Source organism: Ursus arctos, chromosome X (assembly GCF_023065955.2).
Source record: "Ursus arctos isolate Adak ecotype North America chromosome X, UrsArc2.0, whole genome shotgun sequence".
NCBI classification, from domain to species: domain Eukaryota; kingdom Metazoa; phylum Chordata; class Mammalia; order Carnivora; family Ursidae; genus Ursus; species Ursus arctos.
Genome location: NC_079873.1, coordinates 1,715,678 through 1,787,766, shown reverse-complemented (window position 1 = coordinate 1,787,766; position 72,089 = coordinate 1,715,678). Strand labels below are relative to the sequence as shown.

Here is a 72,089-nt window from a genome sequence, read left to right as displayed (position 1 = left end):
GAGGGTGAGCGAGGACACTAAGTACACACAGTATGGCATGAGCCGAAGACCTCTCTCCTCTGTCTCCTTGCAGCTAATCCTACAGCCCAGATGTTTTTCCTTAATCAACTAGATGCGCAAGGACCTAGACATGTCTCAACAATGGCCAGGAGGATGCAGAAAATTTCATATGTCCCAATAAGGAACCATTTTAAAATTTTAATTTTGGAAATCTGTCAACAGATTATCTATCTATCTATCTATCTATCTATCTATCTATCTATCATCTATCATCTGTCAATCTATCAATCAACTGAGGTATTGATCTACCGCTCAGTTCATCCATCCATTCATCCATCCATCATCTATCTCATGTATCTATCAATGCTTTTCCTTGGCCCTCAGAAACAAGTATTATTACACACATTCCCACGTGAGGAAACTATTTCCAACAGTCAAACAGCCATTAGTGCAAAGCTATAATGTAACCCCGGATACAACAATTCTGAACCAATGGCTTCATGTATTCTATTTTTTATTATTATGTTATGGTAGTCACCATATAGTACATCCTTAGTTTTTGATGTAGTGTTCCATGATTCATTAGTTGCATATAACACCCAGTGCACCATGCAATACATGCCCTCCTTACTACCCATCACCAGTCTATCCCATTCCCCCAACTCCCTCCCCTCTGAAGCCCTCAGTTTGCTTCTCAGAGTCCATAGTCTCTCATGCTTCATTCCCCCTTCTGTTTACCTCCCCTTTCTTCTTCCCTTTCTTCTCCTACCGATCTTCCTACTTCTTATGTTCCATAAATGAGTGAAACCATATGATAATTGTCTTTCTCTGCTTGACTTATTTCGCTTAGTATAATCTCCTCCAGTCCCGTCCATGTTGCTGCAAATGTTGAGAAATCGTTCTTTTTGATGGCTGGGTAATATTCCATTGTATATATGGACCACATTTTCTTAATCCATTCATCTGTTGAAGGGCAACTCGGCTCCTTCCATGATTTAGCTATTGTGGACAATGCTGCTATGAACATCGGGGTGCATATGGCCCTTCTCTTCACTACGTCTGTATCTTTGAGGTAAATACCCAGTAGTGCGATGGCTGGATGATAGGGTAGTTCTATTTTTAACTTTTTGAGGAACCTCCACACTGTTTTTCAAAGTGGCTGTACCAACTTGCATTCCCACCAACAGTGTTAAGAGGGTTCCCATTTCTCGACATCCTTGCCAACATTTGTTGTTTCCTGCCTTGTCAATTTTTGCCATTCTAACTGGTGTAAGATGGTATCTCAGTGTGGTTTTGATTTGTATTTCCCTGATGGCTAACAATGTTGAACATTTTTTCATGTGTCTCTTAGCCTTTCGTATATCTTCCCTGGAAAAGTGTCTGTTCATATCTTCTGCCCATTTTTTGACTTGATTATTTGTTTTTTGGGTGTTGAGTTTGAGAAGTTCTTTATAGATTTTGGATACCAGTCCTTTATCTGTAGTGTCATTTGCAAATATCTTCTCCCATTCTGTGGGCTGCCTCTTTGTTTTGTTGACTGTTTCCTTTCCTGTGCAGAAGATTTTTATCTTGATGAAGTCCCACAAGTTCCTTTTTATCTTTTGTTTCTGGTTTCATGTATTCTAATCGAGGTTCAGGCTAAATTACAGATGAGCTCCTTAATGGAGCTGCAAATAAAAAGCCAGGTCCAGAGTTCAGTCCTAAAATGCAAGAATTCAGGCTACGTAAATGGGCTTAGCATTCCACGCTAGGACTTTATTATTCCTACACCGCGTTTAATCAATCCCAGCAGAACGCTGGCTTTTGTGCGTCCTGCCTCCATTGCTCTCAGTGACATGGGTTATCATTTACCTACCATAAAATTCACTTAAGTGTACGAGTTAATGGTTTTTAGAAAGTTAACCGAGCACCGCGGTGTCGTCGTTAACCAATTTTATGACATTTCCATCGCGCCAATAAATCTCCGTGAGTTCATTTACGGTGAACCCCTTTTCATTAGCTCCGGTCCCAGGCCATCTGCTGTCCCTATGGATTTGCCTTTGTTGAGCAGTTCCTATACATGGAATCTACAATGTGTGGCCTCTGGCTTCTCTCACTTACTGGTTATGGTTTTGAGATCACCCATCCAGTAGCATGTATCACTACTGTATTCCTTTTCTTCTCTCTTTTTTGAATAAGATGTTCTTACTTTTTCAATTTAAATTCAATTAGCCAGCATATAGCACATCACTAGTTTCACATGTAGCGTTCAGTAATTTATCCGTTGCGTATAACACCCAGTGCTCATCTCATCATGTGCCCTCCTTAATGCCCATCACCCAGTTACCCATCCCCCCACCCACCTCCTCTTCCATAACCCTCAGTTTGTTTCCCAGAGTTAAGAGTCTCTCATGGTTTCTCCTCTGTTGACTTCCCATTCAGTTTTCCCTGCCTTCCCTTGTGATCTTCTGTGCTGTTTCCCGTATTACCCATATGAGTGATTATTGTCTTTCTCTGATTGACTTATTTCGCTCAGCATAATACCCTCCAGTTCCATCCATGTCAATGTAAATGGTATTTATCCTTTCTGATGGCTGAGTAATAGTCCATTGGATTGAAAGAATAAATATTGTTAAAACGTCTATGCTAGTCAAAGCAATCTACACATTCAATGCAACCCCGATCAAAATACCACCAGCATTTTTCACAGAGCTGGAACAAACAACCCTAAAATTTGTATGGAACCATAAAAGACCCTGAATAGCCAGAGGAATGTTGAAAAAGAAAACCAAAGCTGGGAGAATCACAATGCTTGACTTCAAGCTATACTACAAAGCTGTGATCACAAAGACAGCATGGTACTGGCACAAAAACAGACACACAGATCAATGGAACAGAATAGAAACCCCAGAAATGGACCCTCAGCTCTACGGTCAACTAATCTTTGACAAAGCAGGAAAGAATATCCAGTGGAGAAAAGACAGTCTCTTCAGTAGATGGTGTTGGGAAAATTGGACAGCTGCATGCAGAAGAATGAAACTGTACCATTCTCTGGCACCATCCACAAAAATAGACTCAAAATGGACGAAAGACCTCAATGTGACACAGGAATCCATCACAAACTTAGAAGAGAACACAGGCAGCGACCTCTTTGACCTTGGCCACAGCAACTTCTTGTTCGACACGTCTCCAAAGGAAGGAGTCAAAAGCATAAATAAGATGTTTTTAGAGGTTTAGGTTCACAACAAAATTGAGAGGCACGGCAGATTTCCTGTGCGCCCCTCCCTGTGCCCACACGTGCACAGCCTCCCCCCATTATCAGCATCCCCATCAGAGGGTGCATTTGGTTCACGTGAGGAACCCACATCAACGCATATCACCACCCAGACGCACAACTTAATGTGCACTAGACTTTATTCTTGGGGTGTATTCCATGAGTTTGGGCAAATGTCCAATGACATGTGTGCACCACTGTGGTGTCCTACAGACTAGCTTCACTGCCCTAAAGCCCCCCATGTCCCACGTGTTCTTCCCTCCCTCCCCCAATCCCAGGCCACCCCCGATCTTTTTACCACCTCTGTAGTTTCACCTTTTCCAGAATGTCCTAGAGATGAAATCGTAGGGTATAAAATGTTTTTACGTTAGCTTCCTCCCCTTACTGACACACATTTAAGTTTCTTCCATGTCTTTTCATGGTTCGATCCCTCAGTCATTCTTGACACTGAATAATATTCCGTCGTCTGGGTGGACCTGGTTTATTTATGCATTCACCTGCTGAAGGACACACGGCTGCTTCACATGGCTCCTGGTCCTTGCTGCGTGCACCTGCCCTGTACCTTCACACCACACCGTGCATGCCTGCTCACCAAACAAGCCCCTCGTGCTTGCTGCAAAGGGTCCGTGGCCCTCACATCTGCAGTAAACTCAGGACATGCCTCAAACGACGATTTCATTCTCGGTCACACTCTCTCGCCACATCAGGAACCACTTTTACCCCTGTGGCCTTTTTACCAGGGACCATCTTTCCACCCGCCCGCCCCACTGGCTCTGGCTTGGAACCGAGGGAACCAGCTTGCAGCCAAAGTATCACAACAGACCCAGTGCCTTGGAGACCCCGCGGGGAGTTCCTGCTTTCTTCCTAATTCCTCCTTACGGGTGTCTGGCGGACAGAATCCCACAGAGCCTGCCCCCACATCAAAGCCCCTTGCAACCCCTGTGTAAATCCCGTCCGCCCCCCACCACCCCTCCTCCTTCTCCTCACCATTTGTGATCCCCTCGGCATCGCCTTTTCTTTCTCACCAAGTACACAAAGCAACTGTCATCACCCCGCCCGCCACACGGGACCATTTGCTCAGCCCTCAGAGCTGTGGGCTTGCTGGCTCTTGGGGGGCCAGGCCCACATGTGGGATTTGAAGGCCCTGGGCAGGAAACTCCATTCTAAACACAACTGAACGCAGTGAATTCCATTGCAACCGTATCAACGCTTTGGGGCTGGTGATCTCACCGTTGCCCAACTTCAAAAGTTAAGACATCCCCAGCAGATCGCACGGGCTGTAGGAGGGGAAGCTTTGCATCCACGGGGGAGACGATGGTGATTTACCTCTCCAGGGGGAGCCCACCCTAGATGGTGATTTACCTCTCCAGGGGGAGCCCACCCTAGATGGTGATTTACCTCTCCAGGGGGAGCCCACCCTACCCGGCAGCCTCGCCTTTGCATCTCCCCAAGGGCAAGGGTGTGGCTTGTTCTGTTGGTGAAAGTAGGGTCAGATCAAGCAAGCGCTCCTTCTGCATGGCCTCCAGGAATGGGCACGAGCTTTCCCTGCCCGCATGAATCCTCTTCACCACCAGCCCTCTGGCTGCACAGTGCAGCCTGCCACACGCACCAGCAGATCCGAGCTGGCAGTGTGGGCAAGGTCGCTCTGCAGCCCGCCATGAGACCGTGTACACGCAATCGTCCATGTGTGCAAAGGGCACTCGTGAAAGAAAGCACCAGGCAATCCGCGTAGAAGCTTCCTTTTTCAAAAATAATGGTTGGGTCTTTCTACCAACGGACTTTTTTCTATCAAATGCTATAATAATTATAATAATAATTATTAATAAATAATAATATAATATATAATAAATAAATAATTAATAATAAATAATAACGATTCTAAGATGAATTTTCTAAATATACTAGTCTCATGTCTGTCACGACTTTTCTTTCTCTGTTCCATTCTCTGGTTGGCAAGAATAGATGGACATAAAAACCTTAACAATATCTCTCGCTAAGAACAGCCCCCATAAACTAAGTCAAACATGAAACAGAATTATATGCATGGCTATGTGCTCAAATGTCAACTTCCCTCCAGGTTGTGTGCCCAAATATTCGGTCTCATTAGCAACATGGAATGATTCTTTGTTTTCTCTCATAGGTGGGATCTCCAGGGTTCTTGGAAAACCCTACCCACCACCTGTGGGACTTCCCCAGGGGACTTCCTCCAGTCCCATTGTGCCCAACTCGGGTCCCTACTACATGGCGGCCACCATATTGTGCTCTCCTATCTAGACTCTTAGCACCAAAACCTGTGTTACAAGTACTCATGGACAGAAGGACTTTATGAACACGTCCAATGATCCCACCGCCAAAGAGCCTTGCTTGGTCCCCCAGATTTCTTCCACCATCCCACCTGTGCTTCCTGACTATTCCCCGAGTGCCCACCTCTATTCTGCAGCCACATAGTCCTTCCTGCACAAATGAGAAAAATGGTTTCCACTAAGCTCAGTCCTGGCCTGTGTCTGTCTACTCTACGTAACATGACACAATTAGAGCCAATACAATTATCTTTCTTCCAAAGGAAAAAAAAGAGGTGTGCCCAAGTGGCTCAGTTGGTTGAGTGACAGACTCTTGGTTTTAATTCAGGTCATGATCTCAGGGTTCTGGGATCAAGCCCTGGGTCAGGCTCCACACTCAGTAGGGACTCTGCTTGAGGGTTTTTCTCCCTCTCCCTCTTCCCCTACTTCTGCTCACTGTTGTTCTCTCTCTCTAAAATTAAATAAATAAATCTTGAAAAACAAACAAAGGGTAAGCAAGAGAGAGAGAGAGAGAGGGATGACTCTAATGTCTTCAACAAAGTTCAGTCCTATCCAAACATGCATAGCAGTAGTTCTCACCTCAATCCAGCTAACAAGACTGGGCTCTGAGTGTCTGGGATGGGATTGTCAGCATCCTCATGGAGGGATTCCGGGAGACCTTCAGACAGGTCCCTCTGATCCCTTGCTAAGTCCTGCCTGTCAACTAGCCAAGACGATCAAATACCCAATATGAGAGGCAAGTATACCTGTAAACATTAGACAATGATTTAGAAACCCCCAGGACCATTAGTAAGACCATTATTGCCATTGCTGTGGTCATTGCTCAAGGGCCAAGGACCTCAAGAAAGGGGTCAATGGGACATGTACTGCTTGACCTAAGGAAGGAAGGGAAACATTTCTAGAACATAGAAGACCCTCTTGGCAGTGCAGACACAGCTAGCATCTCACGTGGGCAGGGAGATGTCAAAAGGATGTCTTTTGGGGGCAGCAAGCTTGCAGGAGTTGGGACTACAGGACCCCCGGAAGAAGTTTGACCTACTCCCTACTCAGCTTTTCCCAAGAGCCCACTCTGCCAGGAAATCTTGAGCCTCCTAGACAGCAAAGCATTCTGGGACCAGAGACTGATGTAGAAAATCCTACATTTCAACTCCTGTTCTAATAAAACTGGGAATAAGTTGATTACCACCCACTATCTTGGTCACCGAGTGCTCCCCCCGGACAGAGACAATCAGAGACAATCGATCAGGGCTCACCATCTTGGTCACAGATTGCTTTCCCGACCATGACCCATCAGTCATAGATTTTTCTTTCTGGACAGATGATCTCAACCACCACCAATCAGTCTCAGTCTGTCCTCCTTGGACACAAGTGACATGGTCACCACCAATCAGTCATAGACGGTCCTCGCTGGACACAGGTGGTTATGACCACCACCAATCAGTTATAGACTGTCCTCCCTGGACACAGATGACATGGTCATCACCAATCAGTCATAGACGGTCCTCCCTGAACACACATGACATGGTCACCACCAATCAGTCATAGACGGTCCTCCCTAAAGAGATAAACACGACCACCATGGTTGTCATCATTTAGAATCAAACTGAGCATTCGTGTGTTAATTTGCTCTTTTGGAGATTTGCAAGAGAGAAAATGTAAACTGCAATAAATCAGAACAGGAGGAGATAGAGATCTTCACCTCAAGGAGACAGAGTGACTCACAGAGCATAGGCAAAGCTGAAGGCAGGTGTGAACATATCCAGAAAGAGAGAATGTGTCATCCAAAGAGTGTAGCAAAATGGAATGAAGAAGAAATCTATCAAGGCCAGGTTGACAGTTCATACAAAACCCTGCCCAGCTGAGGTCAAGTCTATGCCTCCAAGGGTGTGCACCACTTTTTTTTTTTTTTTTTTTTAATAGAGTTGAGCTCTACTCCTGTCGCATCTTGTTTCAGGAAACATTCTCGTGTCAATGTGTCGACACTGTGAACACTCATAACCAACCCATCACATCCCTTCTCCAGGTGGTCCTGGGTCAGGTACAGCACTGTGCAAAAGCCTTACCTCGAACTCCTGTGCTTGTTGGTTAAGCCAAAGATGGGACCGTTGTTGGATTTACCTGCTAGGGTCACTGGCAAGGGGCAGATTTCATGCCGTGACTCAGTTAAGGGACTGAGGATGCTGAGACAACTCAACTACCAAAATAGACCTCTTAAAAGTGTCCCTTCTGGGTGTCCTTGTACTGATGTTCTGGGTGTCCTTGTACTGATGTTCTGGGTGAAATGGCAATGTTGTTATGGACAAATGCCAATTTCAACTTCACGAAAAATGATTCCATCAGACGAGGGCAGATCAGTTAAAAAGAAGAAGAAGAATGAATACTTGGCAGGCATAGGAAATATTCCTCTTTATATTTTTCCTATCTTCCCTCAATAATGACTTTGGAATGGAGCAATTAGCGGCTATTGAAGATAACACATACTGTCATATTTCAAGGCAAGCATGAGGTCAGGCTACAGGGTAATTGGGACCAAGATAAAGTCACAGGAGTAAAAAAAATAATAAATCATAAAATATGGAACATATGAGAATATTTCTCGTTCCTTTTATTCATTAACATAGATCAGGTCAAGCCAGCGGCTGAGCCATCATTGTGACTTATTTATTCATGGCCAGAGGTCTCGATTCGGGGAATGAGAACGTGTTAAGTGACAGATGTTTAAAAATTCCTAGCAGCCCTTCACACGTGAGTCATGACTCATCATTAACAAGTTAACGTCTTGCATTCGAGTCAGTGGTTTGAAAGGGTCACTTGAGTTCTCAGGCTGGATTTCGTGATTCTATTAGCAGATACGTTTCACTGGATATACCATTACTCAAGGTTACCTCTTTTTGGCTCCTTTCAAATTTACACCCGTTTATACCTGGGTTTTCTTATTTCATGAAATTTAGATCTCCTTTATAACCTTCCGCTATTTGTGATTCAAGAATTGCATTTAGTCTCAGAGGGGCGCCTGGGTGGCACAGCGGTTAAGCGTCTGCCTTCGGCTCAGGGCGTGATCCCGGCGTTCTGGGATCGAGCCCCACATCAGGCTCCTCTGCTATGAGCCTGCTTCTTCCTCTCCCACTCCCCCTGCTTGTGTTCCCTCTGTCGCTGGCTGTCTCTATCTCTGTCAAATAAATAAATAAAATCTTAAAAAAAAAAAAAAAGAATTGCATTTAGTAGGCATTCTTCTGTGTAAAAACACACTCTAGCTCTTACCCCTTCCTTAAAAGGTAGTGACAACTGAGTCAGCCAACATTTCTCAAAAGTGAATCATCCTTTCTGGTGTCGGAGTAAAAAGTCACCTTGAATAACCCGTGGAAGTCCCACATCTCATTCCCAAACTTTTATTGGAAGCAAGGAATACAACAGAGGAAAATCTGTCTGCATTATCAAAAATAAATGAATAAAAAGGTTTGGGAAAATTATCTTGCTCTTTCTTATGTAGGACTCAGAGAATTTCAGAAGGGACATTCAAGACGATCCAGTTCGATCTTGTTCTGAAGCTAAAAAAGCTGAAATCGCAAGAGATGGGCTGATGGGTGCCGTGTCACATGACAAAGGAGGCATACATGGTTTCTGTTTATTGCTCCGTGTCCTAGCAGCCAGCTCCGCAGGTGCACTCCCACGCACATCTTCCTGGGAAGATACAGGTGAGATAGGATCACAGGTGCACTCCCACATGATTGATCTTGGGAAGACATAGAAGGGATAGGGCTTCATCCGCGAAACCCTATTCTTTACTGATGTACACATCTTCCTCCACCTACCACTGGGGAGATGCTCCGATAAACCCGTCGTGACTTGAAAATATCCTAGGTCAAAATGCTTTTAAAACTCGGAACCTGCCTGACACGTGCTCCCAACACTCATGGAAGCTACAGTTGAACAAACTCATCTTGCACAAAGACTATCTAATAATAACATGTGGATAATCTCAGGCAATGCACTGAATCCTGTACTGAGAGGAACACGCAGAGTGGTTGTGCGGGTGCAGAATGGTCATCAGTGTAGTGGGTGTAGACCCTTACGACTGTGTGGCTGCTGGGAACCGTGGCCTTCTGTCCAGCATCACGAGAGAAGATGGTACCACATGTCCCTAGCCCCAGAAAACGTCCAAATACAAAATTCCAAGTGCAGTTTCTACCAAATGCCGATTGCTTTTGCACCATCATAAACTCGAACCCTCATAAGTGGAACCATCGTAAATCAGGGACCGTCTGAATAACTCTCAAAGCCCCCTCCCCATTAATTGATTGGTTTTCTGGATCTGCTCATTGGCATCTTCCTTGTCCAGTCGACTTGGAGCAGAAGGATGCACTCACCATAAGGGTCTAAAAATTAGATGTGTTCAGTGAAGCCATTCAAAGAAGGAAGGAAGGGAGGACAAAGGAAGGAGGAAGGGGGGAAGGAAGGAAGGAAGGAAGGAAGGAAGGAAGGAAGGAAGGAAGGAAGGAAGGAAAATGTAAGAGGTGGGAGAAATGTTACTATTAAAGTGGGTATGGTTGCTCATTCAGGATTCATAAGTTCTCTGCACCAAAAATAAAAGCGATAAGTAGAAAAGCAGCCTGGAAAATTATCTGCAAGGCGTGACCGACAAGGATAAACAGTTTTCATCGAGAAGCACATTTTTATTACGTCTTCATTTATTTTGACATTTGCTTGTGTTTGAGAGTCAAACAGGGATGGGCACTAAAAGTTTTTAAATAAAGCCTCAGATTTGGAAAGCCATGAGAATAAGCAAGTCCACTCTGATTTGGAAACACCTACATTTCTTGGTTCCAGGGATGGAACTTTCCAGAACTCCTGTATGGAACAGGGGCATTTACCTTCCACAAAACGGTCGCTAAACTCAATAAAGCAGAGGAAATATCTCGTGAAGAGGTTCCACACCAACTTTTTCGATGTGTTTTCCATCATAATCCCACCGGGGTCACGCACGGTTCCACCTCTATGTACGTGTGCGTACGCTTGAATCCAGAACAGCCGTGCGAATAAATGTGCGTCCTGGTCACCTTTGCACAAAAACAGGGCTTTATGGTACATACTAGTTTTTCTTCTTTTGGTTTAGCTTTTCACTTAAATAACCACCTTGCTAAATAAATACCTTTTAATTTAATTTACTTTTTAAAAAGATTTTAACTATTTATTTAAGAGAAAGAGAGTGAGCACAGAGGGAAAGTAAGAGGGAGAAGCAGGATCCCCGTTGAGCAGGGAGCCCGATGCAGGACTCAATCTCAGGACCTTGAGATCATGACCTGAGCCGAAGGCAGATGCTTAACCCACTGAGCCATCCAGGTGTCCCTACCTTTTTAAAAATTGTAGGGAAAAGGAAGGGAAGGGAAGGGAAGGGAAGGGAAGGGAAGGGAAGGGAAGGGAAGGGAAGGGAAGGGAAAGGGAAAGGGGAAGGGGAAGGGGAAGGGGAAGGGGAAGGGGAAGGGGAAGGGGAAGGGGAAGGGAAAGGAAGGAAGGGGAAGGGAAGGGAGGGGAAGGGAAGGGAAGGGAAGGGAAAGGAAGGGGAAGGGGAAGGGGAAGGGGAAGGGGAAGGGGAAGGGGAAGGGGAAGGAAGGAAGGGGAAGGGAAGGGAGGGGAAGGGAAGGGAAGGGAAAGGAAGGGGAAGGGGAAGGGAAAGGAAGGAAGGGGAAGGGAAGGGAGGGGAAGGGAAGGGAAGGGAAGGGAAAGGAAGGGGAAGGGGAAGGGAAAAGAAAGGGGAAGGGGAAGGGGAAGGGGAAGGGGAAGGGGAAGGGAAAGGAAGGAAGGGGAAGGGAAGGGAGGGGAAGGGAAGGGAAAGGAAGGGGAAGGGGAAGGGAAAAGAAAGGGGAAGGGGAAAGGAAAGGGAAGAGAAGGAAGGGGAAGGGAAGGGAAGGGAGGGGAGGGGAAGGGAAGGGAAGGGAAGGGAAGGGAAGGGAAGGGAAGGGAAGGGAAGGGAAAGGAAGGGGAAGGGGAAGGGGAAGGGAAAAGAAAGGGGAAGGGGAAGGGGAAAGGAAGGGAAGGGAAGGGAAGGGATAAAAAGTATAGTAAAATCGACATAGCAAAATTGACTGTCTTAACCATTTTTAAGTGCCCCGGACAGTGGTGGGAAGTAGATTGACGTTGCTGTGCCGTCCTTCTCCAGGACTATGCTGTCTTGCAAAACCAAAACTCTATGCCCATTAAACACGAACTTTCAATTTCCCCCTCCCTCCACTTCCTGGCAACCTTCATTTTTTTTTCAACAAGGCTGTGAGTGTCTTGCCCTTGCAGACACTCTCTCTCTCATCTCATGCGTGATGAAAATTCATCCCTCAACTGAACGTATCGCACAGCAACCATACGTCAGGCTCGAGGGTCTGGAGTTCACAGGTGGTAGAAAACATACCTGGAGTTTGCACACATGCAGTTTCGAATCTTGGAGAGGTGAATAGAAAATAAAAGAAAAAGAAGCCCTCGATGCAATGGGGGACGACTTTAGGGGACCAGAATTTGTCACTGCAAACTGTGCCATTTGGCGTAACCATGGCTTTGAGCTGGAGGCCGCTGAAAAGAGACAGATGTAGCAAGACTCCTCCCAGGAGGGAGCATCCCTCAGCCCATGCTCAGCAGAAATTCTTGCAAATTGAGCAGGGCCAAGAATCCCTCTCCTGGGGAAAGTTTCATGGCCACAAAGAGGGTTGAGAGCCGGTGCCCCAGATGGAGCTGCCCAAGCACGCACCTTACTCCACAGGTTTCCCCTACGTGTTTCCCTCCCTACACCTGGCCAGCCTTGGAAGCTGGAAACTCGGCCTCCGTCTTGTGCACCTGTGCAAACTTCACACCCAAGTGCCCACCACAGCTTTGGGATGCTGGTCGCCGAGCTCTGCCTGTGGGTATGGGGGACATGCTGCTCCCGCCTGTTTTCTTCCCGGTCATCTGTCGTTTTGGAGAGCCCCAGCTGGAGAACTTCGGAGGGTCCAGGAATAAGCATATCTTTCCCTCCCTCCCCCACCCTGCTGCAGGACCCTGAGCTGGATCCTGGAGCAGAGAGAGGACGCCGGCGGAAAAACTGGTGAAATCCAACTGTAGTCAGTCATGTAGTTCCCACTCATGTCTCGAAACCCGTGCTGGGTGTGTCGCTTTGACAGGCGCGCCACGCCCAACGAAGCTAACGTGGGTGCAAATGAATCTTTGCAATTTCCTGCACATCTAAAAACGGTTTCGAAATAAATTCTATGGCAAAAAGGGAAAACACCCAGGAATAATTAAATTTGCAAAAGTCTGGTAGCTATCTGTCTTAGGATGCCTGCAATAATGGGAAGGAATTAGGGGCTCCATCGGGTTTCCTCATAAACAAGACTCCCTGGGGCGTGGGAGGGGGTGCTTGCTGCTCAGCCCTGGAAGGTGGCAGGTCAGCAGGAGCATGCACAGAGGACAGGTAGAAGGGCAGACGCCACCCCAAACCCGCTGTCCCACAAGCTTTACGGGGAGTAGGGGGCAACAACCTGTGTGTGATCCCAGCCCTCCAGGGCATTCTGATACCGATGCAGGCTTTGCACAGAGTCTGGGCAGCTGGTAAACCATCTCTGCATGGACTAAAAGCCCACAAGGTTAAGGACCAAAAATAAACCCGTCCAGCCGGGATAGAGCCAGCAGGAGCCCCCAAGGGAAGAAATCAGGTCTGAGAGACGTAGTGGGGCTTTACAGGCAAGGCAAGCAGATTGCATATATTTGTACCAGCTGTTGCAAACTCGTTGGAAGAAGGAACCCAAACTGGTGAATATTATAAACCCTGCATTTGCTGCTGCTTTTGGACTAAGAGGTCACAGTGTTCAAGAGCCAGAGACATGATAAAGAGGGTGCACGGTCAGGGAGAGATCCAACGGTCAGTGGGGCTAAGGGAGTCAACGCAATGAGTTTCAGTGCTACCGTTGACATGATGAACTGAAGGACCATGTGGGGGAAAAATAAGGAATAGGGAATAATTGCAGACAAGCTTTTCGGAAGTCAACGTGCCAATTCCAATGTCCCCGGCATTGAAACATTGACTGGGGTTGGAATGAAATCTTTCCCTCTATCCTCTTAGGTGTGGTTCCCAGGGGCTGTGAATTAAACTCTTAAAGGACAGTCTGACATACAATTTTATGAATATTTTTACAGGCACAAACATTTCCAGAAAAGAAGTAAAAAACTCAAGGTAGCTACATTCAGGATATATATACCATTTTAAGGAAAGGGGGTTGGAACTTCGAGAGGTGCTTAACTGTGGGGAAAGTGACTAGGATTTATAGAGGAAACTAGTGGAAGATGGGAGGGTTATAAGGGGGGTATTTTGTAAGTTTTTTGGTAACTTTTCTTTAGGTAGACTCGTCCTCGGTTGCCCATTCCCCATCCGCTGTGTTAAGAGACACTGCTCTTTCAGAACACGACAGCAGGGACACCTTCCCAAAGGGAACTATATGCCCTGCTTCTAGCCAAATAAGGGCAGGACTGAACAAAACTCCTCCTGCATCTGTGGGCTTCCCACTACTCACCGTTCAGACTACTTTTCTCAATGGGGTCCTTAAAAATCTATCTCAGTGTGGTGCAGACGCCCTTTCTCTGAATGCTGCTGAACTCGGGGTCAATTTGCATGTTTATTACCCACTTTGAACCATTCCTGCTCAAACCTGCCCGTGGGTCTGACGTCCTGTTGGCGGTTACAAGTCTGAGCTGGCTCACCCTGCCCATTGCTCTTCTCAAGCTAATGTGATAGGTCACCTTTAGATCATTAAATGCAAAGCATATGTTTCTTTCAGATTTGTTTTTATTGTGCTTGCCAGATAAGAATCTCAGGGGTGGGGGAAGACAAACAAAAAACCAAGAACCTAATAGGGACACAGGAGGATAAGAAAATGGTGGTATAACTTTTCCTGGGCAGATACGTGGGCCACACACTTGGAAGAAAAGCTCACTAGTCCTTTCCAAAAATCCTTTGCCTCATTAAATTCTTTGCACATATCCCATTATGCCTCCTATGACCCAAAGAGCATTTCTGGGTCAGCCATAGATGAAGCAGGTTTTCCTCCTTCCATGCCATCCCGTCAACTTTGTATCAAATCTTTATTCCATCCAGGGGACGGTCGTGGGTTCCCAGGTCTGCAACACTGCAAAGAAGACCACCTCCTTTGTCACTCTCTGGTACGTTCGTGGGAAAAAGAAATAAGAAAAAGCGTTTTGGGGTTTTGGGGGGTAACTCTGTTGCTTCTTCATCTTGGAAGGGAGGGGCATGCCCTTAAAACCATCCATGTCTTTTGTTTTAATGAAAGCCTCCCTGTTTGGTCTCTGGGGGACTGAGGTAGACAAGAGCCCCGGCATTTACTGCCAAGAAGGGTTTGCTCTGAACTGCGTGTGTCTTGCTAGCACTGGGACCCGGCCCAGGCAGCGGGAGAGAGAGGCGTGTAACAGGATACAGTTTTCAAGGGCTCAGCTGGGCGACACCATCCCATAACAGAGAAGAAACAGGACACCCTCTCTCAAATGCCAAAGGCAAGTAGCATTTAGGTGAGAAATCCTGCAAGAAACACACCAGCATTTATAATTTCTTGTCTGGCATTTCTTATCCTTCCTCCGCAAATTCACTTCGCATTCACAAACCCAACCCTCGAGAAATCAGAGGCCGGCCCACCTACGCCCACCCCAGTGCCTTCTGCTGCCTGTCTTTGCAGGGCCCTTGAAATAACGGTTTGTATATTTTTAAATGGTTGCGGGCAGGGCAGAGGAAATCAAAAGCAAAACTAGACGGTGAAGGTGTGAAGATTATCTTGAAACTCACATTTGCGTGTCTATAAAGTTTTATTGGCACACACTCATTCATTTGCACTGTGTGCAGGTGAGCTGACTTCCAAGCGTAATAAGATAAGCATTTGTGCAAGGGGAAATTGAAACTCGCAAGTGTCTGGATTCAATCACGCGCATGTCAATAATTTTAGCAGAGTAGTTATTATTAGCTCAGCAGCATAATCAGTTAAAATAGCATCAGAAAAGAATACAGCTTTTCTGAATTATGCGTTCCATATGGCCGTATGCCTGTGCAGTATCATACACACATGTTATCTATCTACACATGCATGTATATAAATACAAATATATGTACAATATACAAAATACAAAATGCATATAATATACAAAATAGATACAATATACTGTACATACAATATACAATATGCACGCATGTATATATAATATATATACAATGTACAATATATTTATACAATATACAAAACGTATACCATATACTACAAATACAATATACAAATGTATACAATATACTATATATACAATATACAATATATTTATACAATATACAAAACATATACCATATATTATATATACAATATACAAAATGTATACAATATACTATATATACAATATACAATATATTTATACAATATACAAAACATATACCGTATATTATATATACAATATACAAAATGTATACAATATACTATACATACAATATATAATATATTTATACAAGATACAAAATATATACCATATACTATATATACAAAATACAAAATCAATACAATATACTATATATAATATACAATATGCATGTATGTATATACAAATATATATACAATATATAAAATGTATACAATATGCTATATATACAATATACAAAATCTATATAATATACCATATATATACAATATGCATGTATGTATATTCAAATATATACAATACAAAACATACAATATGCTATATATACAATATACAAAATATATACAATATAAAATATGCACATATGTATATACAATATATAAAATGTATACAATATACTATATATACAATATGCATGTCTGTATATACAAATATATATACAATATATAAAATGTATACAATATGCAATATGCATACAATATACAAAATATATATAATATACCATATATACACAATATACGATATGCATGTATGTATATTCAAATATATACAATACAAAACATACAATATGCTATATATACAATATACAAAATATATACAATATGCACGTATGTATATACAATATATAAAATGTATACAATATACTATATATACAATATGCATGTGTGTATATACAAATATATATACAATATATAAAATGTATACAATATACTATATATACAATATACAAAATATATACAATATACTATATATACAATATGCATGTGTGTATATACAAATATATATACAATATATAAAATGTATACAATATACAGATATATAATATACAAAATATATACAATATACTATATAGACAATATACAACATACATACAATATACAAATTATAAGCAATATAGTATATATATACAATATAGAATATATATATACAATATACAAAACATATATTTGTATATAGATACATGCGTGTTTATGCATCTGTGCATAGGGTGGCTATCACCGAGAAGAAGAAAAAAGTAGAACGCTCAAAGTTTACGACCTCCTCTGAATTGGAAGGAGCCCCAATTGCTCAACAACCGTAAAATGAGTAAATAAAGCACCGTGTGTTCATACATATTCCACGGCAAGGCAACGACACACGAGAGTGACATGCCCCAGCAAGGACAGATTTCACAAGCATTACTCCCGGGGCGCCGGGAGCCAGACCACAGAGTTTGTGACAGAGTCTGTCTGGCTGTGGGGTCCACGTCCGTGTCCTTTGCCGTGACCCCCTTTTGGGGGAGTGGTAGGCAGGTAAGTTCAGAGAGGAAGTCTCTCCTGCACCTGCTGGTTTTCACGTGCCTGCAGCTCGAAATAATCAATACTCTGAAGACGCACATTCTGGGGCCGGGACAACGTCCCCAACCTCCCTCCTTCCCTTGAAAGGGGAGGAGTGATGTTTCAATGAAATGTTTTAATGGAGAAAGCACACAGCTGTCAAAACACCTGCAAAGGACGTATGCTTTGTGCCCTTTGTGCTGATGCAACGTTGCCCTGTGTTCACACGCATGTCTACCCTGTGCTTTTTGGGGTGTGACTTTCCATTGATTTTATCGTTTGGTCCCGTTTGCCTTCCATTCGGTGGGGGCTTCTCCGACGCTCGTCAGCCGATAACTGCCTCTGGAGGGAAGTGGACCTTGTTAGGGTCCCCGCCGGCCTGTGAAAACGAACGTGACGAGCACACATGAGCAGGAGAGATACATCCCTACGTACAGAGTGTGCGTTTTATGGGACATGGGAGCCTTTGTAAGGCCACAGGTGTTTGCTGCCGAGTTTGGGGAGGAGTGGTGGACAGGTTAAAGGCTGTGAGTGACTTGGGGCCAACGGGGGAAACTAGCATGGGCTGCGTCTTGGGATTCTGTCTCCATGACCCCCTGTTTCAGGGCTGAGGGTGCTCTTTTCCTCAGTTTCCTTAAAGCATACCCCACCCATGCTGCACCCTTCATTGCTCAATCCTAAACATGGGACGCTTATCAATTTCTGTTCTTAATAAATCTCAGGGTTCCTACAAAGGACCTTGCTGGCTTATGGCCTCCGCAACCGTCTGCAGGGAATTTTTGGTGTGGAATGGCACGACCCTTCTCTACCCTTTCTTTATACCAAACTGATTCTCAGACATATGCCAAGCGAGGGAATTGATCCTTACAAATGGTTAGCATCGAACCGTCAGGAATCATCAATGCATTCTGCTTGCGGGCCCCTGGAGCAATCGATCCCATCCAATCGAGGCGTCCCCTATCTGCAGTGGATATGTAACGGTGGACCCACGTACAGCCTCTTTGCCAAAATCCGCACAATCTTCAGCTTCCGGAGTATATCCCAAGATAAAGGGCAGACGCCACATAACAATAGTGCATCCCCCCCCCCGCCCCCGCCCTGCCTCATTCATGGTAACAAATGTGTCCCATTAATTCAAGGTGTTTACCATAGTGCAAACTCTAGGGGCGACTGGGTACAGGAAACCCTCTGGACTTCCTGCTTATTTTTTTTTCTGTAAACTGAAAACCCCTCTGAAAATAAAGTCTGTCATCTAAAAAAAAAAAAAAAAAAACCCAAAAAACAAAAAACAAAGCGAAAGGAGTGCCTTTTCTTTGGATACTTGTATTTGGGGTTTTGGGTTGTTTTTCATACTTGTATTTTTGTTAGAAAATTGCAGCTGACCTTGGAAGTCAAGATGCGGAGTTCCCTTATTCGCTGTGGCTAGGAGAGATGTATTCTTTGATTAGATACACTTTTATTTATTTAAAAAAATTTTTTTTAAAGTAGGCTCCATGCCTGGCATGGAGCCCAATGCTTGGATAGACTTTTTGATGCATCTCATTTCTGCCCCCACATGTGCAAATAACAGGTGTCCTTCCCCCAGGCCCTGCAGGCTGTAGGATTTCCTGGGCGGTGGGGGTAGGGGTGGTCAAGACCACCATGCTTCCCTTCCTGCCCCCAAGGGGACTGCCTGGGAGGTCCCCAGGAGGTCAGCTCCAAGAAACCAGCCTGCGTGCTGCAGGAATCCAGCCCATAAATTGGATGCTTTCCTGCACCTTCTCCCTTCTGCATCCCTGGGTGTTCTCCTACATCAGTGGGGAAGACCCCTTCCTGCAGGTTGACTGGCTTTTGCTGATGGCAGAGAAATTCTCCCAGAACAAGATTTTCCTCCTCGAGAAAAGACATGCCCCTTAGTTAGTTTCCTGTTCCCCAGCATAAAAGCAGAGCACCAGGGAACTCCTTGCTTGCAGAACGAAAAGGGCGGGATTTGTGGATAAAGGGAAGAGAGGGAACTCACAGTCTGGAGGGACGCTGCGGGGAGGATCTGAGAGTTGACTGATTCCCTGCGTGTGGGGCCAGAACGCAGGCTCCATCAGGCTCCAGCCCCTAGGTCCCCGCCCCATCTGGGCCTCAGCCTTTTCTCCTGCAAAATGAGGACAATAGTAAGGAAATCCGGCTTCCCTGAGCGGTGGGGCCTAGGGGAGTTGAAACGGGGAGTAGGGTTTCTGTTTGCAGACCCCAGCATAACTAACGTGGCTAATCTTCTCAGTAGGATTCTTTGTAAAGGGATCCACACAGCTCACCTCTCAGTACAAGGAAGAATTCATTATTTTTAGATAGATTTTCTGTAAAGGGGTCAGCCCAAGGATTCATACATGCCAACCTGTCGTTGGAAGGAATAATTCGTTATTCTTAGATTTTTTTGTAACGGGGTCAGCACAAGGATTCATGCATGCTAACATTTCATTAGAAGGAATGATTTCTTATTTTTAGATATTTTGTGAAGAGGTCTGCATAATCGTTAATACAAGGTAACTTTTCATTAAAAGTAATAGTTCATTATTTTTAGATACAGAAAAATAGATGAGACATATACACACATCTTCCTATTATACACATACCATACATATGGGTTTTATATCTACACAGATAGAGAGGTATGTATATACATCCTATTGGCTATATATATATATTTATTTATATACAGACACACACATATATGTTTTTAGTTTTTAGTTATATTTAATGTTTATAACTAATATACATACATACGGTATATAAACATATAGCCTTATATATACAAATACACATGCATTACACCCTATTGTAACTATATATATATAAATACACCCTATTAGCTGTATTTAATGTTTATAACCAGTATAGTTACATACTATACATAGTTACACATATAACTTTCCATATATGCACATATGTATAAACACACACACATATATACAGACAGAAAGACTTATTATAAGAAATTGGGTGATCAGTTATGGAGGCTTACAAGTCCCACGATCTGTAGGGTAACTTGCCAGACGGGTGCCCCAGGATACCTACCCGATGGCATACGTTCTCATCCCAGTGCCCGCCTTCCACATACACCCCAAAGGCAGGAAAACGGATGTCCTGGCTCAAAAGCAATTAGGCAGGAGAAACTCTCTCTTACTTCGGGGAGGCCTGCCGTTTTGAGCTAGTCAGGCCTTCAACTGATTGGATATGGCCCACCCACCTTGGGGAAGGCCTTCTGCTCTACTCCGTGGACTGATTCAGGGCGAATCTGGTCCCGAAACACTGTCACAGACTCACGCAGAATCATGTGGGCCCAAACGTCCGTGCAGGCTACGGCCCCACGGAGTTCACACAGCGGCGAGCCACAAGTGTGTCCCTCAGTGGGCTCTTCTCAGCCCACTGGTGATGGATCTCTAGGACACCCTTCCCTTCCCCAGCTCTGCTCCAGCCCGCCATCTCAATGCCCCGTATTGAGCGCTGCGAGACGCGCTGGCTAATATTAGACCAACTTGGAAAGCCGTGGAGCCCAGCTGCTTGGTCAAACACCAGTCGTGGTGTTGCCAAAGGGATGAACACCTACCATCAATGGAGTTTTAATAAAGTAGATGACTCTCCACAAGGCGGGTGAGCCTGGTCCAATCAGTTGAAGGCCTTAAGCAAAAAAAAAAAAAAAAGAAGAAAAGAAAAAAGAAAAAGAAATGGGAAAAGAAAAAAACCAAAGTGGGCTCTTCCCAAGAAAAGGAGATGGTGCCTGAGCTCCCAGCCTGCTGTCCTGCAGAGTCCTGACCCCAGATGGCAACATCAACCCCTACCTGGGTGGCTGGCCTGCCCTATAGATTTCAGACTGGGCTGCCCCACAATTGATTGCATGAGCCAATCCCTTAAGATACACGTGCACGTGCCTACGTATCCTATTGGCTCCGTTTCTCTGCAGAACCCTGACCAAGACAAAGGGAAACAGAGGCAACCAGGCATCAGCCCTGTTTCCAGGACGTTCCCCTGTGTAAGGGGGAGGTTCTTTGGGTAGAAATGCAACTCAACGCAATGCCCAAGGAGGTGCGGGGGAGAGGAGTACCTGTGCTTTCAGAATTATGGGATTAGGACTGGGTACCCAGGCTTTCCTGGGGGCGCTTTTCCTGGGGGCAGGTTCCACCGCCAGTAAATGGGGTCGGGCAGGTGACTGCATGGACTGGGTGTGGGTATTGGGGACCGTGTGGACCCCAATCCACAGGCGGTGACGTCTCCGTTGGACAGGTGCAAGTATGGCTTCAATGGTGTCATTATGCACACGGGCCTATTACTACCCCGTATATGACATCTCCTGCCCTGGCCCCAGGCTTCCTGATAAGGAAGGACTGACTGTGCTGTATATATGGTAGTATATGCAGGCTCCAGCCCTGCAAGTGAGAGGGACTGTGCCATATATATGCTAGTATATGCCCAGCCACAGCCCTCCAGGTGATGGGACTCTACCGTATCTATGGGAGTATATGCCCAAGCTGAGAGGGACTGTGCCATATATAGGGTAGTATATGCCCAGCTCAGCCCTCCAGGTGATGGGACTCTACCGTAACCATGGGAGTATATGCCCAGCTCCAGCCCTTCAGTTAAGCAGGAGTCTGCCATATATATGGTAGTATATGTGCAATCCCAGTCGTGCAGGTGAGGTGGACTCTACCGTATATATGATACTATACGCCTTTATGATGTTCTCCATGTTGCAACAATCTTACTGAAGGGGCGTGGGTTGCGCCTCAAAATTAGGTGTTTTGTGTTTTGGGGTTTTTTTTTTTTGTAATTATCTGGTTAACTCAGTCAGTTAAAGTTGCCAAAGTGATTCATCATCCCTAAAAGTGCTATTTCTTGTTCTTTCTCTATTTGATATCACCCTGGAGATCTTTTAACAATGGAATCATGACAGCATTTCTTTACAATAGAATAAGCACATTTTGCAATCTTTGCTGAGCGTGGCATTTTCCAAATCTCGGTTAGATTTCACTGTCAGTGATTTATCTTCCTGATTCACTTTTGAAGGACTCACATGTCCCTGCGGGATGTCATGTGAGTGACTGTTTCGAGCTCCAACTACTTTTGGCTTTGATGTTGACATTTTTACATCTCTCAGAGATTCCTGCGTCCACATGCCCCCCCCCCCCCATTTATTCAAAAACCAATTCTGGGAAAACCACTCATTATGTCATCATGTGTTAGAGTTCCCTGTTCTGCAAAAACGCCAGCTCGTCGCAGTGAGTGGCGTCTGGGCTTTATCTGGTGCTGACAAGATGTGGGTGAATTTCTTTTTTTTTTTAAACGATTTGTTATTATATTATGTTAGTCACCATACAGTACATCCCCGGTTTCCGATGTAAGGCTCGATGATTCATTAGTTGTGTATAACACCCAGTGCACCATGCAATATGTGCCCTCCTTACTACCCATCACCAGCCTATCCCATTCCCCCACCCCCCTCCCCTCTGAGGCCCTCAGTTTGTTTCTCATAGTCCATAGTCTCTCATGTTTCATTCCCCTTCTGATTACCCCCCTTTCTTTATCCCTTTCTGCCCCTACCGATCATCCTAGTTCTTATGTTCCATAGATGAGAGAAATCATATGATAGTTGTCTTTCTCTGCTTGACTTATTTCACTTAGCATTATCTCCTCCAGTGCCGTCCATGTTGTAGCAAATGTTGAGAACTCGTTCTTTCTGATAGCTGAGTAATATTCCATCGTATATATGGACCACAACTTCTTAATCCAGTCATCTGTTGAAGGGCATCTCGGCTCCTTCCACAATTTAGCTATTGTGGACATTGCTGCTATGAACATTGGGGTGCATATGGCCCTTCTCTTCACTACGTCTGTATCTTTGGGGTAAACACCCAGTAGTGCAATGGCTGGGTCATAGGGTAGCTCAATTTTTAACTTTTTAGGGGACCTCCACACTGTTTTCCAGAGTGGCTGTACCAACTTGCATTCCCACCAACAATGTAGGAGGGATCCCCTTTCTCCACATCCTCTCCAACAATTGTTGTTTCTTGCCTTGTCTGTTTTTGCCATTCTAACTGGCGTAAGGTGGTATCTCAGTGTGGTTTTGATTTGAATTTCCTTGATGGCTAAGGATTTTGAACATTTTTTCATGTGTCTGTTAGCCATTTGTATGTCTTCATTGGAAAAGTGTCTGTTCATATCTTCTGCCCATTTTTTGATTTGATTATTTGTTTCTCGTGTACTGATTTGAGAAGTTCTTTGTAGATCTTGGATACCAGTCCTTTATCTGTGGTGTCATTTGCAAATATATTCTCCCATTCCGTGGGCTGCCTCTTAGTTTTTCTGACTGTTTCCTTGGCTGTGCAGAAACTTTTAATCTTGATGAAGTCCCATAAATTCATTTTATCTTTTGTTTCTCTTGCCTTTGGGGATGTGTCATGAAGAAGGTTGCTTTGGCCGATGTCATAGAGGTTGCTGCTTATGTTCTCCTCTAGAATTTTGATGGATTCCTGTCTCACATCGAGGTCTTTCATCCATTTGGAATTTATTTTTGTGTATGGTGTGAGATAGTGGTCAAGTTTCATTCTTTTGCATGTAGCTGTCCAGTTTTCCCAGCACCATTTATTGAAGAGACTGTCTTTTTCCCACCGGATGTTTTTTCCTGCTTTATCAAATATTAGTTGCCCAAAGAGCCGAGGGTCCATTTCTGGGCTCTCTATTCTGTTCCATTGGTCTATGTGTCTGTTTTTGTGCCAGTACCATGCTGTCTTTGTGATCACAGCTTTGTAGTACAGCTCGAAATCCGGCGTTGTGATGCCCCAGCTTTGTTTTTCCTTTTCAACAGTTCCTTGGAGATTCGGGGCCTTTTCTGTTTCCATACAAATTTAAGGTCTATTTGTTCCAGTTCTTTGAAAAACGTTCTCGGTATTTTGATCGGGATAGCATTGAAAGTGTAGATTGCTCTGGGTAGCATGGACATTTTAACTATGTTAATTCTTCCGATCCATGAGCATGGAATATCTTTCCATCTTTTTATGTCTTCCTCAATGTCTTTCAAGAGTGATTTATAGTTTCTAGAATATAGGTCCTTTACGTCTCTGGTTAAGTTAATTCCAAGGTAACGTATGGTTTTTGGTGCTATTGTAAATGGGATGGATTCCCTAATTTCTCTTTCTTCGGTCTCGTTATTCGTGTATAGAAATGCAACTGATTTCTGAGCATTGATTTTGTATCCCGCCACCTTACTGAATTGCTCTATAACTTCTAATAATTTGGGAGTGGATTCTTTTGGGTTTTCCATATAGAGTATCATGTCATCTGCGAAGAGAGACATTTTGACTTCTTCTTTGCCGATTTGAATACCTTTGATCCCTTTTTGTTGTCTGATTGCTGTTGCAAGGACTTCTAGTGCTATGTTGAATAATAGTGGCGAGAGTGGGCATCCTTGTCGAGTTCCTGATCTTAAGGGAAAGGCTTCCAGCTTTTCCCCATTGAGAATAATATTTGCAGTAGGCTTTTCATAGATGGCTTTTATGAGACTGAGAAATGTACCTTCTATTCCTACACTCTGAAGGGTTTTAATCAGGAAAGGATGCTGTATTTTGTCAAATGCTATTTTGGCATCGATTGAGAGGATCATATGGTTCCTGAGTCTTTTCTTCTTGATATGATGTATCACGCTGATTGATTTGTGAATATTGAAGACGTGGGTGAATTTCTAATTCATCAGACCTGGGGATGCGAGCGGCAGAGCTTAGCCCTTCGCCAGGACGACGTACAAGACACCGAATCATAAGTTATCTCCTGCTCTCAAGACCACTTTTCCCTAAGTATCTCTTTCATGGTCTTGCATGTTTCTTGCTCACCAATTCTATATATGGTGTTCAGAAAACCCACGAAAGGTGCAGAAAGGGGACATCAATAACGTGCAGGTAGAAAGCACTCTGTGACGGTCTTGCCACTTAGTCACTCGTAAGAAAGAGATGGTGGCTAGGAGATGGGGTTGGCCCCAAAGGAGCCCAGCCAGAGAAGGGCATGGACCCACTTCCCGGAGCTCTATTTTTAATCTTTTTATCTGATGTTGAAAGTTCTCCACTTTTTTTTTTCTCCCACAACACATTTGATTGGCAAGCCTAAGGATGAGTCAGTAAGTCATGAATCCTCCTTAAAACAAGCCACCCTTGATTCAAACCTAATTATGTTTTGAATCAATATTCTCTCTTTAGTTTATTTTTTATTGTATGTATTTATTTTTTGAAGATTTTATTTATTTTAGAGAGAGAGAGAGCACAGAGAGAGCAGGGAGAGGGACAAGAAGACTCCACGTTGAGCACAGAGCCCCACGCGGGGCTCGATCTCGCCACCCTGAGACCATGACCTGAGCCAAAACCAAGAGTCGGATGCTTAACCGACAGAGCCACCTGGGTGCCCTGTGTTTATCTTATTTTTAAATAGGTTCCACTCCCAGCATAGAGCCCAATGCAAGGCTCAAACTCAAAACCCTGAGATTAAGCCCTGAGCTGAGATGAAGTCAGACACTCAACCAACTGACCTATCCAGGATTTCCGAGTCAATATTCTCTTTGAGGACCGGTAAATTTTTCATCATTGACCCAGACACACACACGCACACAAACACACACCTGAATTCAGCCCCAACAGCCCCATTGTTACATTTGCACGCATCCCTAGTCATCTTGTCTTTTCCCCCTTTCCCTGGGTCTGAGCCTTGGCTGACTCATGTCCTATCATTGGCCCATGTTGGCCGGCTCTTGACGAATTTACAAACCGGGTACACTTTTCTTCACTTCTCCCAGCTCTGCTCCTTCTGTTTGTGGCCTCGTCGCTTTAAAATCCACCCCGGCCTCTGTCTCGAGCTCACAATGCATCTCTTTGTTCTGTGGGTCCTGAGCAAAGTAACCTAAACCGCCAGTTTCACAATGAGGTACAGAAGGCTTCCAAAAACACCCAGACTTTCAAGCCTATAGAAGGGCAAAAACACACACGATCATGACACATGGTTTTCATCTAAAGGACTAAAATAATTCAAAAGAAGTCAGCATTTTTAAAATTAATTAGTGCCCTGCCTCTCGGTGAAAAACCAGAGAATCGTCTGTTGTGCAGCAAACTGAGGTCATGATTTCTTTTTTTTTTTTCCCTTCTATTTTTTTCTGTTCAAGCAGATGGTTTGCATTAAAAATGATACTGGCTAAGGGAATTTCAGCCTTTGGGGAAATTCCTCCAAATGGAGTTTCATGAGACGCCGCTGCCGTGTTGGGGAGCACACAGACGGTAACCACACGCAGCAAAGCTCCAGGAAAGATGGTTTCTCTCCCGCGTCCTCCCTGGGGGACGCCACCAAGAGGCACCTTCACCCCCAGCCAGGCTCAGACAAATCCCCGGGAACCTGTGCATTTGGGGGTTTGCACATGGAGCCACTCCCTGCAGCCGGAACGTTCCTCACACATGCAGCTGATTTCCCCCATCACAGAAAACGCAGTGGAAGCAGGACACGGAAGGACCGGACAGAGAACAGAGGAAGAGGAACACTCCCTGAGCTCAGATGCGTCCATGACCGTCATTCCCAACAAATGCTCCTGGATCCTTACCGTGGAGAGACCAAGTATCCAAAGGAGACACGGCCACACCAGCTGTTCAAACTGCACTCTGACCCACGACTTCCAAGCGAGCTGTCCACACAGCCCAGCAGCCCTTGAAGCCATCGGCCCCAGGCGTGCAGGACTTGGATCAATGCCTGCTAAGATCCCCAACTGTCACCCCTGTTTCCACCTAACAGCAACCCCAGAAAGCACATTGTGCTCCCCTGACCGATCTCTAGGATGCCCTGCTTCTTTCCCTGACAGCAGGCCCCGGCCAGGACATACCTGCATCTTCCTTTTATCCGTGAGATGGGGGACTACCCCTCTGCTTGCCTGGGAGCCTTTACCCAACACAGATGATGGTGGCCAACTCCTTCGTGAGCTTGGGTGGTCTCCATCGTTCCCTCACCATATCTGTACCTCTTTCATGAACTGCCCCTGGTCCCTATTTTCAGCACCCGATGTCTGTGCTCTCACAGCTCAGACCGATGGCCCCTGCTATCCCCTTGCTAGCAGCCCTGAGCCCAGTCCCCTCTTCTCCGTCCTAGATGGCTGCCACCTGCCATGCATCCTGCAAAGCCCACCCACGTGCTGTGGCCTCCGTTCCTGTCCTCACCCATGTCCGCATCACCTGTCCCAAGTTCTGCAGACCTTCTGTTTGCCCGGGTCTCATATCCGTCAAATCCTGTCTCCTGGCCGAAGACAAGGCAGCCTGATTCATGCACTGGGAGGACGGGGTCAGCCTACGTATTTGTCTCTGTCTGTAAAATACAGATGAGCAAATCCTCGTGGCTTGCATATCAAATATATTTATTCTGATTTCTCCAGTCTCCCCTTGACAGGCACTCCTATCGCTCGCCTTTATTTCCATGCAATACACCACGTCACGGAGAATATGATATCACCCACAATTTTAACGTATTTCCGTAGAGTGTATTACCCGATGGATAACTGCCTTCGCCCAGCCCTCTGTGTATTCAGAAAGTTCCTCTTTGCAAGAGAATCAACCCAAATCATGCTGCTGTGAATGCCTGAAACGGCCTCATTTTTCACGGGCGTCGGGAAAGCATGTCGGAAGGAACACCTGCCAGGTTCTTGGAGGGGATGGTTCTCAGCCTCACATGAGCGACCGTGAATACACAGATACGTGGCTGTGAATCCAAGAATCCGATGATCCAGACGTCTTACCACCGGAGCTCTGCTCTCCCAGCAAAGCCTGAGCTTCCTGAGGCTTTGGGATGGATGGGGAACCACGTAACTCAAGGTTCGCTTTAACGTTCTCTTCCACCTGTAAAAACGTCTTCGGGGAACCGGACGCCTGATATGTCATGAGTGCACACAGCAGACATTTCCAAAAGCACGACAAAGAAGAGATTCACTGGACCTGATTGTGGGTTTTCACACCGCTTGCCCGTGTCCAGCTCACACAATCAAGGTCCACGTGTGGCCAACAGGTGCATGAATGGGAGTTCAGCATCATAAGTCACCAGGGAAAAGCACATCGAAACCACAGCGAGGGACTGCCCCATGCCTGTTAGGGTGAGTGTCACAGAGGAGACACGTATGATGCCATGTGTTGGCAGGAATGTGCACACAAAACAGCTGAGCCCCAAAACTTATTCTCGTAGGATTATTTGACTTGCAGCCACCATGGTCATGCCACGTGCTTGGTGTCTTGTGCTAGGAAGGGATGTGGCTCCTACGAGTCAGTGGGGTGACAAGCCCTTGACCGAAGGGAGAAAAACACGCCCGTGTTTGAAAAGATCGCTCTCCAATGCCTGCCCTCCCTTGCTGGATCTGTCTTTATCAAGACCCCCTCTTCTCGTGTCCCACTCCTCCAACGTAAATCCCATGGCCCAGCATTTGAAGGATTCTCCCCAATTTCTACGTCTGTGACCCACTGTCCATTCAAACACCTAATTGGAAAGTGGGCATCTTTGGGGGACCCCAAGTGCCAGAAGCTCTCCTGGACCCAGGAAGTGCTTTCCCACCAGAACTGGCATAGTGGGGCCCCAACCCCAAACCAGAACCCCAAACCACTCCTCCTTCCCACTGTGGTTTCAACCTTTCAATTTTCAACCTCTTCAACCTTCAACCCATTCTCCAAAAACACCAAGACTCTTCTACTGCTGACGCCCTCCCAACACACATAATAGGTAACCTTGCCACATACTTCCAGGAAAGGCAACACCTGTCAACAGGGAATTCGCCCCACTTCCTACTCCCAGACCCCCTGACCTCCTCATACCTCCTCCCCATCTTCCGCAGAAGATGATGCAAGATTGCGTGCTGTCGTGGCTTGAACGGTGTCCCCCCCTTCAAAATGCATGTCCACCTGGAACTTCAGAACGTGACTTTATTTGGAAAGAGGATCATTGCAGCTTAAGACGAGGTCATACGGGGGAAGGTATATGCTGAATCCAATGGCTGGTATCCTTCCAAGAAGAGGAGAAGACACGGATCTAGAGAATAAAGGCTTGTGAACACAGAGGCAGAGAATGGGGTGATGCTTCTTCAAGCCAAGAATAGGGAAGGGAAAAATCTTTTTCCTCTACCCTGTTATGTTCTGTACCTGGGACCTGCCAATTAAACCGATAGTAGACTCATAAAAGAACAACTAGTTTGAATTGTGTATTTATGTGCCTGTGGGAGTTCATAAAGAAAGATATAGCTGAAGGAGGCATGGCTTGTGTCCTTCAAAGAAGAGGAGAGGACACAGACCTAGAGAAGAAGGGCTCATGAAGACAGAGGCAGAGAATGGGGTGATGCTTCTCTAAGCCAAGAGTGGAGGAGGGAAAAATCTTTTCCCTCTATCCTGTTATGTTCTGTACCTGGGGCCCACAAATTAAACTGATAATACACTCATAAGAGAACAACTAGTTTGAACTATATACTTATGTGCCCATGGGAGTTCACAAAGAAAGTTGTATCTGAAGGAGGAGGTCGGATGATTGGGGTTTGTGTAGCAACTTAGACTCAACAAAGGAAAATAAGTTTGGGCTTCCTGTAGGAGGAGGCAAGTTATGGGAAGGGAGGGGGGAAGAAGTGTGTGATAAATACCATTGTCTTGTTATGCATACAAGACTCTCTCGGGTAATGAGAAATGTCTCTGAAACTAACTCTCTTTCTGGTAAGAAGCATCTCTGGAAATGTAGATTTCCTTTTACAAAAAAGAAAATTTATATGCTCTATTTTTAGGCAATTAGGGAAAGGTAAAGAGCTTTTCCTGCCTCTGCGGGTTCACAATCACCTTTAGTTCACCATATACATAATGCTTGATTCTTCTATGCATACCATTGAATTTGAGAATTTATTTTTCTCATTCTGCATGTTTTAGACTATTCTTTTTGGTAGCAAGACAGGACTGTGTACAAGGGTGAGTTTAAATAAACGTAAATTGTAGTGGAGTCTGCCTGAGGGCAACAAGACTCCCCACTGCATTTTCTCACCCAGCAGACAAGTGTTTCATATCATCTATGTTCCCCCTTCTTGGCTTTCACACAGCACTGACCTAGCGAAGTATTTTCATGCCAAACAGCCTCAACTGGACTCAGAAGCTGGGTCCGTCCAGTGGTGCCCACAGGCCCCACCAAACACCAGGTCCTTCCTAATTCCCCTCATCTCTGACCCCACAACCTGCCCCGGGGAACACCACCCCTCCCGCTGCACGGAACACCGGTTCCCTCCATCCCTTCTCCAAAATGAAAAAATAGAATGAAAAGTAGAGGTCACACCCTGAAAACACAGGTTTTGAGGAAAACATCATGTTCTTCCAGATGCGGCTTATGTGCTCCCCGTTTGGAAGATTTAAGAGAAATAAAGTGGAAATGTGCGCCCTGCCCCGGGCTTTGCATGGAAACACCCCTCACTGGGCAGCCAAGGAGCAGCAGCTCTAATGGGGAAAGAGGAGCACAAGAAACAGGGACTGGGGTGCGTGCGGTTGGGGGTGGGGAGGAAAGTCTGCATGGAAATAAATATTGCGGGTCTGTGTCTGTGTGTCTCTGTGTCTGTGTGTGTTTCTATGTGTGTGCTTGTTCCTGTGTGTGTGGTTGTCTGTGTATCTGTGTCTGTGCTCAGCGTGCGTGCACATGTCCACAGCTCCACGACCCCAGAAGGACCCATGACCATGACTCCCGTAACCTTTCCCTGGTGGCCTCGGACGCTTTTCCAACCGTCCCTCCCAGCTGCCTAGACGGGTCTCCTAAAATTCTGCAAATAGCTCTAAAGACTGTCGGCACGCCTCGATGGTAGACACTACACAGTCCTACAATTTCTGAGAGCCCATCCTTGCAACGAGGAGATTATTCCAAACCTCACAGGCAGAAAAGACACGTCCCCCCTTCAGCCTGTTTCTCAACAAAACAAACACCCTCAGATCAACACATTCTTGGCACTTGGAAAATCACCCCAGAGCTCACACAGAGCCACGCCATCCCCATGGATGCACGGCGGCACAGAAACCAGCTGCCACCCCTCCCCCTCCACCGACCACCCCAAGCAGGACTGAATCTACAGGTGCTCAGGAGGAAAAATCCTGAGGAAGGGGTTCAGAAGAAGAACAGCATTGGGTCAGGGACCTTTATCTTGATCCAGCTGGCTGGATTCCAGCCCTGGGGACCCCCAGGGGTCAGAGGCTTTGTATACATAAATGCAATTACCCCACCCCCTGGGCTTCCATGGGTGGGGAGCTCAGCTCTGCAAAATGGGTGGGGGCTCAACCCCAAAGCCAAGTGTGAACCACTGTGCTGAGCTGCAGAGACCAAGTGTCTGTATGTTTAATAGGCAATGAGAGACACAGAGACGAAGAGATGACAGGGAAACAGGGGGAGACAGGGAGGTCCCACTCCGTGGGCAGCGACATTTAAAAATCCAACACACCCCTGGCCTAGAGCAAGACAACTAGACAGAAAATAAATCCCCATATTCAGATAACTAGATTTTCTCCATTTCCCAGGAAAGCAGATGGAAAGCCCCGAATTATTTTTCTAGGTCCTGACTCATCGGGGAAATTCCTCCCACATTGTGGCAGTCATGGGCGTGCCCGTCCTAATTTAGGGCCCAGGAGAACTCTGCGTGTTTCTCCCTGATTTTCTGGGAGAGGTGGATGCGGACACGGATGGAGAGGGGGGACATCGGGGGGTGCCCGTGAGCTGGTGTTTAAGGGGAGGCCCCTTGTCAAAGCCTGCACTCACACTTGGGTCCCTGCTACCAGTTGAAGGCTCTGTTTTATGGGCTTTCATCTTCCTTGTGATGCTTTTGCACATTCTGAGTCGGAAAAGGAGGCCTTGGTGAATGCTTTCCCCCTCCCCCGGGGCTCGACTGTCAAGGACCCCTTGAGGATGATTTGAGGTTTGCTTCTTGGTGTTTTCCAAATGATTCGAGCCTGCCCTGCATTTGCAGGGGCTGTCCTGGGGCTTTTCATGACATGCGATCATGCAACCCTCAACCATGAAAAGAAGCACCACTCCCGTACTGAGAACTACAGTCGCGATGCCCACGTAGAAAAACTTTGAAAAATGATCTGAGCTTCCAACTGTCCTCGGTTTCACATGGGAAGCAAGTCTGCAAACACACAGAGGAAGATTTGCTTTGAACACACATGTGGTTCACAAGCAGGGATGCCAAACAGGACAATGTCACCTTACAAATGATTGATGAGAGGTTTGCTGATATTTGAAACTCTCCAAATTGCTTACTGGCAATAAAATATTTCTGTCTCCCCACATTACCCTGCCTGACACAGACGGAACGTTGTAGCCAACTTTCAAAAAAGTTCATTCGGGCCATTTTAGCAACAAACTGTCTGATTCAACAACCAAAAATTCTTAGTGAAAGGCTCTACAAATCAGCGAGTGCTGTTTTCAGGATTATTAATGAAGTTAAGAGGGCACCCTTGGATGACAGTCCTTTATATATTGTAGAATAAGATAGCTCTCCAGAAAAAAATGGCGCATGGACATTTTTTTCATGACTTGACATGTCTGTGTATTCTTGATTCAAGTAAGTAACAAAATTGAATGATTAAGCAATAAAATATCTTCATTTGCATCTATATGTCATTTGTCTGTCACCTATCTCTTATCTAGCAATCACATCTATCTCCTACCTATCATCTATCTCCCCATCCTTCCATCCCTTCATCCCTCCATCTGTCCATCCATCTATCCATCCCTCCCTCCATCCATCCTATCTATCTAATCTATCTATCTATCTATCTATCTATCTATCTATCTATCTATCTATCATCTATCCAACTATCTATCCTATCCTATCTACCTATCTATCCATCCATCCCTCCATCTGTCCATCCATCCCTCCATCACTCCTTCCATCTGTCCGTCCTTCCATCTATCCATCCATCTCTCCATCTGTCCATCTGCCCATCCATCTATTTTATCTATCTATCTATCTATCTATCTATCTATCTATCTATCCATCCATCCATATCTATCTATCTATCTATCTATCTATCTATCTATCTATCCATCTATCATCAGTCCATTCTTCTATCCTATCCTATCTACTTATGTATCCATCCATCCATCCCTCCATCTATCCTATCCTATCTATCCCTTCCTCCATCCATCCATCCCTCCATCTATCCTATCCTATCTATCCATCCCTTCCTCCATCTGTCCATCCTTCCATCTATCCATCCATCCATCCATCCATCCATCCATCCATCCATCCATCTTATCTATCTACCTATCTGTCCGTCCATCCATCCATCCATCCATCCATCCATCCATCCATCTTATCTATCTACCTATCTGTCCATCCATCCTTCCATCCATCCATCCATCCATCCATCCATCCATCCTTCTATCCATCCATCTTCTATCCATCCATCTTTGTATCCATCCATATCTACCTATTATCTATCAATCTTTGTATTCATCCATCCATCCGTCCATCCATCCATGCATCTATGTATCATCTCTAGCTATCCTTCCATCATCCATCCACCCTGTCTATGTATCTCTGTATCTATCATCCATCCCTACATCTATCTATCTATCTATCTATCTATCATCTATCTATCATCTATCCATTTTTCTATCCTATCTTATCCTATCCTATATACTTATGTATCCATCCATCCCCCCTTCCATCTGTCCATCTGTCCATCTATCCATCCATCTTATCTATCTACTTATCTGTCCATCCTTCCATCCATCCTTCTATCCATCCATCCTTCTATCCATCCATATCTACCTGTTATCTATCAGTCTAGTATCCATCCATCCATCCATCCATCCATCTATCTATCATCTCTAGCCATCCTTCCATCATCCATCCTATCTATCTATCTAATTATCTATCTATCATCTATCCATCCATCTATCTATCATCTCTCTATCCGTCTATTACCTACCTACGCATCTGCATGGTTTCATCCCTTTCCCCAGTACCGTCTGGACACAACTATGTGCAACCAAGCAGCCACCACATTTTCAACAGCATGTGCTGTGTAAGAGGCATTTGCAAAGAGTCCACATTCCTTTCTCTGCAGGAAGTGATCAGAGCCCTTTGGCAGGGAAGCCGGCTAAGCTGTGATTCCATTTGGATTTAATAAATGATTCCATGTAACTCTGCAAAAACAACAAGCAAGTCTAGATTTCTTGCACGGTGACAAGATCTGGGATATGCATTAACGAGAGAGGGCAATGATGAACTTAACATTTGTCTGGTATAAATAAGATTTGCCGTAGGTTTGTGTGTGTGTGTGTGACCCAATTATAGTTTCAACATCAATTTTTAAAATTACTCTCTCTGCTTTTGTTAAGGGTCAGTGACATCTTATGGTTTATGGTATATCCATCTGTTCAGAATTTTTCCAACATTTTAACAATTTCCGTTAATATTTCAACTCCACAAGGGATGTTTAGAAAGCTAAATAGTTTAGACTCTGGGTTGATCCCACTGTTTCAAAAGCATCAGTTGGGCTTATAGTATTTGAAGTGGAAGAATTTTTTTTTTTCATGGGAATGGAATTTCCACGTGGCTTTTAAAAAGCACCTATGACCCATGAAGGGCAAGATAAAATGCTTCCCCTAGAACTGCAGTTGGGTGTATACCAAGCATTTGTAAACCCAGATGAGTACAATAACCAAGGGTGTTTACTGCCAATAAGCAGAACTGATAGACAGAAGCTTGTCTCATTGTTTTGTTTTGTTTTGTTTTTTGTTTTGTTAAGATTTTATTTATTCATTTGACAGAAAGAGCAGAAGCAGTGGGAGAAACAGAGGGAGAAGCAGATTCCCAGCTGAGCAGGGAGCCCAATGTGGGGCTCGATCCCAGGACCCTGAGATCATGACCTGAGCCAAAGGCAGATGCTTAACTGACTGAGCCACCCAGGCATGCCTAGGCTTGTTTCTTTGTACACAAAACTCTGTGCACCTGCATGAAGCATGGGCCCTCTCATGTCTTCTGGACTCAGACATTTGTATAACTCAGGTTAACATAACATATAAGACGAGGCATTTCAAGAACCATTGCAGAATCTCTCCCCCTAGAATAGCCATTTTATACATTCAGCTACTCTTCTATTGCCAATATCAGCTGATTTTCTCTAATCTTCGAATTCTTTCCAAAGAAAGAAAGAGAAGAAAGAAAGAAAGAAAGAAAGAAAGAAAGAAAAGAAGAAAGAAAGATGCACTTTCCTTTAGGTCATAACCAGCAAGCTTTGTTTTTAATGAAATGAAATCTTGAAAGTTACTCTGCCTTCGTTTTTCTACCCGTTTCCAACTAGCTACTTTTTCCATTGACGTCGACATGTACATGGAATTCTGCTCCCTTGGAAATTATATTTCTTTTGCTGGTCCTAAAGCATTAAAGGTGTCTGGTGAGCTGGCAGGAGGTAGTGAGGTTTTAACAACTTTTGACTTTTCCTCAAATTCATCCAAGACTCAAGTCAAACCAGTAACAGTCGATTCCCTACTATTTACAATAAAGATTCATTAAAGCAAATGTAGAGAGTTTTAAATTTTGCTAAACACCCAAGTGGTAGGCCAGGAATAACGGTTCATGATCGAACTCCTCTCAACCCTCAGAAACACACGGAAACCCAGTATAATCCACTGGCCACTGGGCAGACACCTAATATGGAAACTTTTGTGGGTTAAATGGTGACTCCCAAAATATATGTCCAAGTCCTCACCCCAGAACCTGTCGAACTGACCTTATTTGGAAAAAAAAAAAAAGACTTTTACAGATGGAATAAAGTTAAGGATCTTGAAATTAGGTCATTTTAGTTTATGGTGGGCTCTAAATCCAATGACACTATCTTTATAAGAGACACAAGAGGAGACTCAGAGAGGAGAAGCCACATGAGGACGGAGGCAGAGACAGGAAGGATGTGGCCATGAGCCCAGGGTGCCTGGAGCCCCAGAAGCTGGAAGAGGAGGAAGGACCCTCCCCTGGAGCCTCTGGAGGGAGCACGGCCCTGCCCTGCCTGGATCTCAGCAGCCCTGCCCCGCCTGGATCTCAGGGGTCCTGCCCTGCCTGGATCTCAGACTTCTGGTCTCCAGAGTTGGGGGAGGATGCATTCCTGTGGTTTTAAGCCACCTCATCTCTGGCCATTTGTTCCAGCTGCCCCAGGACACTCCTACGGTTGTTTCCTGGATCTCTTGGCCTGTAAGTTTCTAGCAACACCCATTTCCTTGGTCTCTTTATGCAGGAATCAGTCCTGGATGAAGGAAGACTGGGCACCTGTTTGGAAGTGGGGCTGTGAGTGCCCGTTCGCTCAAAGGTGTGTGGGTGTCCGCTGAGTCTTGGTTTCCTGGCCTAAGAAAATTGTTCCCCAGAGCTGTTCCGTCTCTGCCACATCCTGCCTGTCTTGCCGTCTCCAGCTCCACGGAAAGCCATAGCATTGCACAGAGACAGGCACAGAGATGACCCACCATTTTCCACCTGCCAGAGATGGTTCATGTACAAAATTAAACAGTCAGGGTAGAACGTCTTCCCTTTATCAGAAAGAAGGAAAAACAGACTCATAGGGAAAAGGGAATTTGGTGGTAGTCAGTACGACTTGTTCGGTATAAGAGCTTTTCCCAAGCAAGTGTTGAGTTTTTGAACTTACAGATTCAAACCACTGTCATCACGATCATGGAAAGACTGACCTTCAATCCGGAGGCAAGTGTGACTTCGAAACGATTTCATTAACACGGGCAGACTCTTTCTTTTATTCCTGCTCCTGCCGGACAACACGGTGTTCTCCAAATCCCAATTCGGGAGGGACCCCCCCCTCCATGTGGTCTGTCCTGGGCTCGCATACAAAGTGGACAGGTCTACGCCATGTAGAAAGGGAACATGTCTCTCTCTTTCTCTGCTCTTGACTGTGCAAGGGAACAAAGCCGGGGAGCCCCCTCTCACCCTCAGACCAACGATGCGTCTCATCCAATCCTCACCATGTCCCACCTCCTTGGTATTCCCACCTGGATATTTGGCAGCCCCACCTCAAACTCAGGGCTTTCCACCTGTGGGCTCCTCCCTCCAGCTGCCATCTTTGCAAATGGCACCAGTATCTGTCCAGAGGCTTAAACACAGCAGCAGGAAGTCATCTGGGATAAGCATCCTTTCTGTTCCTTTGCATCCCTACCCCACAACCAACCAGCAGCAAGTCCGCTTACTTCTACTGTTGATATATTTTGGAAAGCAAGGCATCCTTCGCCATCTCTAATGCCGTTCCTGTGGGCAAGGCCACCATCATCGGCCACACAGCCTGCTACCACCAATCTCCCCTCCCGTGCCTGTGTCCTGTGTATGACCTCCTACCACTCATTGCTCAGCCCCCACAGCAGCTGGAGTGATGGCCAACTAAAGACCTGCCCTCCTTAAAACCCACCACGCCTTCCCTGCCCCTTGGACTCATCCTTTAAGCTGCTGGGCAAGACCTCAACCACTTTCTCCCCATTTCGCGGAGGCCTGCCGGGAGCTACTGGAAGCCACCCAGCTTGGGTCATAAACCCTAGCTGTATGCCTTTCCTCCACCCCTGGGTCCTTGCTATGTCAGCTGCTTCCCATCCTTCAGCATCAGCCTAAAGATAGCCCTTATCTTAAACATCAAGAACATGAGTACAGGTTTATACGTATCCAGTGCCACCTAAAATGTCAGAGATGCTTTTGATGAGCACGGAGCTCATCCCAGAATGCCAGCACAGGTCCTGGATGAGACTCGCAGGGAAATCACCTGCAATCAGGGCGGGCTTCCTGATGCGCACCCTATAGGGTCACACAGAAGCCCCTCTCCCCCACGAAAGCCGTGCCTGGCTTAATGTTCTGCCCTCCCCATCCCCACATCTTTAAGGATTTTGAAAGACAGAGCCCAGGGTTTTCATCCCACACGGTGCCCCTCAAATTACACAACCCGTCCTGACCACAAAAGAGGACACCCCCAGACTGAACTCACGTATGCGGTTATCGCACAGACTGAGAACCCACAATAGTAGGTTCAGATACACAAAGCCTGTCTTTGCAAACTTGCAAATTGTGCATACTTTTTAACAATTAGAGTTTTGGAACGGTTCCACAGGCAGAGACTTCAATTTGGTTTTGGGGGTGACAGGGCGTCTGGATCGCTGATTAAAATTCTGCTAAAAAGAAGCAGGGATTTCCTTATGGTTAAGGAAGGGTACAGGTGAGGGAGCTGTGGGGGGATACTTGCACTTCCCTGGTGGAAGTTTTGCTTGCCTTTTATCTAAATGCAGTAGAAAATTGAGTAGAACGTGCCTGGGGAGGTGGCAGGCAGCAAAGCTTTCAGAGTCAGAAAACCATTTTTCCATCCTGACGCCCATCCTACAGAATGCGACTGGAAAATACCCATCGTTGCCTGGGCATCATCCAGAGGTGGCTGGCCCACTGCCCCTCCCCCCACACCCCCTCCCCAAGGAATCCAGATGACCCACCCGGATTGCCCTTCTTGAATACTTGGGCTGTTTCTGGACAGCCCTCTGTGTCCTGCACACGCGCTCTGGCCAGAGGCTGGCTTTAAGTACCAGCGGTCACACAACGCTAGCCCTACGCGTCCTTCCCATGTGTCAATCCATCCAACTGGGGATTTCCTCCAGAAACCCCCCGACATCTGGAGTCACATTTCATGAGAGATTTGGATTTTAAAACGCCCTGTTCTACACGTTGAGACAGGTTGTGTCCAGATCGGAAGAGTTCAACAAAGCATATTAGAGTTATTTGTGTCGTATCCCAGCTTGGGTTATCATTCTTTCCCCCATCCCTTGAACAAGAGGGTCTCAATACGGGAGAAAGGATGCATCTTTGCTCCACGTTTGTCCGGATTCATCAAGGCGTCCCATGAATGCTTCACCGTAGTCAGATTGGGTGAGCAAAACTCATCACAGATCCTACTTGGAATCAACGTACTATGGCTTAGAAAAACCCAGATGATAAATTATGCACATTGAGTACTCCCTCTCTGACTGTGTGTCCTTCTTTAATTTTTGCTTTCTGCGATTCCTACCAGGAAATGTAAGTCATACCCTCTCCAATCCTATCAATTGGAGGGGCGTATGTAACATAATTACCCCTTAAGAACTCCAAAGCAAGTGAGAAGGAATTTCTTGATCCAGTTGGAGCGGATACATTGAAAAGGGTGTCCGTCCCTTGCAAAATCCTTTTTCAGGAATGGAGTTTAAATGTATGCTACCTTTATAAAAAAAAAAAGAAAGAAAGAAGAAAGAAAGAAAGAAAGAAAGAAAGAAAGAAGAAGAAGAAGAAGAAGAAGAAGAAGAAAAAGAAAGAAAGAAAGAAAGAAAGAAAGAAAGAAAGAAAGAAAGAAAGAAAGAAGGAAAGAAAGAAAGAGAAAGAAATGGATACATGTGGAAAGTTGTTTCTTAGGGATTTTGCGTCAGGGACGCACGCAGCTATATTCGTGTGCCCTCTAGTGGTTAAATTAATTGAAGGATTGAAAGCATCTAACGCTCAATAAAGCTTAGATTATTAGCTATGAAGGATGGCGGAAAGGAAAGAAATTTTTCGTATATGAAATATTTTTTAGAGCATTTTAGGTTCACAGCAGTATTGAAAAGAAGGTATAGCCATCACAATAGCAACTGAGAAAAAAGACACGTTTAAGTCACTATAGATCTAGAGAGAATTTTGTTTTATCTTATTTTTTTAAGGATTTATTTATTTAAGAGAGGGAAGGAGAGAGCATGAGCAGGGGGAGGTGCAGACAGAGAGAGAGAATCTTTAGCAGACTCCCTGCTGCGCATGGAGCCTGACCTGGGGCTTGATCTCAAGACCCGAGATCATGACCTGAGCCGAAATGAAGAGTCCGACGTTCAACTGACTGAGCCACTCAGGTGCCCCTGTAGAGAGAATTTTATGACTTATACCTTCATTTTGGGACAATGGTTACCCACAGCCATTTTGATCTACGACTTACTTTACACTCTCAAGATTTTATTTATTTATTTGAGAGAGAGAAAGAGAGTGCACACAGGAGCAGGGAGGGGGAGCCGCAGAGGGAGAGGGAGAAGCAGGCTCCCCACTGAGCAAGGAGCCCAATGCAGGACTCGATCCCAGGACCCTGGGATCATGACCTGAGCCGAAGGCAGATGCTTAACCACCTGAGCCACCCAGGCATCGCAGACATACCTCATACTTTAACTCAAAAATTTTAAAGTATCTTCAAAACAACTCATGGAAAAGCAAATATTTATCTAGCGCTCTGTATGGGGCCGGGTGCTAAGTCTTTTATAGGAATCATCTCCATGAATCTTCACAACGGTGCTATGACGGAGGACCAGTTGTTACTGGCATTTTGCCGATGGAACCACTGAACCAAGCAGTGACCCAAAGACACCTGACTGGTGAGAGGCACAATTGCTCTACAGACAGTATGGTGCAAGGTGGAAAGCATGTCCTTGGCTGCACATGGCTTGCTTTCTCCTACAGCCTTCAGGGCAACGTGTGACTTGGGAACATGGAAGGGACACAGCTGGGATATAAAACGACTACTGAATCCAGGGGTCACCAACCTGCGATCTAAAGCAGGTCATCCTCCTCACGCTCCAATGTGGCCTTTCTTGGTCAACCCCCTTCATCATTGCACACTCTCCTTCACCCATAAAATAAGGGGGTTTGGTGAAAACGTCTCAGAAGATCTCCCTCAGGCTAAAATTCTCAGATTGACTTCTGTGACATCCAAAATTCAAAATGAAACTCAACGTAAGATGTATCATAAAACAGGGATGGTTGGAAACAGGAAAATGAGCGGTGGAGACATGAATCAGCCTTTTCATAAATAATCCTCTTATGGATGAATAAGGTCCAAGATGGGTCCCTGGGATCACTTAGAAAAACAAAACCCTTGTTCAATATTCGATATTAATACAGTTATTTGTGTTAGAGAGCTATGCATGGGAACTTGGTGGTAGGATGGCCAGGGGTCCGACATTAGTCCAACAGCACAAGCCACAGTGTTCTGCTGAGCAAGTTACAGAACAATTACAGATAGTTTATTGGTTATGTAGGAGTGTCGTGGATTGGATGGTCTCCCCCCAAAAGCATATGTTGATGTCCTAAATCCCGTTGCCTGTGAATGTTTCCTTATTTGGAAACAGGATCTTTGCAGTTATTAGGATGGCCTCCTACTAACCCAATGACAAGTGTCCTTTTAAAGAGAGGGGAACATGGGGGCGGCCTCACAGAAAGGGATGAGGGTCCCAAGAAGATGGACACAGGGACTGGAGTGGTGTATCTACAAGCCAAGGGACACCAAGGGTTGCTGGTCACCACCAGGAGCTGGGACAGATCCAAACAGTGAAGGATTCTACGCAGAGTTTCAGGAGGAGCGCGGCCCTGCCGATGCTTTGATTTTGGATTTCCGGCTTCCAGCACTGAGAGAGAACAGATTTCTGGGTTTGGAGCCACCACACTTGTGGGGATCTGTGAGAGCAGCCCTAGCAAACTCACGCAGGAGACATACGCACACCATGGCGGTGCAGGAAGGAGGAAAAGAGAGACTCCATTAAAGCTCTGGCCCATTCTCAGGGGAAAATCCACACGGGGATCCCTCCCGAGTTTTTGATGTCCTACTCTCAACTCAGTTTCTGTGGATGAAAATAAATCCTTTCGGTTGACGTAACGGCTACTTTAGACGACTTCCTTTCAATGCACTATGATTTCATCCATTATCGTTTGTCAACTGTTCAATTATCCAGACTGCCATCATTTCAACGATTCCATTCAAATTCAATCGTGACTTCAATCATTATGCTTTAATGGTTGGCGTTTTCCCTTGCCCAATCAACGAGTTAGATGCACACAGGACATTACAGGGACAGTTTGCTCTGGACAGCAGCAGAGCCGATTTGGCCAAATGGTGTGAATGCTTGTTTTCAAAAGACACGTTTAGATACACAGCTATCACCAAGAGCAGAAAAGAAGTTAACAGACAGTGTCACAACCAATGGGCATTGACTAAACCGGAGTGGTAGTCGAACCCACTGGCGCTCCAGTTCCTCCCTTGAAACTCTGCGGGTGCCTACGTCGGCTGATGTGGGCTGCCCAATCTCAATCGTTGCTTCTCCTTATGCCCCCGCAGCTGAGGTACCCCCCTCCGTGTCACACAGACAGAACGGGAACACACCACAGCAAGGTTTCAGCCACAGGTTGTCATAATTCAATGTGGACAACTGCTGCTGGACGGGGATGATGCTTCTCTTGTGTTCCTTTACTGCATTGGCCACCGTTTGGATCACGACATCAAACGAGGGCTCCGTGTCCCGCGTCAGAGGTGTGGACTCGGAGGGGTCCCTGGTGATGTCGAAGAGCAGGGGAGGGTCATGGTAGGTGACCAGGTTCCCTGAACATGGGCAAAAGATGGTCTCATAGCAGGCATGAGCTCCCGGCGGCTGGAACACGGGTGTCACGTAATGAACCTTCCACACAGCCTCGCCTGGACCAGAAAAGACACATCAGAGACACCCAACCCCTGCTCCAACTGACCTTGTGCTCAGAAGAAGCTCAGAAGAAGACCTCGTGTTCTCCTACCTTCTCACGCGTTTGTCCTGCTCTTTCTCTTTCCCCACAGGTTAATGCTAAAGATCATTCAATCCTAGGAACAATACTAAGAAATCAGAATCCCCTAGTATAACTTTATGTACGCTTGGAAGCACCCATTCATTCTGCATCTCAAAAGGTGTATTTCTTCAAGACATCCCTCTGTCTTTCTAAAGAGAGTGGTTCTTGGAAACTTTTCCAAGAAGGTATTTTCAGTGGTCACCCCAGAATAAAAGGACTGGCCTGGGGGTGAGGGGAGGGAGAAAGGAACAAAGAGTTGAGCATGGACTTGAGTGATTGTGACCTTGGCACCTGCAGGGAGCAGGAGCCGGTGTACTCACTGTCCTTGGGGTGCCAGCGCACAGCATGGAGGAATGCGCCACAGTAGTGGAACAGGAACTCGTGCTCCGAGCGCTGCACCTCACCCTGAAGCAAGGGCATGAGGTTCCGGCCGTCAATCACCCTGCAGACACACACAAATGACATCAGGAAAGGGAGGTTGACCAGCTGGCTGTTGGAGGGATGGTCCATGCTCTCCATGACATCTTCTGGGCCCAGAGAACAGTGTGCTGACTGTTCTAGAAATCCACTCACACTGTCAGGGACATTACAATCTCACGGGAAAGACAGGAAAAAATATCTAAACTTTTGCAGTGAAATGACAAGACAGAGGAATGCGTCAATGCGTGTCCATCTAAAGGGCACTTGGTGCTCTGGCCACAGGAGCTCTCAAAAGCTCAGTGCTCTGGATGACTTTACAAATCAAAATTTCATCAGCAATGGCTTTGTTACCCTGAAATGGGATCTTATAGAACATCTAAGGGGCACCTGGGTGGCTCAATGCTTTAAGTGTCCAGCTCTTGATTTCAGCTCAGGTCATGATCTCAGCGTTGTGAGATCCAGCTGTACGTCAGGCTCTGTGCTCAGCAAGGAGTCTGCTTGAGATTGTCTCTCTCCCTCTGCCCCTCTCCCCCTACTTGCGTGTGCATGCTCGCTCTAAATAAATAAATAAATAAAATCTTAAAAAAAAAAACTCTAAAAAAGCTGATGCTTTTTAACTTATATTAGAAAATGGGTCTGCTCCCTTATGTTAAAAAAATAAAACCTACCTTAAAAGAAAACATACAATAATAAGTGTCACATAATCCTAAAAGTGATGGTAAAATAAACAAAATTGTCTTTATTCTCAGATATAATGATTGCTTGTGTTGATAATTCCTTAAAAAGCTAGTGGAAGTAATTAAGCTTGGTAAGGTCACGAGTACAGAATTTTATTTCTGTATCTTAGCAATGAACAACCAGGAGTTACATTTTTAAAAATATTTACTACAGCATCATAAAACATGAAATAGCGAGGGATACCTTTTTCTAATATTAAAATTTTGTGTACTGAAGCCACAAAACATCTGATAACAGAACTGAGAGGAGAGATAAACAATATTGATAGATTGGAAGATTCAAAAGTGTTAAGACCTTGATTTTCAACAAGCCGATCTATGGTTTCAATGTAATCTCTACCAAAATCCCAGAAGGCTTTTTTGTAGGAAGTGAGAAATGTATTCTAAAATTGACATAGGAGAACGATCTGGAATAGCTTAAATAATTTTGGAAAAGAAGGAAGTAGTTCCAGGATTCAACTAAATAATCCCAAAATTTACTATAAAGCAGGAGTAATCAAGCCAGTGTCATGTGGTCATAAGGGTGGGCATACAAATCAGTGAAACAGGAGAGAGTCCAAGGAACAGAACAATGCATATATCAGTCAATTGATCTTCAAAAAATGTCCAAGGTCATCCATTTGAGGAAGAACAGGCTTTCCTTAAATGGCAGTAGAATAACTGAATATCTAAATGCAAGAAAAATAAATCTTAACCCATACTGACACTATATAAAAAATTAGCCCAATATGGACCATAAACCTAAATGTAAAACCTGAAACTAAAGAAACCACCAGAAGAAATCATAGAGGAAAATCTTTGTGACCTTCGAATAGAAAAATACTCTTTAGCTATATTACAAAAATCATAACGTATAAAAGAAAAAAAGGTAAATTGACCCTTATCAAAACTGAAAACATCTGCTTTTCAAATAATAATGGAAGAGAATGAAGGCGAGCCACAGACGGAAGATAAAATTGACAAAACACAGATCTGATAAGGAATTTGTGTTCACGATATATAAAGAACTCTTACAATTCAACAATAAGAAAACAAAATGCCCAATTAAAAAAAAATGGACAGATGATTTGAATAGATAATTCACAAAGAAGAGACGTGAATGGCCAATAAGAACACGGAGAGGTGTTCCACATTATTCATCATGAGGGCAACAAATTAACACCACCATGAGATTCGAGTACACAGTTATTATAATGGTTAAAATGGAAAAGAATGACCATACCAAGTGTGACCAAAGATGTGGAGCAACTGGAAATCTTACGCGTTGCTGGTGGGAACGCCAAATGGGGCAGCCATTTTGAAAGTCAATCCGACAAGTTTCTCATAAAGATATATCAACGGTATATCGGCACCTATTATGACCCAGATTTCCCACTCTTGGGCATTTACCCCAAAGAAATAAAGCACTGATGTCTACACAAAGACGTCCAATGCAACTTGAAGCATAAGAACCCAGTTTGCTTTTAGAATCTCATGGAGTCCTTCGCCTCAGTTTTCCATTGAAGAGTAAAAAAGCACATGGAATAAAGACAGCACATTTTTAGAGCTAATTCTGAAAAACTAAAACCAAATCAATTCTATGAAGGAAAATCCTAATCAGAGCTCAGAGGACAATATTTCTTGAGATTGTAATTCTGTATAACATTTTGTGAGTCCAATATATACACTGTATGACGATGTCCCAAAGTCAGTAAACCCCACTGGTAGAGTGGAAAGTCATTTTTATGACTACAGTTGGCTCAGTTAAAAAAAAAAGAAACTACATTTCCACTGATATTACTATTTTTTAAATGGGTCACTTAGCTGAAATTGATAAATGCACTTCTTAGTAGAGGGGAATTGTGTTCTGTTATTATTTTATATAAATTCTCAATAAATCCTATGACTCGGTAAAAAGAAGGTAAAACAAACAAACAATGAGGAGGTCTTTCTTTGCTGCTGTTTCTAATTTACGTTGGGATCCATTGCATTTTGATTCAGAAAGAGATGAGGTCCCTCGCATGAAGAAGGAGACATTAGAATCGGTCTTTTCCTCCCCGGTGAAAGCCATCCAGTGTCTGGAATGTGCCATAGTCATCTAAGACTGATGTCCATTACACCAGTAACACTCAGTAGGCATAGCCATAGACGAAACTAAAGTTCCCTAGGTATCGGGGACAACATCCAACCCACTAAGATAGATTTTGTTGCCTTTGTCCCAAATGCTCTGAGAACAAAGATGGTGTGAACAGAGCGTATGACATCACCTGTCCTGAGGGACCGTGCTTCCCGACACGGCTGCTAGTGTGGGGAACACGTCCATTAGACTTGTAGGTTCCTCGATCACTTTCCCAGCTGGCAATCTTCCCGGCCAGCGGACAAGTCCTGGAACGCGGATTCCACCTTCCCAGCCGGCCATGCCTTTCCCACCTACGAGGCGAGGCAATGGAGTGCCAGTTAAAGTTGTCATGGTACCGAGACTGAGTAAAAATGTAAATGAACATCAGTACAATGTGCTCAGAGCCCACCCCGTACCTGGTCCTGATGGGGTCAGCAGTACATGTCCGTGGGTTTACTTTTCCCTGGGCTGCTGATAGGTTTTCAACTGAGTAACTAATCACATTTGATATGGGGTATTTGTACAGGCTAATTTACCTACAGCACTGTTGGTCCACAAATACACTTGCTTCGTTCCCGGCTGCCTTCACACCTTTGCTCAAGGTACTTTCTTGGTCATCCCTGCTGGCAGACTTCCTTTAAAATGACAGTCCCTCCACCCCGAGAAGTTTTTCTGCTCTTTTTTTTTTTTTTTTTTGAGATTTTCACTATCCTCTAACATATCATGGAATTCACTTATTCTCTTTTTCCTGGTGCGCCTCCCTCCACTAAAATGTAAGTTCCATGAAGGCATGGATTCTTTGGTTTTGTTCACTGCTCAGTCCAGCACCCTGGAAACAAACTGAATAGAATAGTATGGCTATATGCTAATTTATTACCCCAAACCAGGGCATTATAGAGCATGGACCCGGAAGGCAACAATGACCCCAGGACAACAGGCATAGTCCAGGAGTCGCTTGAGTGAACCAGGAGGAATGGTCACCCTACGGTCTTCATGGAGTTTTATTAGTTCATTAAATTACTCAAAGTAGAGTTTCCATCGCAGCACACGGAGAAATGGAGATTTTTAAAAAGATGTCCTCCTAGGTAAAAATAGAGTTTTAATAAGAACACTTTCCCTTATGGGATTTATTTGCTTTCCTAAGCATGCCCTTTACTTGTGCAACCCCTAAAAGAGCAGACATCCATGCCATGTGGCCAGACTGAGGCAGAGACTATCCCATTCATGCAAAAATTATTATTTCCTACTGAGTCTGTATTATCATTATTTATGCAAAAATAGGCTGAGTTGTTTTGCATTCAGTGGCAAATCATGAATATTATATTTTCCCCTGGAAAAAAACTCCGAAATCTCTTTCAATAGATAGGATAGCATGCACTGAACATTTTCCAGATGATTTTCTTACCACATCAGGCCGTATGTTACGGACCAGGCCAATGTGGTGGCTAACGGAACATGTTTTCATGCGTTAACTGTCACTCCAGGACATGGGGCTGGTATCCGTGCATTTAATTATAAAACCAGACACAAGCTTGCTACTTTGTGTGCTAAGCCATATCCTCACAAGAGAACACCAAGCTTCCTTAATCCCCAAGGAGCCTCTGCTTTGTTCTCTGTACTCTGCCTACCACACTGAATCTTCTATCAACGATCTTGTACATGGAATGGATGACTAGGTAGATATTCGATTCAAAGGCATGTGGTTATGTTAACACTTTATCATCTCACGGAGTGGCCATGGGGGCAGGTTTCTAGATGTGCCTGCAGCAGAACGCCAGCCCTAGGGGGCTAGCCTCCCCCATAACGTGTCATCCGTTATGACGCTCCACTTTCTTCTACCCAGAGTCAAATAAAACGCACTTGCTCTCTTTTTCAGATGTTCATCTGCTCACTTCACGAGTTCCCATTATCGTGAGCACGGGAGAGCTCATTCACAACCAGACCCTACTCCCGATCCCCACTCCTCACCTTTGTATATTCCGTTCCACCCACCACGCTGGGAATGGCCCACCCGTGCCTCCAAATGCCCCCCGTGGTCTGATGTAAAGTAGACAAGCGTGTGGTTCTTCAGACCAAAATCATCAATGGCATCGAGAATCTTGCCTGAAATAGAAAAAAAAAAGGGGGGGGGGACATGTGTTATGAATGTCATCATGAGCTTTGGACTGTAACGCTAGTATGACTCGTGGCCCATTTCACTGCAAAACTGTTTCTCATCCATAATGCTCCTGCTCCCGGTGGGTGTTGTGTGAGCTCAAGAATAGCCACGTTTTCTGAATTCCTCATCAGCGTCTCGTGTTGGGCAGATGATTATGTTAAATTAGGAGTGAAAACGGATTCATTCTTTACTATTTCACTAGCATTCACTGTTACATGATTATTGCCTAGTAATCATATTTATTTTTTACTGTCTTATTATGTGGACACCAACATTTATACTTTTAACTTATAAGTTATATTGATCTTTTGCTAATTTTTCTTTGGGGGCTTCATTGTTTCTGTTCTTGATTGATACCGACTCCTTTATTAAGGAATGAAAGCAGGTTGCATTGTTGGTAATAGGTCCTCTGGTTGCAAGGAGCATCAGGTGAGCTGTTTACGATGCACACTTCTGGTATTTTGTGAAGCCTCGGGGTCTCTGCCTCTGTCGTGACTTTCATGTATTTTAGGAGCTGTGCGCTCACGTGGTCTCACCCTCCGTGTATACGTCTGGGCCTTCACATGGCATGTGGGTCCTCTGCGTGTGTCTGTGTTCGTGCTTTTTGTCTTCTTGCAAGCACACCTGTCCCATGGCATTAGGACCCACCCTAATGACCTCACCATAACTTGATCTCATCTGCAAAGGCCCTATTTCCAAATACTGTCACATTCACAGATTCCGGGAGTTAGGACGTGGACCTTTCTTTTGGGGGACACAATGCAAACCTCAACAACAACTTTGCCCAACATATTCCATCCCTGCAACTCTGAGTTAACTTCCTCCTCCCTGTGTTCTGCTCCTCACTGGACCATCTCCATGGCCACCTACTTCTGCTTCCCTGATCTGAGAGTCAAACCTTCTGCATGTAGTTTGGTGTTTTAAGTTCTATTTTTTTATTAGATTTTATTTATTTATTTGCCAGCTAGAGAGAGGGCACGAACAGGGGGAGGGGCAGGCAGAAGGAGAAGAAGGCTCCCCACTGAGCAGAGAGCCTGACATGGGGCTCGATCCCAGGACCCTGGGATCATGACCAGAGCTGAAGGCAGATGCCTAACTGATTAAGCCACCCAGGCCCCCCTTAAGTTCTATTTTTGATAGCTCTTTCTTTGCAACCACGAAAGTGTATCCTGATTCTCTCTCTTAACTGGCCTCCCCTCTGATGTCCTTGAGCAATTTCATTTCTTATCACTTTGTTCCCCGCTGTGTACCTCACCATCATCCTGGTGAGGAACACTCCCCAGGGGAGAGTAATGAAGACTTCCATTAAAATCACATTAAGCCTCGATATTAATTTTTGAATCACTAATATTTTCTGAGTCACCGTTCCCATCAAGAATCCGGTATATTTCCATTTACTGATGTCTTCTCTTATGAGTCAGTTGTATTCAATGCGATCACTTACTTTTCAAACGTATTTCTACATATTGATTGTTGATATGGACGCTGTTATGAATGATACCTTATCTGCTACCGTATCTTGAAATCAGCTATTTTTAACTTAAAGAAAAAGTATTACTTTTGGCACATATTTCTAACAGAGAAATGTTGTTATCTCAATGCCTGTATTATTTTTATATTATTGCTATAGTATATATTAACATAACGTGCTATCAATAATATCATATGCTAATGATATATGTACATGTTATATTATATAGAACATGATATGGCCACCATCTCTTTATGATCAGTACTAGACCAGAGCTATAGAATAAAAATTAACTACTACTGGGAAGCCTGGGTTGCTCAGTCTGTTAAGCCTCCGACTCTTGATCTCAGCTCAGGTCTCCATCTCAGGGTCATGAGTTTGAGCCCCACACTGGGTTCCATGCTAGGCATGGAGCCTACTTAAAAAAAATTGGGACATCTGGGTGGCTCAGTCAGTTAAGTGTCTGCCTTCAGCTCAGGTCACTGTCCCAGGGTCCTGGGATTGAGCCCCTTATCAGGCTCCCTGTTCAGTGGGGAGTCTGCTTCTCTCTTTCCCTCTCCTTCTCCTCTGCCCCTCCCCCCCCGCTCATGCTTGCTCTCTCGCTCTCTCTCTCTCTCCAATAAATAAATACAATCTTTTTTAAAAAAAATTAAATACTACAGGAGTTGGTAAACTATGGCCCCCAGGTTGAATTCAGCTCAAAGCCCATATTTGTAAATAAACTTTCATTGGAATACAAAAACAAACAAACAAACAAAAAAAAAACATGATATACTATTACTAATGATATATGTATATGTTATAGTATGTTATTATATTTTATATTATATATTATATGTGTGAAGAACATATTTAAGTTGATGCTGGCAAGTATGTAAGTATTTTCATGGTTACTACTTAATTAATTTTTTAAAAGGTTTTTTCATTTATTTATGACAGAGTGTGCGTCCATGCACTAGAGTGGGGGAAGGGGCAGAGGGAGAGGGAGAGGCAGAGAAAATCTCAAGCAGACTCCAAGCTGAGCACAGAGCTGGATGCAGGGCTCAACCTCTGAGATCATGACCTGAGCCAAAACCAAGAGTCAGACACCGAATTGACTGAGCCACCCAGGAACCCCCCTAATTAATATTTTTTTTTTAAATCTCTCAAAACATTGAGAATAGAGCCAATTAAAAGCATTGGCCAACATCATGTTTAAGGTAACTGAAAAAATAATGGAAATGCTTAACACCTTTAGGTAAAAATAAATTTATATTATAATAAAATATATATATTTCTAATATCAACTGAAATAGATTATATAAACATTTGTAGATACTATATATTTATAGTCATTGCATTTCTATTATTCATAATATATAAATTAATATTTTGTATTATATTATATATTATACATTTATTATGTGTTATATATAGTATATATTTACTATGTATTATATATTGTGTTTATTATAATATATATCATAGATACTGTATGACACAAATATATATACAAATATATATTATCTTATAGATGCTATATAATACAAATATATACAAATTTTATATATTATGGATACTGTATAATACAAATATACATACAAATATTATATGTTATGGATATTATATATACAAATATACATACAAATAATATATATTACATTGTAGATACTGTATGCTATAAATATGCACACAAACACACGCTTCAGCTGATGCTAGACAGGTGCTAATCATCTCCACGGCCACTACCTAATTATTTTTTAAATCTCTCTCAAAATTACTTGACACCTGTAAAGAATATAACTGTCTATGTTGGAAACCCTAGAGATTTCAGTGATGCTGGAAATAGATGTAACATATTTATCATATCTACTTACATTTTAAATATGCATTTCATACATGTGTCTTGGTATTTGCGTGTGCACGTAACTTCCTCAGACAGTTTGCCCCTCTCCTGAGCTCCTGTCGCCCAGCCCAGGGGAGCAGCTGAGCGCACCTGCTTCCAAGCACACCTGCAGCCCTTACGCAGCCAGCCCAGAATCCAATCCCAGCCATCATCACTTTTGTGCAAACAGGTCCAGCCAGGCCTCTCCTCCTACTCCCATGGTTCATCATCCGTCTGCCTCACATTGGACACTCTCTCCTCCCGATCTGGAGGAACCTGCTCTGAGCTTCTAGAATTCTCTGAGACTCATTTCAGATGCATGACTAATTAGGCACCAGAGGATTTCCCCTGCGTTGGGTAGGGGATGCCATTTGCATTGGAAGCCTCTACCTGGGTTTGAGGAAGGAGGAAGCCAAGGGGAGGGTGGGGGGAGGGAGTTTCTAGAGTTTTCCCAACACCTGTGAAATGACAGCCTGTGGGAGTTACGGGATGGTTCAGAAGAACGGAGCCATGTTTCCTCATCTCCGTCCATAATATTTGGCCCTACACCAGGAGCAGCTGAACTAGCAAATAGGAGTGAACAGGTTCTGATCCTGGCTCCCCAAGTCCTGTCCTGTAATCTTGAGCAAGGCCCCAATATCTCATGCCCTTGTTCCCTCATCTGCCAAGGGGAGTAACAATGCTGAGTATGGTCCCCATCTCCTAGAATGTTTATGGGGTTCCATCCAGAACACACTTGCAGCAGTGCCCTCCTCGTGCATCTAAGGGTTCATTCAGTCAATAGCTCCCACCGTTTAACTGTTAAAGGGCACTTTAACGAATGCGTTAGTATGATACCCCAACCAGGAACCAGGAAAACTTTCTAACAAGGACAGCAGCAATTCCCGAGACCTGGGGTTTTGTTTTAGCTTCCAAGGTGGATATTTTGGAGAAAAATTAACTTCTCAGTATTTCTGAAATTGCATATCAAAACAGATGATTATTTGTCCTGAAAGGTCAGTTCCAACTGGACAGAAAACATACACCGCCCGTGGGTACCAACAGTCTGTGAACCTCAGGCACACGCTTCCAAAATGTGGCTTTCAAATACCCTGGCTTGTCCTCAAATATTCAGCACAGCCATGGATAGCTGTGTCATTACTGAGTACCACGGAAAAAGTCCCATGGAGATCAAACCGTACCGAGAGGTGCCTTAAGGCTACACTGTCATTTTATTAGCTTAGATAGTTTGAAAACCTTGCCTTGATTTAAAATTTTAAAGCAGATAGAATTGTTTTGTTCTTTGCCTGTTTTTAGTGATCGCATCCTCTACACACACCACACACCCAGACACATACACATATGCCTTCCTAAGTATAGACATATGTGCCTATGTTTCATTATTTAGTATTTATATTTAAAATAATTTTTAGTGGCGCCTGGGTGGCTCCGTCAGTGAAGTGTCTGCCTTCAGCTCAGGTCATGATCCTGGGGTCCTAGAATCCCGGGCTCTCTGCTCAGAAAGGAGTCTGCTTCTCCCTCCCCCTGCTCTTGCTCTCTCTCTCTCTCCCCTTCTCAAATAAATAAAATCTTTTTAAAAAATTTAAAAAATATTGTAAAATGTTTTCTATGTCTGAGACTGCGAATTGACAATACCTTATTGACTTTCCTTTGGTCAGGCTTGAATTCTTTTTTTTTTTAGTAAAGATTTTATTTATTTATTTATTTGTTTATTTATTTATTTATTAGAGAAAGAGCAGGGGGAAGCAGCCTTTGCATTGAGCACATAGCCCAAGGCAGGGCTCAATCCCAGGACCTGGAGATCATGACCTGAGCCAAAACCAGGAGTCAGGTGTTCAACCTACTGAGCCAGCCAGGTGCCCTGCTCAGGCTTGATTTCTAAAGCCTCTCTCTGCTTACTAAAATCTATTCCATGCCAACATCCTACATTTGGAGATGATTATAACCCAAAACTTCTGTCCCGCCAACACATGAGACCAGCGTCATGTGCTTTTCTGTCTTCCTTCTCAGAAAACTTGAGTCCGATTTGGTAACTAATATACATAGCATGGAAACTCGGGGACTCACAGGGATAGGGGAAGCACTGAGCGTGGTTTTGTGCCGACTTTGTCGCAGGCTTCCACCTCCTACATCGTTGGGGTTGTCCGGGGGCGGGGGGCGTGTCTGGGTGCCCTGAACTATCAAAGCACGAAGTTCCAGGCTCCATAGGTCCTGCCACTTACCCACCATGGAGTCCATCTCCTGCACATTGTCCCCATATAAGCCGTGCTTGCTGGTGCCGATGAACTCAGTTGTTGTGGGGAGAGGCACGTGTACATGCAGAAAGGAGAAAACAAGGAGGAAAGGTCCTTCACGGTGCCTGGGGAGACATCAATCACTCTGCTTATGTGTTTGCAAAGTCTGGGAAGGCGAACCACATCATTTTTTGTCACACAAACCCAGTGTCCATTCATCTTCTATGTGCCCCAGGAGAGGGAATGCATGTGTGAGGCAGCCCCTTGGAGAGAGCAAGGGGTGGATACCAGTGCCTTGGAGATGCTGGGGTGGATGCCAGCACCTCCAGCATCTGGACTTGCTCCCCAGGACGTGTGTGGGATGGCTTGATTCCTGAGTGGCCCTGCCTGGCACAATGGAGCTCACAAGCCCATCCAGCTCTGCTTGGCACACTTGTCCCATGGCTGATAATGTCTCAGGCCAGAGTCACACCTGACAGACCCAAGGGATGGTGGCTCGGGAGTGGTTTCTTAGAAACGCCAATTCTTTCACAACCCCGAAGCAAGCATGGACAGAAACATCTTGGCAAGCTGTCCACACACCTTCAGGTCTCCTGGGAAGACACAGGAAATGAGGTTGACTCACTTCAAGCCCTGACAACCCACGGGGAAGGTAGGTCACCAGGTAACCAGGGCAGCTCACAACACAAATGCCATTCTTTGGGAAATTTCTTCTCTGATGACATACGACGGTATAAAGAATGAGGGGGAAAAATGAAAAAAAAAATAGGCTTATGGTGAGCTGGTTTGAATGGCATCCCTCCAAAATTGGTGCTTATCTGGGGGCTCAGAATGTTATCTCATTTGAGAATGGGGTCTTTGGAGATGTAATTAGTGGAGAGGAGGTCATCCTGGGGTAGGGTGAGGCCAGAATCTAAGACCTGGCATCCTTAAAAGAAAAAGATGGTTTGCATGTACTACTGAGGATTGAAATTATACAGATGTTGCTTTATGTCACAAAAGGATATCTGCAGATGGGATTAAATTCAGGATGTTGAGATGGAGAGATAATCCTGGATTATCTGTCTGTGTATCGAATGCAATCACAAGGGTCCTTGTAAGAGGAACCCCAATACGATCAAAATCAGACAAAAAATAGTGTGGATAGGACTAGAAACAGACTCTGCCCTAAAACCTCCAGAATGAGCCAGTCCTGCCAATGCCTCGATTTTAGCGCCCCTCCCCCCGTAAGATGAGATTCAGATTCCTGACCTCTAGCGCCATAAAATAGTAAACACATCTGTTCCAGCAGCCACAGGAAACGCACACACTTAGAATTCAGGTAAAAGCAATTTCTAGCATCCACGAACCCAAGGCACATGCTCGTGGCCACATCACTAATCAATGGAGTAGCTTCTGAATCATCAGAGTCCCTGTTCCCTTTCCACATGGTGCCACTGTGGATCATATAGACCTTCTGAAACTCAACACAGGTTTTGGTGATGGAAGCACATTTTCACACCCCAGCATTTGTTCTTGATGTACTAATGTAAACAGGAAGCAACAATGTGTGCAGGTGTCTTCAGACTTGAACTGGCTCACTGAATGGAACAGGATCGCTCATCTTGAGCTTTCAGTGTGATGGAAGTCACCTCTCAAAGCATCTGTCCCTCTGCACATATGGAAGTCTCCAGGAAATGAGGAGCTTGCCCTAAGAGAAACCAGCCATTCTGTGGCATCTACAATGCAAAGATGGTTTAATCTCTCTAAGAGTCTAAATTTGTATTGTGCCCACCTTGGCTATAAGGTAAGGACAAAGCTATCTACAGGTTGCCCAAGATCCTTTATACCACCAAACGACTCTACATGCCAGTTGAACACACCAACTTACAGGTCCCTACCCCAGGTTGATCTCATCCTCATGAATTACACTTCCAAATACCCTACTCCAAAATAAGATCACATTCTGAGATTACAGGTGGACATGGATTTTGGAAGGACACCAACCAACCCAGCTCACCATGGTGCAACTTTTTTTTTTTAATTCATTTTTTTCCACTCTTTACATTTTGAAATCTCATCAGAGCAGGAATTTTTCAGAGTGGCATTTGCACTGTGTGCTGTCCTCGTTAGCTGAGGACCTATCTTCCTTGTGCTTGAGCTTCATGTAGTAATGCCTGGCCACTTCTTCATGTTGTTCTTGTTCACCTTTGAACATTCAGTTAACATACCTTCTCAAGTACGGCTTCCCTGATTTCTTGGAAAGTCCCTACAGTTTGGACTGATAACACCTGGATTTGTGCCCATTAGCTTATTTCTTATTATGGGCTTGTACATATGCTGTCATCACTAAATATGATCTTATCCTTGAAGTCTGGACCCCAGGATGGTGATCAGTAAAGATACAGCCTCAGGCAATGTTGGAATGGTGAATCAAAAATGTGTTCACAGTCTTAAAAAAAAAATGTGACAAACTGGAGGCCTATAAATGTGGCTCCCTTGGAAAGTTCCCAGCGATTGTGCTCTGGATGCATTGGGCTTCATAACGATCACCACTGATCTCAGCTGAATAATGTCCCTTACATAGCTCATGCTCAATGATAAGCCCTCTGATTTTAATCTCTCAAGGAGATTTCTTTCCTAATAGGAAAACAGTGTAGTAGCCAACTTCTTCTACTATCTAGTTTCCTGGCAAATATGTTTCCCATTGTGCATTCATATGCAGACAGTATGCATATAAACGAATTCTAAATTAACAAGCCAGATTTGTAATTTTGAGTCTAGTGTGAGTCTACCTGCTTGGTCTGACCAAATATGAATTTCAAGGCCAATGGAGAAATTGTGATTTTAATCACAAGAAGTCAAATGAGATAGCCCTCCCTAGGTACTGCGTGAAGAATCCAGCTTGCCTCCAAAAATACAGTATGGTAGTCTCAAGCCCCAGCTAGTAATATTCCGTTTCTTAATTCAATATTGTTCAAATCATCCCCTCTTATTTTTATAAAACGCTCATTGTGTTATGTTTAGAAGACTCTTGTCTTTAAAATACTCCGTCTTAAATCCATTCAGATACGTGGATTTTTTTTTTTTGTAAATTACTTTTACCTTTCCATAAATGAAATCGCTTCCTTCACCATGATGGAACCAGCTCGCTCTGCCTTCATGGGCTGCTCGGTGATGTCATGCTCTCGCATGAGGAGGCAGTCCCAGTACAGAGCAGACGTATAACTGGAGAACCAAAAGTAGCCCAGTAGAAAAATAAAAAGGATCATAAAGAGAATGAGGGACCAGGGAAGAGAGATCAAGTGACACAGTTTCGCCAAGGTGAGAGTGAGCACAGCAATGGCGACCAGCTGCACGCAAAACCAGACTTTGCTCCCGATGGCTAATTCTGTGTCACGAGAGGGATCTGGCCAGCAGGGGTCTATCAGAGTGAATGGCATGCCATAGAAGTAATCAAATCCATATTGAGACGGATGATGGCAATGGTCATGTCGGGACTGGCAGTGTAAGCCTTGATGCCATTTGCCTGAAATTACAAACAGACAAATAAAGCGTAGTACGCACGCCCACCACGTAGACCATGTGAGCACTCTTCATTCAAAACAAACGACTCGTGCAAAAAATGGAGCAGCAAATACTTTTCTTTTGCCTAAAAATCTGAGTTCAGCACCCGATTCATCTTTTGCTCTTCCTTAGTTCACAGACATTTATGTTAAGATCTGGTTGTGAGTGACCAGATATGATGAAAAATAAAGGGAGGAAAATACAGTTGTGAGTTTGAAGCAAGGATGTGAACTGGGCAGTTTCTCATTCACAGAAAGAAATGAATCATAGCAACAAAGATAAATACATGGCAGAGACAGGGGAGATTATAGGTGGTGGATAGATAGGTGACTAGGTACGTAGATAATTGATATTAAATAATGAGATATATATGATATGAGGTGGATGGACAAGAGGAAGGGTGGATAGATAGGTACATAGGTAGATAGGTTGATAGATGGATAGATGATAGATAGTTAGATAGAGAGATAGATGGATGATAGAAATGATGGAAGATAGACGGGGGATGTATATCATATGCACAGGTGGACAGATGGATAGATGAATAGATAGATGAGTGGGTGGATGTGTGGGTAGGTGGATAGGTGGGTATATAGATAACAGATAGATAGATATAGATAGATGATAGATAGATAGAAAATAGATGATAGATAGATGATAGATAGATAGATAGACAGACATGATGGATGGATGGATGCATGGATGGATGGATGGATGGATGGACTGATGGATGAACTGATGGATGGATGGATGGATGGATAGATAGATGATGGATAGATAGATGATAGATAGATGATAGATAGATAGATAGATAGATAGATAGATAGATAGATAGATAGATGATAGATAGATAGATAGAAGATAGATATGGATGAATGACGGAGGATGGACGATTGATGATGGATGGTTGGATAGCTCGCTGGATGGAAATCCTAGGTCTCCCACTAAAGCTCACTGAACTTTATTTTATCAAACTTGGCACGCCTTGAACTGTAACAAGAAGACCCACGGGCATCCTGTTGGCATGTGGAGTCTAACAGAGTATGGTCATGTGTGTCCACCAAAACATTAATGGTTCCCTGCGTGGAGCTGGGGCTACATGAAGGATGCACGTATTCACATCTCTGAGCACCTGAGTGAGTGCAGATGAGAGGCAAGGCTATGGCCCAGGGTTTTCTGTCCCGCACCTCCACTAAGGTTGTCTTCTCTCATCAATGTCAAATTGGTTACAAAAATTGATTTAACATGGCATGTTATCTTCATGCCAGTTGAAACCCAGGCTCTCAAATGGAGACAGTAGGTTTAGCTTCCAATGGGTCATCCTTGGTTGACATCTATCATCTTTGGCAGTGAGAAAAAAGACATCCATACAATATCCATGGTTCCATTTTAATGAAATAATGAGGAGGGCCAGAGAACCTATATTGAGAAAATATACAAGCACAGAGGCTGACAGATTTGATGTTATTGTGCAACATTTGCATTAAAACATCTCCTATGTCTCTCAGCCTTGGGAAGAAGCAATTTCCTTATTTTTGAAATTAGGGAGATGGTTATTGTCAGACATCCCTTCTGCCTGTAAGTTATCAATGATTCTGTCCACAATGTGCAATGAGATTAACTAGGACTTGAGATCATTACCAGCCCACTGCAATGCAATCGGGAGACTACATGGGGACTTAATCATTGCCAAAGGGAGCAGCACAGTTTTCTCCTCTGCATTGACTCTCTCGAGCTGTGGGAGTGGTGAAAGAAGGAGCTAACCCAGGGGGACAGACTGGAAGGGGCCAATGGAAATTTTCTAAGGAACTGAAATGCTCCTTATCTTGATTTACGTGGCAGATACAGGGTATCGACATTTTTCAAAAGACATTTTTTAAGATACATTTTCTTTCAATTTGGGTGATGGATATAGGGTGTAGAGGTTTATATGGAGTCAAAGTGGACACTCCATAAGAAGTTCATGATGCATAAAGCTATTTGTGTGTTCTTGAGAGGGTCATCACATTTCTTAAATCATACGTGGTGAATGAGATGAAGGATTTCAGAGTCTGCAGAGAAGAGTATAATAAGACTATCATAGTATAGTGGGGTCTTTGCAAAGATGAAGAAACAGGGTAATACAGAAACACGTGGGGTGGCCATCTGGAAAGGCCTGGAGGTCAGGTGGGAAGAGGTCTTCTGTCGTGCCTGAATTATGTCTGAAAAGGATAAACAGGTGCCGTTTCAGAAGGGTGTGTGTGTGTGTGTGTGTGTGTGTGTGTGTGTGTGTTAGACGGGGAGGGTCATTATGATAGAGGGTCCCAGCTGAGCAAAACACAACAATGAAAGAGAATTCTGGAGGACACGGGGGGACGCGTCTACTTGAGAAAGACCGTATAATATATTAAGCAGATTAATGTTGAAAAGTAAAGAGAAAGGTCAGAGGTAGCCAATGAAATAGCAGATCCATCAGAAGCCTACATCATAAGGAGGGTCTTCCCTGCCATAGCCAAGACGCATGCTTATTTTGAAATAAAAGATTTCCAAGAAAATCATGTCAAGTAGAGAACACAGGGGCACCTGGATGGCACACTCAGTTAAGCATCAGACTCTTGGTTTCCACTCAGGTCGTGATCTCAGGGTGCTGGGATGGAGCCCCGCGTCGGGCTCCGCACTCAGCACAGAGTCTGCTTTAGATCACCCCTCCCTTTCCCTCTGCCCCTCCCACTCGCGCTCTCTCAAATAAGTAAATACATCTTAAAAAAAGAAAAGAACAACACATTATTTCTTTATAGTAAATAAGTCACGCCTTGGGCCACTTCTTACCTATCACTGCCGTGCTATACCCTTGTTTCTTCAGTAAGGCTGCAAACGTCGTCTCATTATGAGGGAGTCCAGCAGGGGCTCCAAGTGTGATAATGACACGGTTATCTGTGTCAGATACCATTCCTGAGTGGGATGGAAAAACAAAACCAGAGACAACAGAACACACACACACAATGAGTAGATGCCCATCAGCTGAAGAGGAAGTGAGTTATGGAGCTGGAAGACATAACAAGCGAGGAAGAGAAAATCATCATGTGGGGGAGGAAGATTGTGTTTCCCAGACAGAACTCACACTGGTCCCCACTATAAACCCCTTTCCACGCTTGCATGCACACACACAACACTACCAGACATGCACAAACACACCATTCAAATAACAGTCTACAAATAATAGCCTCCAGCATGTTTACAATGACATGGGGTATCATTTCAATGCACACTGGCAACTGAACATCTAACGTGGGCTACCCTTGGCGGGGGAATCATTGTATTAGAAAAAGGGCCAAAAAATGAAATCTTGTGAAAACTTCAAACCCTACTGTTTCTACAATGGATTCTTTTTTTTCTGACAATAGATTTTAGTTGTATTTGCACAAAAGATAGATAAGCCAAATGTCTGTCAAAAACACTGACATTGCCCCAGTGTTCATTTCCTTGAAGAGTGGACACACGGTTTTTGAACCTCTCCGTTCCTTCCCAGAAATAGAGCAATAAGAAAAGAAAACTGTTCACTGTGGACATCACTGACAAAACTAGGTGACAGATAGATGGGGACATGTCAATCATAAGCCCAAGACCTACATTTTAGAGAAAAGAAGCAGAAGAAAGCAAACCAGTTTCTGAAGGATCCAGTCACCGAAGAACCCCAGAATAGCCAACAGGTGTTCCCTGGAGAGGAGCAAAAACAGAGGGACTTTCCCCAGTTCCAGTGCAAGTGACCGAAGGTTTCTGGGTATGAAAATGTTGGAGCGATCCAGAATGAAGAACTCCCTAAACTGACCTATCCTGGCTTCCTACCAAAATGGCGGCCCAACCTTGAAGCAATATCCGGGAGTGGAGAGAAAATCGAATAAGACAGGATAAAGTGAGTGAAAAGAAAGAGAAATTCCAGATAAAAACAAAGGAGGCAATGCAGGTGGAGACTTTCAGAGAGGGAGAGCCCATTGTTTAAACACCATAGACAAGGAGGCAAGAGAAAAGTCTTCCAGGTTAGATTTGGTCACCATGCCCTCTACTAGAAACTATCTCCTTCTAAATGTTACAGAAGCTCGTTTTACATAAAGTGAGCAGCACAGGAAAAAAAAAAAAAAAAGTCAAATCACCTATAAGTTTACCATACGAAAAAAAAGAATAATTTATCATTTATTGGACCTGATTCACCTTAGCAACAGTTAAGCAAGATATCATCAACCTCACAGGATTCAAAATGTTATGGGACACACACAAGGAGCTGGGCGAGGGGCTTCTCAAGCTTGACTAAGAACTGGACACAAATCCTGACCTATGAAATGTATGCTCTGCTTCCTCTTAAACTACAGAATCTGTGCCCCTAAACCACGGCCAGTCTGACCGCCTTTGAAAATATAACCATATGGCCCAACCATTCCACCCCTTGGTATGCATCCAAAAGAATTGAAAATACGTGTTGAGTCAAAAACGTGTACGGGCAGGTACACAGCTGAACTATTTCTAAGAGCCTAAAGCCGGAAACAGTCCAATGGTTGGTCAACTGAGGGATGAATAAAGAAAAGGTGTTACATTCACACAATGGCGAAAATGTGTGATAAACATTGAGACACTCTGGCAGGTGCATCTCATGACACCCCCAATTAGTGCCGATGCATCTTCTTAGTTCCTCCCAAAAGAGCGTCTCCTTCTTGCCCTGGGATGGAAAGTCCTGCCTACCCCTGATCACGGGACACTCAGGATAAACAGTCAGCACGAGGTGAATAGACATAGCCATGCAGGGCGGGCTTGGGTCAACTAGGAGAACAATGGTTTCCACGCAGACATCCACAGCTGCATATTCAAGGACGTGCGTGCGTGCGTGCGTGTGTGTGTGTGTGTTTGCACTTTTTTGGGGAAAACTTTTCAAAATGGACTAGCTACATTTTCATTTCCTTGAATCTAATGTGTCTGCAGAGCGTAACAGAGGCTTATCCGTCTACACACCTGATCGGATGGGGTATCTTCCCGTGAGGAAGGCAGCCCGGCTGGGGGTGCACATGGAGGCCGCAGAGATGTGGTGATTTAGCTTCACGCCTTCCCTGGCTAGGTGGTCAATGTTAGGTGTCCTGGAAAAAGAGACAGAAAGGGAATTGCAGAGAGGAGGAGGGGAGACTCAGAGGCAGAAACTAACACCTGTTTACGATGATTTCCTAAGCCCAGAACAGGAGAAAAAGTAACTACACACAGTGCCCTATTTCCTTTTTCTCCCCACATCATGGAAAAAACACAGTTGACGCTTTAGGCCCTGGCTGTCCATTGCAGAGTTGATATAATTTGCTTCTGCAATATGGTGTCTTGAGTATATGGCACTGCTTTCTAAAGTATATATAAAAAATTACGCGTCTGTGGGCTGATTAATTAAGGCTAATGACTTACAGACCTTAGTTACGCCTACCTACTTATACACACAAGGGCAAGTTTGATGCACATATTCCAGAGACAGATGTCCCGCTCTAGACAAAGGTTGCAACCCCTGCCTTGTCATTCCCTGTAAAGACACCTGGAGGTTGGAGACCATCGGACAGACTTCAGCGAAGACTCACTTGGCTGGATGCAAATAAAATGTAACAAGACCTAGCTTTCTTCATGAGAAAGATGACAGAACAAAATGGAATTGTTAAAGTATAGGATTCGTAAGTCTTGCTGAGATGAGCTCCTAAGCCACGGTGTTGGCATGACCCACGCTAACGGTTTTTGTCGCCTACTACAGAGCTCTGACTCTGTTTCACATATTTTTTTTTTCTTTTGGAGTGCCCATTCTTAAAATAGAAGAATATCACCTTAAAAGATTTCCAAAATTAGGAAGCATAAAACGACCAGTTCCACCAAATAAAAGTATGCATAAAAAATCATCACTCATCAGGGGCATCTGCGTGGCTCAGTCGGTTGAGCAGATGTCTCTTGGTTTTGGCTCAGGTCATGATCTCAGGGTCATGGGATCGAGCCCCAAGTTGGGCTCTGTGCTCAGCGGGGAGTCTGCTTGAGATTCTCTCTCTCTCTCTGTCCCTCCTCTATTCTCTCTCTCTCTCCCTCTCTAAAATAAATAAATCTTTTAAAAAATCATCACTCATCATAATATTACATATCACAGAAGACTCACTACGTACCACATATCTACTCTAAATGCTTAGCACATATGAACTCACCCCTGTATACTACCCAGCTGTGCGCTCAACCAACAAGAAAGATAAGCAAGGCACACAGACGTTAAGTAAATTGCTTGAGATTTCACAACCAATACGTGCAGAACTAAGATTCAGATCCAAACAGCCCTGATTTTAACATTGTTTGCTTCTTTTGAAGACACATTCCAACCCATAAGTTTGGTTTTGCATGTGATGGAGTCATAAAACTTTATCAACCTTCCGAGCCCAGACAACAGATGAAATAGTGTGACTCAGCTCGAAGCCATACCTGATTGTGTCATTGCCAAAGCAGCCCAGGTCCCCAATCCCAAGGTCATCAACCACGATCAGGACTACATTAGGCTTATCATCATGTTCCTCTTGGGACTGGCATGGGTTTAAAAGTACACACATCCAAGACAGAGCGATGAAGAGACTCCTGAAAGGCAATCATGGATTTTATGTGATGATTTTGGGAGCCACGTCCCATTGCAGTTGTCCCCTTCCCATGAAAGCAGCAGGGCTCATGGGAGACCAGGCACTTCACCCCGAGGAACAGGCGAGCCTCTCGAATTTCTCTTACCAAGCATTGACTGCCGCTGTCGAATGGGGCCCATGACACTCAAAGGGAGCCTCTCCTGGGTTTCCCGCTCCCATACAGTAAATGCTTTTCCACAAGGTGAAGTCTGAAATTGTTTACTCAGGGACAAAGCATTTCTTAGGCCAGAGACAATAATACTCCTGAGGTCACACCCTTGGGAGAAGGAGCCTGTTGACTTTCCTTCACGCCGGACAGAATTCCAATGTGGGCAGGCATAGAGCTTTGCCAAAGGGACATTTGGTTGGAGCAAGAATCAACAGCAGCAACAAACAGCAAACAAACAAAGAAAAAGCAACCCAAGGGTAGAGGAGAAGGGAGAACGTTGGTGAAGAAGTGAATTGTGGAAAAGGAACAGCCTGGAATCTGAAAACCAGTCGAGCCCCCTTCAGGATGCTGTTCAGTCCCAACCAAAGTCCCATTGTCTCAAAGAAATATGTAATTCCCTTCCCACTGGATCCTTACTCAATTACCAGGTAATGAATATTGGAAGTATCAGTGACATCTCCCTCTTGTCTTTATCAAAACTCACCTCAAATATTTCCTCTGGGAGGGAGGAGAGAAATGGCCGCTGACCCTCACCTGCTCCCAAAACCCTCCGTAAATGCTTGGAAACAATGCTGGTCACATGATACGCAACTCTTTGCTTTTACCCAAACATATTCCCCCAAGACTGTGAACTTCTCCAAGGCGGGACCTAGACGGCCAGGACTTTTCCCGTTGCCAAATCAGGATAATGAGAGGCGTGTTCTCATCTACCCAATGTGGGTTGAATTGCTTTTCTCACAGCCTACTTTTACAATATTTCATTTATTTTATTTTCGTCATTGAAGTGTAGTAAGCACGTAGTGTTCCATCAGTTTCCGGTGCGCGGCAGAGTGATTGGACCAGTCTCTATGTTACGCTGCCATCACAAATGTACCACCACCTGTTACCATGCAACGCTAGTGAATTATGTACAGCATCTTAAAATACTACTACTATGTCGGCAATCCACACTTTACATTTGTATGAGTTGCCAAGATATCTCCTATTTTGTCATGGACATACTGAACCCAGAATATCAATGTAGACATCTACAACCAACCGTAACTGGAACATGTGACATTGAATGCCTGTTCTCTGTGAGGCTGAATTCACAGGTGTCTCCGGATTGCCCATTACATTCAATGCATTTGCAAAATAGCTCACGACTTTCCTCACCTGAGCTTCATTGCACAGTGCCAGGTGCCTTCTTATTTTCCTTGGCCAGAGATAAAATGTGCTGAAAAAACACAAACAGATGTTATCTTCATGTTAATGACATTAGTCTCCATCGAGAAATCCTCATGAGATATTTCCACTTCTGACATTTAAAAGTGGTTTTCCAAAATCTGTCAAGACAGGAACCTTCCGCCATCAATGTCTCTGCTGCTCTTAGTTTGTTTTTAAGGAGTTCTCGCTGCGCCAAGTCCTGGGTCCACCTGCTTCTTTCTGCCTCTTGAGTTAACTGGCTCAGTCCCTAAACCTACCTTTAAACACATCTGGATGACAGTATAGTCTTGAGGAAAGGGGTTGTACTCAGAATGTCTACATGGGGTGAATTTGGGTCACCCGAAAAGAGGTAATTACTTGAATATATCTACTAATTTGGTTTTGCATTAGCACAAATCCACACCACTGTACAGTGATTTTTAGGATAATCATTATATATCATGAGGAGGGGCTGCGGTGAGCACATGCTATTACAGCAAAATTCATTGCAGTGAAAGAAAACAGACACTCGTCTTTCACGTGCAAGCTATCACTCATATTTGTACTTAAAATAATATTGGGAACATAATACAAACTACCTCCTTCATCAATCTGTCTTGTCCAAAGCAAGATGTCAGAGACCACAGAGAAAGAGCTATTGGCTAAGACATGGAAAGGAAGGAGGGAGAAAGGAGAGAAGCTTATTCAAACAAACGTTGGTTTGGATTCAACCTCTCAGTGTATAAGCTGATCCACTGGGCTCTAGAAAATAGTCGGCCAACGGGGCTTCCAAAATCCCAGCTCTGCCCCTGACAACAGAAACTAATCAAGGAGCAAGAAGAGTCAAGACTGTCCATCCTAATAAGGCTTCCTCAACTCACCTGTCAGGGCTGGTTTACCTGACGTCCAGGACAAAAGCAGAAGACCGTCTTGAAGAACCCCTGCTTCTCCTCAACAGCCACCTGGACTCATTACTCCAACGTCACCCCGCTGGTACCACCTCCCTCTGCAATGTGGAGGCTGGTCCACACTCTGCCCTTCCAGATGGTTCAGGTTTGTGAGACAACAAAGGAGGCAACCTGATTTGCCTCCCTCATTTGCATCTCCTTGTACAACCCAGGGGGGAAATGTCATAGTCAGCAATGCCCTTGGCACCTTCCCTGCAGTAACTGACTGTTCTTATCTTAACTACCATCAAAATGATTCATCAGGCTGGTCTCCTACAGAGAAACAATCGCTTGATCCTGGCCACTGGATTCTGACGACTTCATGAACCCCAGCTTTGCCCCGGGGAGATCTAGACACCCAGCTAAAGGAGGCAAAATACACTCTCTCCCCAACCCCCAGGATTCTCTCTCAATTCTGCTCCACAAGACCGAGTATGGGGGAACAATCTGGGGGCTCATGCACATAATATTAGTCAGCATCATGCCCCAGATGGGTTGCCATTCAGCAGCAAGTGAAGCATAGCGAGACAGGCAGGGCCACTCTCCCACGGGACGAAGGGATCTGGGTGCACAAGAACCAAGGCACTGTCATGCTACATGCAAAGAAAAGCTCGTGAAAACCCAGCTAAACCAACCAGAGCAGTTTGCCTGCGGATTAGCTGTACGGATCCGCGTTATAAAGCCCTCTTCCACCAGAACATAGCTTTGTGTATTTTTTTTTTTGAAATGGAATGTTTTATTCCAGATGCCACTGTGTCATTCCATCAACTCTAGATACCAGATCCCGGACTGTCAGACCCAACATACAGATGATCCCCAGGTCCTCTTTGTTCCCGAGGAACTCTGCATGGGAATTGCATACGCACACCAAAAAGCATGCATGAAGTTCTGAACCCATCCACTGGAATGAGCGCCATGAAGTGTATACCAAGTTTTCATCCTGAACATAAATTTTAAGGCATAAAAGTGTTTCCAAATACAGATTCCCATGACAGCTCCATAATCACCTGGTTTAAAGTCTCATCGGTATGTTCATTCAATGGTTCCTCTCCTTCCAGATTCTGGGGCCTCTCGTTATACATCCCATCTTTCCCTGTGTTGTGGGTGAGTTTCTTAGGGAGTTGCTCGGGGCCCTTACTTATCGTACGATAGGTTTTCCACTCACGTACATTTGCATTCCCTGTTAGTAACTTGTTTCCATGGGATTTGCAGATCTTGATACGTTCAGTACTTGCTGGCTACCACTCTATATTAATAAATGCAAACAAGTGGCCATTGTCTGTCAAGTTTCAAGTATTGATTCATGCTACTTAATCAACTTAATCAATCATCGTTATGTAATGCAACACCGCTGTCATAAGCAACCATCTTAAGGTCCAGACATGAAACCATTGGAAGACAAGACGCAAGACGTTGGCCAGACTGGGGCATGTTTTTGAGCTGTATTCATCAGATGTGATCCTGTTAATGACGATGATTTGAAATTAACCCTGTCCTCAGATTCAGTGCTTGTGGGAATGAGTTGGAAAACCCTGATTTTACCTAAATAGGTACGATTTGCCACTCAGCTACTCTCCTTGAAAGAAATGCATGAATCTTAAGATCTAAACCCTAGCAGAGGCTTGAGCAGGACTTTGAGTACATGCAAACATTCGTGATCATGTTAGGCATGGTGTCCTTAGTGGAGATCAAAGTCTTCCAAGAAAGACTGATAGGATGTCTGCCTTGTCAAAGTTGGCCTTGTTTTTGAGAGCATAGACTGTGCCTACAGAATAGGGTGTTGCCTCCAAGAGGACATAGAGTTAGACTATAAACAGTCATTTGCTTACCACCGACGGTGGAGAACTTTGCTAAGCTCCTTAGACTCTCAAGTTCATTTCCTTCTTTTTATGATCATATTTTTTATTATATTATGTTAGTCACCATACAGTACATCCCTGGTTTTTGATGTAAAGTTCGATGATTCATTAGTTGCATATAACACCCAATGCACCATGCAATACATGCCCTCCTTACTACCCATCACCAGCCTATCCCATTCCCCCACCCCTCTCAAGTTCATTTTCTTAATGGATGAAATCGTGGTCGCACTTTCATGTGTACATACGCACTGTTATTAAGGTAACCCTCTCAAGGACTCTCCCTGGCTGTGTCCACTGATAATTTCAGGTGCCCCCTGGAAAGGGGGGTCATCATCCTCATCCTTCACAATGATCAGATGCTGAGGACTGCATAGACCTACCAAGTGATATGGAATCAGATTCTCCTGCCCTCCCTAGAGATGAAAGATGTGTTACCGGATAACAAGCAAAAACCCTACCCTGCCTTTCCTACATAAAAACATTGCCTGACAATAATCCACTTTCAGGGAAGCCAAAACACACCCATCATTTTGGCAATGAACAACACGCTAAGAATATCCTTTATGGAAAAATACCCAGGGGCGCTTGGGTGGCTCAGTCAGTTAAGCGTCTGCCTTTGACTCAGGTCATGATCTCAGGGTCCTGGGATCAAATTTGGCACCGGGCTTCTTGCTCAGCTGGGAGCCTGCTTCTCTCTCTGCCCCTCCACCCAGTCCCTGTTCTCTCTATCACTCTTTCTCAAATAAATGGATAAGATCTGAAAGAGAGAGAGAAAGGAAGGAAGGAAGGAAGGAAGGAAGGAAGGAAGGAAGGAAGGAAGGAAGGAAGGAAGGAAGGAGGAAGGAAGGAAGGAAGGAAGGAAATGGTCAGACTCCCACCAAATGTTGGAGAACTAACTCTTCTTCCTTCAAGCAAAATTGCATTTGTTCAATGATGTTTTAACAACGCCAGGGAAGCATTTGATATCTGCAGTAGACACAGATGAGGACGTGCAAAGAATTTTACCTGGGATGTTCAGATGGGGATCTTGGAAAAGGGAACTCTTGGACTGAAGTCCTGACAAGGTGCATCTAACGCAGGTCAGTAAGTGCAGGTTTGCCAGGGGAAATCCATGCAGCACAGGAGGAAATAAATCATGAAGTGCTGGGACCTTGGACTTTGCTACCTGGAGCTTGTATTCTAGCCCACAGCGAAGGAGAGCTACTCCGTGATTCATGACTGATTGCTGAGTTTGCAGCAGTGATGTTCGAAAAAAGGAAAGCATCGATGGCAAAGAAAATGTGACGATGCAGATGTCATGGTTCCCGCAACGGTCTTGTCGGAAGGCATTGACATGTGTCATGGTTCTTGACAAGTGTGTTTGATTCCTCTCCAAAGCCACAAGAGGCCCCATGGATGGGCTGAACCACCTGGGGCTGTCTTGGCTCCCATAGGCAACAGCAGGGGCGGGAAGTCCCTCACCCTAAACTACTGCCCGGCTGACATCACCACAGCCCTCACCCTGGCTTCCAGAACTGGATAGGGTGGAGAACCACACGCCTGTCTTAGGAGAGCACACAAAGGTGTGTTTCCTGCAGCCACTACCCTCCACATCAGCCCCATCCATGCAGGCTCCCCGGGGCCACTGAAGGGATTGTTCTCTAGCACAGAGGCTGAATCCCACTCTCGCGGGGTGACCAGATGTAGCAGATCAATGTCCCCAGCTCACTTTGACTTTCAGTGACATGCGCCAAATTCACTTTAGTGCCGGTGTGTCCCAAATACCGCACGGGGACCTCACACCGGGGAGAAGTATTTGTTGCTTATCTGGAATGCAAATCTAACTGGGGCGTTTGGTTTGTGCCTGGCCCACCCCGCAGCCCACGAGCTGCCACGCTGATCACAGAGAGGTTTACAGGATGGACGACACTGTTTAATGTGACACCCGACCTCACTGGGAAGAAATAGACAAAGTCACACTGTCGGTAATGGCCGAAACCACTCGATATGCCTCGTAAACATCCACCAATTAAAAAAAACAAAACAAAAAACCTCAGCAAGCTGACAACGGAGTGTTTCATTCTTTTCTTTTTAGAAAGGGATAATCTGTGTGTAAGGATGTGTCTGTGTGTATGTGTGTAGGCATATGTGTCTGTGCATGGATGTGTGTGTGTGCCTCTGTGTCTCCGTGCACACATGCACACTGTGTCTCTGTGCGTCTCTGTGTGTGTACACACGTGTGTGTGTGCACTGCTGTGCACGGCCAACACAGGCCAGCTAGAGCAGGACAGCGGAGTCAACCGCATTAAAATCCAGGCAGGGGTGTGGCAGTGACCTACCTCTTCACTACTATTAAACTTCAGTATTAGAGGTTCTGCCAGTGAACATAATAAGCATAAGAAGGAAAGGACGGGGTCTTGCTACTGTTTATGAAAGAAATGTTCAGCCCGGAAAACCAACAGTCAATGGAAAGTCTGAGAAAACTAATGGAAAGCCTTAGGAATCTGCGCCAAGGTGACGGGTCATGGTGTCACATGGCATGAAGCAGAGGCGGTGATGGTCCCCAGCGCAGGGGGACAAAGACGGACAAAGTGGGGGTGCAGAGCCGCCTGGGATGTTGGATCATCCTGGCAAGAAGGAAACAAAGAGCATCATCATTGCTATAAAACATGGATGCCATGGTCACGGGTTGTGATGACAAGTTCCTCTTAGCTCGCATGCCACTCGCCCAGGGGTCACATCTACATCTGCAGGGAGGAGGATGTGAGGCGGGGCGGGGAGAGGGACCACATGCTCAGGCAGCATCCAAGCCCAGACTTCCCACTTTCCAAGAACCCAACCCCTGTCAGCACCTCCTTCAAGACGGACCTGATCCACTCCACCATACCGCAAAGACAAGTAAACTTCCCCCTTGCCTTGTGCCACGTAATTGCACAGAAAAAGAAATGCCCCAACTTCAGATACGTGGAAAAGAACTTGACGCTGGGAAAGACTCTACAATCCAACGCACAGACCATAGACGTCCTTCTAAAAATTCAAAATACGCCACAACACAGACTGTCTCCATAAAACAGAGAAGCCATGCTAAAACCACTAACGTATGTCATCAGTGAAACTTTGTCACTGGCAAAGGGAGACGCCATGCACTAAAGGAATGATACTTCATAATGAGAAATCATTGCTGAATTAAAACCAGCAACGGTCATAATACCACAGTGAAAACCCACAGGACGTGGGGTGGGTATTTATGACAAGCCAGAGAGAAAGAGCAAAGCATGTGGAAGATGAACATTTAAAGATGCACAAGGTCTATGATGAAAACAATTCCAGAAAGACAAGAAGGAACACACACACATACAAGACAATCTTTGAAAACCCACAAGACTCTCTTCATGTGTCCAAACAACGGATTAAAACTACGATTGCATAAGAATCCAATAAAATGGTAAGAGTAGACACACCCTAATATTGTGTTGGTTTGCTTGTTTTCAGCTTGAAGTGTAAAGAATAAACTCAGGGTTATAGAGATCGGGAAAGAAAGACAAATTAAGTGTACTTTCAATTAAAACACAGTTTGTCTATAAAAGTAAAATATAGTTTGTCTCTATTTGGCAGAAGTAGACACAGAATTTTGGAACCTTACAGATAGAGGGATGGAAAGTGAACAAGTTTCCTGGCGCTCCTGTGACAAATACCCACAAATTTAGTGGCTCAAAACAACAGGGATTCATTCTGTCCCAGCTCTGGAGACCAGAAGTCTGAGATCCAGGTGGGGTAGGGCTGTGAGATCCAGGTGGGGCTGGGCTGGTTCTTCCTGGAGGCTTCAGGGGACAGGCTGCTCCTTGTCTGTGTCCCAGACTCCCGGA

At 44.6% G+C, this 72,089-nt stretch overlaps 1 protein-coding gene across 1 annotated transcript; it reads right to left on the bottom strand.

The window, feature by feature from the left end:
- Positions 1–41,164: 41,164 nt before the first annotated feature.
- Positions 41,165–66,456, bottom strand: LOC113240778 (arylsulfatase F). The gene is made up of 11 exons (XM_026478185.4): positions 66,317–66,456; positions 65,406–65,466; positions 63,894–64,043; positions 62,424–62,545; positions 60,252–60,374; positions 56,982–57,405; positions 53,886–54,022; positions 48,139–48,273; positions 46,319–46,481; positions 43,236–43,357; positions 41,165–42,790 (listed from the first exon to the last, which is right to left on the bottom strand). Exons 2-11 carry the CDS (start codon positions 65,414–65,416, stop codon positions 42,423–42,425), a joined length of 1,755 nt encoding a protein of 584 aa, XP_026333970.2. The 5' UTR covers positions 65,417–65,466; positions 66,317–66,456; the 3' UTR covers positions 41,165–42,422.
- Between the last annotated feature and the right edge of the window lie 5,633 nt (positions 66,457–72,089).

What these genes read in the sequence shown, in the direction of transcription:
- LOC113240778 (XM_026478185.4), bottom strand. An exon ending in TTTGGCAATGACACAATCAG is followed by an intron (nt 62,546 to 63,893) that starts GTATGGCTTCGA and finishes CTCTTTTTCCAG; the next exon opens with GACACCTAACATTGACCACC. An exon ending in GTATAGCACGGCAGTGATAG is followed by an intron (nt 57,406 to 60,251) that starts GTAAGAAGTGGC and finishes TTGTAATTTCAG; the next exon opens with GCAAATGGCATCAAGGCTTA.